At 39.1% G+C, this 72,089-nt stretch overlaps 3 protein-coding genes across 7 annotated transcripts in view; 2 read left to right on the top strand and 1 right to left on the bottom strand.

Moving 5' to 3' along the window:
* ttc14 (tetratricopeptide repeat domain 14) overlaps positions 1-10,123 on the top strand; it is a 12,394-nt gene extending 2,271 nt beyond the window's left edge. For 2 of the 4 annotated variants that reach the window (XM_056378678.1, XM_056378677.1), the window contains exons 3-12: positions 727-926; positions 1,476-1,560; positions 2,148-2,277; positions 2,735-2,890; positions 3,660-3,731; positions 3,894-4,013; positions 4,725-4,847; positions 5,137-5,254; positions 7,632-7,738; positions 7,870-10,123. In XM_056378678.1, coding sequence (XP_056234653.1) covers positions 727-926; positions 1,476-1,560; positions 2,148-2,277; positions 2,735-2,890; positions 3,660-3,731; positions 3,894-4,013; positions 4,725-4,847; positions 5,137-5,254; positions 7,632-7,738; positions 7,870-8,884 — 2,126 coding nt within the window. In that variant the 3' untranslated portion in view covers positions 8,885-10,123. Of the gene's footprint in view, positions 1-726; positions 927-1,475; positions 1,561-2,147; positions 2,278-2,734; positions 2,891-3,659; positions 3,732-3,893; positions 4,014-4,724; positions 4,848-5,136; positions 5,255-7,040 lie in introns of all 4 variants that reach the window. The other 2 variants (XR_008828057.1, XM_056378679.1) reach the window with 2 other exon arrangements.
* Positions 10,124-30,565: 20,442 nt separating this feature from the next.
* On the top strand, positions 30,566-42,978 carry fxr1 (FMR1 autosomal homolog 1). 2 transcript variants are annotated; one of them, XM_056378616.1, is made up of 18 exons: positions 30,567-30,675; positions 33,411-33,463; positions 33,575-33,668; positions 33,778-33,849; positions 34,114-34,262; positions 34,478-34,571; positions 34,692-34,808; positions 35,560-35,730; positions 36,047-36,125; positions 36,480-36,589; positions 36,765-36,851; positions 38,348-38,573; positions 38,785-38,878; positions 39,048-39,166; positions 39,319-39,528; positions 39,847-39,924; positions 40,720-40,802; positions 41,038-42,978. In XM_056378616.1, the coding sequence occupies exons 1-18, from the start codon at positions 30,625-30,627 to the stop codon at positions 41,227-41,229; spliced, it is 2,079 nt and encodes a 692-aa protein (XP_056234591.1). In that variant the 5' UTR covers positions 30,567-30,624; the 3' UTR covers positions 41,230-42,978. The 2 variants fall into 2 exon arrangements, with proteins under 2 accessions (XP_056234592.1, XP_056234591.1); XM_056378617.1 differs by lacking the exon at positions 39,847-39,924 and having other exon boundaries at positions 30,566-30,675.
* A 494-nt stretch (positions 42,979-43,472) lies between these two features.
* Positions 43,473-46,030, bottom strand: dnajc19 (DnaJ (Hsp40) homolog, subfamily C, member 19). Its single transcript, XM_056378618.1, has 6 exons — positions 45,905-46,030; positions 45,438-45,489; positions 44,596-44,669; positions 44,352-44,431; positions 44,023-44,093; positions 43,473-43,673 (listed from the first exon to the last, which is right to left on the bottom strand). Exons 1-6 carry the CDS (start codon positions 45,905-45,907, stop codon positions 43,603-43,605), a joined length of 351 nt encoding a protein of 116 aa, XP_056234593.1. The 5' UTR covers positions 45,908-46,030; the 3' UTR covers positions 43,473-43,602.
* Between the last annotated feature and the right edge of the window lie 26,059 nt (positions 46,031-72,089).

Here is a 72,089-nt window from a genome sequence, read left to right as displayed (position 1 = left end):
AATATGTCAGAAAATAATGAGTTATATGTGTCTTTAGCCCAGTTGTGTTGTCAAGACACCTAAACATATGCATGACAAAAAACAGGGCCAAATGGTTTGTGTGAAGCTGGAACCAGCTATTTAAAAAAAAAAAAAAACATACAACAATAATTATTCACTTATCAAAATAGTTGCCAGTGAATTTACTTTTGATTGAGTATTTGTTAATTGACTAATTGTTGCAGCTTATTTACATATTTTTTGTTTCTGTGTCAGACAAAAGAATACCGATTATAATAGTTATTCGATTGTCGCTTGTATCTGTTAAGCACACATTCATTACAAAGCTACTTTGCTGAGGTGCAAGTCAGGTCACTATTTTATGGTAAGCTACATGTTAATGACAGCAGCTGTCATATGTAAACAGTTATACTGGCATCTATAATGAGTGATCACAGAGGAAGTTAGAGGGAAGAGGAGGTTGGTTTCCTAAACCACACAGCCCCCGATCATGAGTGTGAAAAAGCTCAGTTTTCCTCATCCTCACTCGCACACATAACTGGTGTTTTAAGATTTTTTCACTCTGGAGACTTTTGGAAAAGCTTCATTCTCCACAGATGGCAACTTAGTGTAAATGAAGTGCCAAAAGAGAGAATAAAAACAGCTTTTAAATTTAGGCTGCTTAATGTGGACATACTCTCAGTACATTCAGGGATTGATTCAGTTTTCTGCCTGTGCTCTCCCCAGAGCCCTATGCCATCATGCCACCGGTGGAGTTGTTCATGGAGGTGTCGTATGAGGAGAGACGATCCATGCTGTACAGGGACTTGGAAAGAGGAGACATCGTGGTGGGGAGGATCAACAACATAAGAGAATACGGCTTCTTCCTCACTCTGCTGTGCATGGCAGGAGGCCTGAAGAGAGACATAGAGGACCTGGAGTTGTCTGTAGGTTTACAAGCTAAAATAAGTGAATGCACATGAACCATGTCATGAATTTTGTCACAGATCAAAAGAAAAAGAAAAAGAAATTAGTCTACCATTATAGAGAGAGAAGTCTTGGATTGTCAGTTAGCCAGCAACAGCTAGTGCCAACTGTGCGGTTCTGTGAGTCCCTTTGTGACTGGCAGTGGGATTACCTGATGTGTCTTTCAATGTCCAGACGGGGGACAAAATAAAGGAAAGATGTCATTTTCATAATCATCAAACTTTAATCATCACCTTTTAAATGAATGCGAGAGACTTAAAAAATGCACATCCGTGATTTTATCTAACTCTGGATGAGCAGGAAACACAGTGCAGTTCCCTTCAAAACAATTCCTCGAACTCTTTTTCACAATGCTATGTAATTATCTTGTTTCCTCTTCTAAACTAGTCCAAAAGCTGACATCATCCTCCTGCTCCCCAAACCTCTCCAGACTCTGTGCTATTGTTGCTTATTAAAGACTAAAATGTCCCCCAAAATGTAACTAAATATGTTTTCTTTTCTACTTTCAGGCTCTATGTCACATCAGAGAAATTCCCTCCACTGGGAACCACGATGATCCTCTGTCCTACTACCAGATTGGGGACTTCATCAGAGGTTAGTGTTTTTGGCTTTGGGTGGGTGAGACTTAAGCTTTACACAAGGTCTACATAAAGATGAAGCTGGATTGTGTTCCCTAAAGTTATTACAGGTTGACCATTTTTTCTATCATGCAGTTTTCAGTTGGGGTTTCATCACCTTCATCAGTGTCCCAGTTTCATTTACCACAGCTCTTTTCAGAAGGCATTAAATTGTTTTGCAGTGCCCAAAGCTGTGTTTTATTTTTTGATAACAGGTTGTTTTTGCTATGAATGCTTGGTTAGCTCCACTGAAAGATGCTTATATGAATGCTTGAATGGATTGTGGAGATTCTGCTGCACTTTAGACTCCATGAGCTAGAAAATGTGGATGACAGTGATCCCTCTCTCTTTTTCTTGAACCGGACCTTGTTTTACATGTGACTGCATGTTGTAAGAAAAGCAGTCATCGAGTATTTGCGTGACTGACACACTTACCAGTCAGATTGCCCACTTGAAATCCAGAGCTCATAAAACACCAAAACCTGATTTCTTCTGTGAGGTCTTTGCTGTTTTGGTCCATCCACATGGATGACAGACAAAGCTCTGTGCTTTCTTGTTCTGCAGCTGGAGTGAAAGACATTGACCGCTACCAGGAGAAGATCACCGTTTCCCTCCACCAGGCCTCTCTTTCTCCCAGCTTGGAGAGCATCAAACTGGGAGTCATTACGCGGGAGGAGCTGCCCGTGCACTACAGGTAACATCACAACGTACTACACTGTACTCCTGAGAAACCAACACTTGTTTTAAACAAACTGTGCAAAGTGAATTATGATTTGTCTTGAATGGTAGTTTGAAAATTAATTTAGCATTGAATTTATATCAGGATGAAAGTATGTGAGACGCAATTTGATTAAAAATTGTCATATCAAAATAATAAACCTGTTCAAAAATAAATTTACATGATGCCTGTTGATTATACAAACAATTTAATTCCGTCTTGTTGTACTTCATTGATTCTGTCCTTTATTTTAAGTAGATCTGAGATTCTTGTGACCAATCCCACCAAGCTCACTATAATCTTTTGTTTAGTCACTTCTTTTGCAGGTTTGCACTGATCCAATCAGTGTTTAGTTTTAGCATGGCAGTCTAATCATGTTGGTACCCTCTGAATGACATGAACCAAATACCGCTGCTAAGTTCTCTCCTCTCAGTCGTAGCGTTCGCGCAGCCAGCGACTCCAGTGAGACGTATGAGTGTATACTGAAGAGCTGCCACGGCTACCACAACCCCTCTGTAGTGGACTACCTGTTGGAGAAGGTGGGAATTAGCGACACCCACCCACCATCAATGATGAGAGGACTACAGAGGTAAACATGTCGACTGGCTGACTTCTTGTTTTCCAACAAATTGAATAAGCTGCCACAACATTTTGTAAATTTAGCAACAAGCTTCCCATTTTACTCCAAACTATTGATTCATGAGACTCTCTGGGTAAATTTGTGGTTTCTGTGGCTCCATTTATCGAAAAGAATGAAAGACAAAGAAGGAGGAAGTTGGCTTGCCAGGCAGTGTATAACGACAACAACACCAACATCAGTAATCTAATTACTCCTCAGATGAATGACCACAAGACAATAGCAAGTGCGAGTCAAATGTGCTTCAGGATCTGGCAAACAGAATCAGGAACATTGACAAGTCCTTTCTCTTTTGAATATTTTTTTGTGAATACTACCAGTTTTCTCCAGAAAACCTCCAGTAACTTCACATAATGTCAGGTACATGCCATGAAACCTGAAAGCTGCCTAATGATATTTTCCAAACTCTTGAGATAATACTCAAACAGCATAGTTTACTGGATGTTGTGTCAGAGAGTAGCCGAGGCAGAAATCCAGTGAAGGATAAACAGATGATTTTGTTGTCTGTACTTCCTGTGGTGTCATGAATGAATGACAATGAATGGAAACAAAAACCTCAAAAACCTCTTTGTGTCTGTGAGTGTTTACATGTTGGGAGACTTTTCTTTCGGAGATAAAAAGTATTCACCTTGTAGGAAGTAAATAGTGGTACCCTTTAAGAAAACAGTTCCTACGATGTTGTGGGAGGATTGTTTTGAACCTTGGCTCCTTTTCTCCACAGTAAACTTTTTCAAGAGGAGGATTTTGCCTCAGCAATCAGGAAGAAGCAGTCCGCCTCCTGGGCCTTGAAGTGGTAGAGCTTAACTTTTTCATTTTGACCACAGCAAATAAATGAACTTTTTAACCTTGCAACTAGTCTTTCTCCCTCTGGCTTCTTGTCACTTGACATTAATTGAAATGTAATATTTATTCTCAGTCCTCCATGTCTTTACTTTTTTTTTTTTTGTATTCTCAGTGTCCGTGCAGGTGTGGACCATTTCAAACATGGTCGTCATGTGGAAGCCATGAATGAGTACAACAAAGCCTTGGAGATCGACACTAATAATGTAGAAGCACTGGTGGCGCGAGGAGCTCTGTGAGTTTATTCTTATTTTAAGTCATTCAATCTACTTTTAATGGTGTAATGCATGTGTTGTATAGTCATACTGAAAATGCATTGACTTTATTTATTTTTATTTTGTTTATTATTAAAAAGAAAAAAAATGTTTTTTTAATGAAAAATGGTTGATGAAAATGTTTTCTAAACCACACATAAAACTGAAAAAAGTGGGCATGAATAACAAAGAATGTCCTAGATACAGAGTATGCACCAATGAAATTGGAAGAAAGTATGAGGAACAATTTTTCGTATATACAACATCAGTTCCCGTCATAATTTCTTTGTCTGTTTAGCAATAAATACCTGTCTTTGGCTCAGTGCCTATAAAAATACTTTTATGCCTTTGAATCTGAGTGAAGTGTTATTATGAGAGAACAGGGAGGTAACTCATTTATAAATAACCTAATAGATGAATAGTACTTAATGGTGCACACATTTATTGTTAATATTTACATTATTTTCTGTTTTATTCATTTAAACTGCAGCCAAAACCTTGTACTACCTCTGTTGACATTAGTAATATATAAAAATTCTAGTTAATAATACCATTAGAGCAGGTTTTAGCAGTTTAAAATAAATTATTCTCAGAAAAGTCAGTCAGTTGTGATAGTTGCTGTAAATAGTATGATTGGATTCTCCTTTTGGATCATTTTTTTGTGCTTACTGTGCGTTTCCATCCTGGCTCAGGTATGCTAACAAAGGCAGCATCGTAAAGGCTATAACAGACTTTGAACTGGCTCTGGAGAGCTGCCCAGATCACCGCAACGCCAAGAAGTACCTCTGCCAGACACTGGTGGAGAGAGGAAAACAGTAAGCAGTTTCATTTTGTGTATTTGACACCGTTAACGGCTCAGTTCACTTGAGTTAAATGACTCTATCGACTTTGGCTTGACTTTATGTTGAGTTCACAGCAGGCCAAGTTCAGAGCCAGGGCTGCAGTTCAGCAGAATTCAAAACGGGGACGAGTTTGTTAGTAAAATAAAAAGCAGAGATGGTAGAGAGGGAAGTGCAAACAGGAATGTTGTTAATACTGTTTTGTTACTGATTAAAATTCCTGACATTATTTACTCAGAAGTCTATTGTTTGTGTGTGTGTGAAGGCTTGAAGAACAAGAGAAACTAGTTACAGCTGAAGGATTGTACAGGCGAGCTCTGTCTCTAGATGACTCAAACCCTGAGGCACAAGAAGCCCTGAACAAGATCACAGACACAATACAGGTGAGCGGGCCACAACATACACACTCTCTCACACACACACACACACACACACACACACGCACGTGGGGTTCGGGAAACTCAGCAGGTATGCACTAAGTATTTTAGGCTTAACCACTAAATCACATGCTAATGAGCATATCAAGACTTTGTTACGCCTATATTTGAATGCAGTGTCACGTATGAAATCAGAAAAACAAATACAGCAGGTGAAGCAAGCAAATGAACATCACTCGGGGCGTCGTGTAGCGTAGTGGTCTAAGCAGGCGCCCCATGTGTAGAGGCTACAGTCCTCGCTGCAGTTGGCCCCGGTTCGAATCCCGCATCGGACGGCCTTTCGCTGCATGTCATTCCCCCTCTTTGCCTCCCTGTTTCCTGTCTCTCTCCACTATACTATCAAATAAAGGCATAAAAAGCCCAAAAAAATATACTTTAAAAAAAAAAAAAATGAACATCACTCAGTGTTTTTGTGGCAAGGTACTTGGTCCGTGGTGCAAACTAGCTCACTAGAATCAGATATTGAGCAGCTGCTTGTTGCAGGTTTAAATTCAAATACTAAAGAAACGTGTATGAATCTTACAAATCTAAGTGTATGCAGACCAACGTTCAGCAGATAGTTTTCATTCTAAGATAACATTACAATGAAGCCGTAACTAACCTAGCATCACGCCAATGCCTGGTAAACCTGACCAAACCTGTACGTTAACACAAGGAGTTCAGATAGACTTGCAGTGTGGGCCGTTGTGGGTGTTAACATTTTCTGCAGCTAAATCAATAAAGCAGATACAATCTCCTGTACTGGCTGTTTTATGAGACAGTTTGTCAGTTGTCTAAGATTAGAAGATCATTTTAATTTTATACGGATATAGCCTGTGAAAGTGATCCTGATCATTAACCAGTCATAGGAAAGAATGCCTTGTGTTAAACAGTTAGGATTGACACTACGGTGTGTCTGCCAATGGTTAACCAGTTAAAGTTAGATTAAATTTAAAGTTAATGATTTATATCAAAACGTGAATCATTCTAACATCAGCTTTTTGTGTATATTTACAATATGTCACGACTTTAAAATAGTTAATATGCAACATTAAAGTCGGATCGATTTTATGTAATGGAAGAAAAAATGTTATCGGCTCATAAATGATTTGTGCCTTAACTGCTCACCAAGCATGCAGAGACTAAAATTTCTTTATAGGAATTATTAAAATAACAAAATAAAAAATGTCCCTTCCGCACTCGGGTAGATATAGTCGCCTTTCATAATAATAACCACACTATCATAACTTTTTATAAAGGCACTGCACGTGTTTTGATTTATTGAGGCTGACTAGACGTCTGCTCAGGTCTAAGCTTCTAACATACTAATCCTATACAGTATATCGTGGCCCATTAAGTGTACTGTTTTTGCAGTTAGTGTACAAGAAATAAAAGATATTTTATCAAGATATTTAACAACATGTTTTGTGTTTTTTCATTTTTTATATCAACATGAAAATGAAATACTTGCATTTATGTAGATGAAATCAAATTTAAAATGCCGCTGCCAGTGAAACAGGCATGGGCAGCCGGAGCACCATGAAGTGCTGTCCATGGTGCTGAACAATGTCTGAGAGCATTTGCATGGCCATAAACATATATTATGTACAGATACTTTACATACTGAAAAAAGTCACTTTTCTTTTTTTTTTCTTTTTTTTTTCTATAAACACCATCTTCTTACACCGTGAATATAATCTTTGTGCATAAACACACACACACTCCTAACATGTGGTTTGTAATACTGATGAAGTGTTTTGGTGTGTGTGTGTGTGTCTCCAACCCTGGGACTCTGCCCTTTGACCCTCCGACTGCCACGGCCTTGTCACCTGCCTTTCGGGGGACGGAAAAAAATAAACAAAAATGAACTGCACAATGACAACAACTCCTCTTCTGGACACTGGGCGTGGTGCCGCGTCTTTGGTCCGATACGGTAACGTTGACACCTTCTCTGTCTCAATGGGGAACAAATGCTGTTTGTTTTCTCTGCACATCTCTGCCTGTACCTCTGTTCATCCGTCTGCTTGTATGCCAACTACCTTGCTCTTGGATCACACAACCTTTTCTCTGGTAAATATGTGACTATCCGTATATTCCTCTGTCATTCTGTCACCTGTGGTCTTTGATTGTGACCTTTTTAAACTTTTCACTTTCCTATTCCTCCCATACCTTCTAACTCCGACATGAATGACTGAATAAATAAATGAATGAATGACTGAATGCCATTTTTGGGTTTTTGGTTGCATGTTTATGGGTCATGGTGTGTATGTGTTTGAATTTGTCTCTGTGGGCTTTTGCCTGCCATTGTCACGCCTTGCTTTGCCTCGCTGCGGCAACCGTGAAGAAATCGATTCGCCTGCGAGAAGAAGCACTGGCTAAGGAGGAGGTGAAAGCTAAGACCAGCCAAACAAGCGCTGAGAAATTGCGTAAGATCTTAAAAGAGGAGAAGAGGTGAGTTGGCTGTGATCTTTTAAAGGTATGGCAGGTACATCTACTGCCGGTAAAGGCATGTGAAGCATCTCATAACGAAAACCGGCCGTTCGATCAGAATAAGATAATCAGTGGATCTCTCTTTTCCTAAGGATGAAGAAAAAACGGAAGAGATCAGCATCTTCTTCATCATCATCCTCCACTTCCACCAGGAGCTCCTCTACTTCTTCATCGTCCTCCTCCTCTCGCAAGAAGTCCAAAAAGAAGAAAAAGAAGCGTCGGAGGTCTGAGCGTGGAAGTAAACGCCATCGTAGGATCTCCTCAAGGGAGAGCAGGAAGAGTGAGGAGGGTAAGAGCGAGAAAGACAGGAAGGAAAAAGATGAGGACGAGGTGGAGTGGTATCCTGCACCTCCCAACACCTCTGCCACCTTTCTCAACCAGGAGGGAGGCCCAGGGTTTGAGGAGAGGGATGAGGTAGAAGAGAAGGATGCAGAAGAAAGAAGAATATGTCAGCTTTATTCTTTGTCGGCAGCTTCAGAGAACGAAGAGTCTGACTCCTCGCGTAAAGAAAGAAAGGGAAGGGACAGAGAGGAGAGCAGGGCAGGGAGAAAGAAAAGCAGTATGAGTAGAAGCCCAGAAAGAGAGAAGAAGAGGAGCAAGAGCAGAGAGGGGAGGGATAAAAACAGGGAAAGAGGGAAGGAATATAACAGGAGGAACAGTGACTCTAAGATGAGAAGGAGCTTAGACGAGAACAGAAAGCGAAAAATATCCTGCTCCTCAGCTGACTCTGAGTATTCACGGAAATCTAGTGTCCGATCTGAGTATTCGGGAAACTCTGGTTCTGCTTCCAAACACTTGGAGAACAGGGTTAGACATGACCTCTCTAAGAGGAACTCCTTTGATGGTGGTAGGTATGAGAACAGAGGGAGGGATGAAATTTGTGAGGTAGAAGACGTAAAAAGAGGGAAAGAAAGTAAAAAGGGGAGAGAGGAGGAAGAGAGAAGCAGTAAAAGATCAGAAAGTGCTGGAAATCATCATGAACAACGTGGTGGTGTGACCTCAGTGCCAGGGGTAAGGCCTAAAAAAGACCTTCCTGCTAATCTGCTAGATATTTTCAATCAGATCGCCCAGTTTGAGAAGGATAAAGGAGGCAGGCCAAAAAAATAACTCCAAAACAAAAGACCAGAATATGCCAAATACACACGTTAAAGAAAAGAGACTTTGAAATGGATGATTGTACCATTTATTCATTCTCTGGACCGTGCATCAAGATAATACACCTGAGACACGGCCAGATGTTTTGCTGATTGAATGTCCCAAGATGTTTTCCGTTACCATCAGTGTTGCAGAAAATTTGTCATTTTACTTTGAATTGTCTAATTCTTTATGGTAGATTTAAGGCCTGTAGTCAACTCTGATGATGGCTGGATAATAGCTGGTAAAAATGAAATAAAATTGAAACTAAATAAAATTGTGAAAATACTATCCCAAATAATGTGATAACATCATATTACTGTTGTTACTGGTGATCATTAGTGTAATTAATTTTTACTTCTTATATCTTCTTAAAAAATAACTTTACAAAATAATATTTTAATGTGAGAGTATCTGTGACTAAAGATATTACATCTTCAGTCAATATTGTTAAATTAGCTGTGTAATTTCCTACTTAAATGGTCTTTTTTTTCATACATATTGACATTTGGCACTTTGGTGTCACATCAGTTGCTACAGGCTTTAATATCCGTTCTTTTTCGTTCATCTTAAGTTCAGACTTTTTTCTGTCAAAGGAGCTATATGTAAGTTTTTGCTTTTTGTGCATAGCCAACGTTAGCATTAACAGCTGTTTACCTACCAGTTTAGAAGAAACGTTACAAGTTCAGTATCAAACTTCATTCCTTTATCTGCCAAGAGCTGTCTCCAGTGGTGGAAAGTAACACCAGTGTTAACTCTTGTTTGGCTTCTTTTTTTTTTTCCTCTCATTTCTTTTACAGAAGTTAGCACGCCAAGCAGCTAACCCTGGTCCGACCAGAACGTCTATTCACTTTCCGATACTGAGTCACTCTAGTGTCCAGTGTGCCCTTAACATACACATTATATCCTATATAAGCTCTTGGCAAGCAGCCATCACCACCACCAACTCCCAACAAGAAACCACGTTTGGCGACAGAGAAAACTTACATACAGCCCCTTTAAGAAGATATTGCCTTATGTTTACTGCCTTGTGCCAGTTTGTGCCAGTTTCTTCCTGTGGCTTGTTAAATCTCTTCCCAGACAACCTGACTGTTAGTTCCACGGTACATTTTCCAGCTTTATACAATGCAGATGTTCCATCTGTATTACAACTCATTTTCTCTTGTTGTATAATGAACTCCGTTGAATCAATAAAGCATTTAAAATGTTAAAGCTACATGTCATGTTATTTAATTCTGTTTAGTCTTATTTAAATTTCATGGCAATTTATTTTATATACAGTTGATCATGGAGAAGTTGTTTAGTTTTTCCAACTTTCTCCTTTTGGTTTTGTGAAAAGATGCGTTTGGTAAAAAGTTTGAGAGGTTTATTACAATAATAAATTGTAAACTCTGGAACAGAAATCGACTTTCAACTATGTCCCCTATACTAATCATTGCCCATTAATATTTAACTATTTAATTGAACAGGAATACAGCAACCTTTATGATGTTACAATATTTAAGTTACATGATAATATAATTACCGTAATCCCAAAGCTTTGATTAAATTAGGGCTAGATGGGGTCCAACAGTGTGAGCCCATGAAAAAAAAAGATTAATAAAAGAAAAAACAATTTTTAACGTAGATCATAGCTAACAACTGATACAAACAAAAATAACTGATATGTTGCAGTACTGAATATTTTATTTAGACTCATTAGACTGGTTTTAACTTTAAATGACTTATACCAGAAATGTACTAAATTCATATAGGTAATTTAACTGTATGTCAAACAAGCATCGTCATCAACTAGAATCCAAGGTAAAACACAAAACCATTTAAAAAAAAAGTCAAAGTTTTAAGTTTTCATTTGCTAAGAGCCCATGATATTGTAAATGCAACAGTGCAGAAAACCTTCAGTCCAACTTGGTGGTGGATATATTCAGCTGTGGGGCGGTTTCAAGCGACTTGCACAGGATCAGCTACACACCTGCCAGACAGAAATACCACTGTATTTTGCAGAGGCATGCCATCCCTTCTGGCTCAGTAATATTTATGGAAGAGGATTCATTTTCCAGCAGGATATTGACCCTGAACATGCATGGAAGCTACTGTAACCAGCCTGTTTGAAGTCTAAGGAAGAGCAAGAATTGCTCGCCTGTGTGGCTTTCCCTCCGCACTTACTTGACTTGAACTTAACTGAAAAAAAAAAAATCAGGAAAAGCCCAAAAGTAAAAAGGGGAAACACACAGAAACATCACACAGCGCTGATCTGGGATATCATCAAAGGGCTGGTTCACACAAATGACAAAATCAACATATTCTCACGTAGCGGCTCTTGTGGTATCCAGCTTGTTATTGATCTATGTTTGTTTCTGTCTCTACCCAAATACAATAGTGGGAGTGGAATTTTGTTTGTGTTCCTCAGATTAAGTATTTCTTTGGCAGGAAGTAGTTCCATTGGAAAAAAAACAAAAAACAGTATATTGTGGGGATTAATGAGAGTAACTGGGATATGTCTGAAAAGTCACTGATGAGTTTTTAACCATGCTGGCAGCTCGAGCAGATGCAGTGTCGCTGTGTCAGGGTGTCAGTTCACCTCTTTGGCACCACAAACGAAAATAAATAAACTTCTTTTGTTTGTATGGGATAGGCCAAAGCTATTTGCCTGGCTTGATGTGACAAGTGATAGTTTTGTCTTTTTATCTGATTTAGGTGAGGTGGCCCAAGAGTATTATATCTGTTGTATGAAGAAGACAAACTGTAGACCCAAATATAAGGACATTTTTGTTACATTTTGTTAAAACAACTTCTCTGACTTTTTTGCTTAATGGTAAAATGTCAGTAGAGTTTTGGTCCAGGATGTATATTTCAATTTTTTTCATCCTTCAACTTAGCAAATTAAACCAAAAGTGGCCTTGTGGCTTATTGGTGCTTTAAGCTACTTGGTGTCACATATTTGATTTAATAACTGGACACACACACACATACACCAGTGGCAGTGCGACCAGCCGTGCGTCTCCCCCGTGCCAAAGTAGCTTACTTTAGGCTTAGCTAACAACCTCTCGCTTTCCTCCTCAATCATTACTGGTCCCATCATCAGTGATGCAGCAGAGAGGCTACATGTCGCAGTCTATCTTGTTAGGGCAGATTAACCACTAATATAGAGGCAGTAAAGACGCCTCTTCATCTAATACTGTACACACAGACTCCTGATCCTGTACTATCTGTCTCAGACGCCTGACATCTTAATGTTTATAAATTCTGACTCCAGGAGATGCTGCAGTCGTTCAAGCTGGTCTCACTGAGTGCTCACTCTGTGGGTCATCATTAGACCTATAAAGAAGCACTGGAGGAGTTTTTGGTCCTCAGCAAGACGCATCACTGAGCACATGGATTATTCTGGCACCATTGTGCAACCTAAAAATTCCTGGTATATGGATTGCAGCCTGATTTCACACCACACTTTCAATTAGAGATGTCAGGTTTTTTTTTTAAACCTTGTCCAATAAAGCATCTATTATGGTGATATGAAAAACAAGAACTATATATTTGATCACGCATAAAGTAAATGTTTAATAACTATTAGAAGAGAAAGTCTGGTTTTAATCATTTGTGGCATCTGAGCCCTGGTGGCTTAAGTGAAGCTACAAAACTTGGTGTTCGCTCTACACAATACCGCAAAGAGAACAATGACAACATTTTGAGTGAATCTCTATGTAAATTATATCATTTCATTTTCCTTGTGGAGAGGTTTGTCCGCCTCAGGCGTAACAATCGCTCAGGTTGAGCTAAAGAAGAAACGCATTTCTCATCACAGTGTGTGCAGATGCGTCCGAGCTGCAGTTCTGCAGCTCCCCACTGGAGGGCAGTGGAACACTGTGTGTGTGGACACCAGCTGCCGATTTTAGGAGAGAGAACAGAACATACACTGCTGCAGCTGCCTGCCTTTGTTTGAGCAAGAAACTGCATTTTATATAGGATTTATATAGTATTTTTTTTCATTGAGATCCATCTGTGAATGAGCCTGAAACAGAATGGTGCATTTCACAAACAACATTGTTTTACTGGTTTTAATAAACATGTAGCCTTTGTGTTCTCTCCGAAGCAGGGGTGCTGCTAGAAATTCTGGGTCCTTGAAATACACTTTTCTTGGGACCCTGAATCAGTAATATCATATACACTCAGTGGGAAGTTTATTAGGTGCACCTAGCTAAAACAAATGCAGTCCTGCAATAAATCTTACCTTCACTGAGGTTATAATGTTCAGTGTTTATTGAAACCGTGTGGGGGAGGTGTTGATTACACTTTATGATAATTTTGGAGGATGTGGTTTGTGGTTCTGTTATTATTTCTGTATTTAACCTCGCCTATACCACTCCTAGAGTGGACAAAATAGTTAATGCATTAATTTTAGTGAGAAGTACATAATAAACTGCCCACTGGAGTGTATTAACGATATAGTATCTATAATTCCAGGCCCTTCTCCAGGTCTGACCCTCTGATTCGTTCAAAGTATTTCTCTCCATTTAACACCCCAGCTCTTGAGGTTTATTTTGTAAACTTTTGGGTGCAACAAAATTGGAAAATCGAAGGAAATCATGTCTGTGATTTTTAACTTATTGTCAAAATTATACCAAATCATGGTCCTTAAATAAATCTTATGAGGCACTATAGAGGCGTCTGGAAATCCATTTATTATTTATTTAGTTAAAAAAGAAATAAAAAAAAACAAGAATTAAACATGAAATAAAAACTATGTGCAAAGAACATGTGTGGCAAACAATGTACTGAGGAACATTAGGTAAGAAAATAATGATAGGCAAAGTCCTGCAAGTAATAATTATCTTCTTGATTAGTAAATTAATTGTATTGTCAGTAAAATGTCAAAGTATTATGAAAAAATGTCCATCACAGTTTCTAAGATCCAAAGGTGACATATTCAATTCCTTTGTCCAAACAACGCAAAGTTAACTATCACATAAGATATAAAAAAAGAAAAAGTAGGGGGGAAATCTTCACATTTGAGAAGATGGAACCAGAGGAGTGTTTGTTATATTTACCTGAACATTTATACATATTTATAGTAACATTTTAAATCCAAATAAACCAGCTGTAGCTTTGGAAAAGCATCTTATATATGAATGTAATGGTGAGTAGACCAGCATGAATTCAATTTATCCACATTTCAGACATGAGTAAACGACAAATGTGTTTCCTGTAGATCATAGTAATGAGTATTTGGTGTAAATTATGAGGCAATTACCTTTTAAGGAAAGCAAAATAACGCTTTACTGAAAAGAGACAAAACTATATTTAGTTTCTGTTGCTGCTTTTTGCCTCACGAAGGACGCCACAGTTATCTTTCTGTTTACCACACCATCGTGCAAATAATGCATTCACAACTCGCTCAGGGAGGCACATAAGCACATGTTCATGTATGCTGTATCTGAGCGACAGAGACACCTCATCACAGTCCTTTTCTGCAGACCTGAAGGACTTTACTTCTCAGGGAGCTGAAGTTGTGACCCTGCACTGTTGCAATAAGCTGAGAGTGAAAAAGTGGCAGAGAAAGAAAAGAAAGAACGACAGAGGGAGGGTGAGAGGTGTGACTGCTGGAGGGAAAAGAATAAGAAGACCTTTAGTCCTTGAAGGTGTGGGTCTCTGCGCTAGTTCGCGAGGTCAGCGGCAGCAGCTGTCCTGCTTGACCGACTCTGATGAAGCTGCAGATTCTCGCCTTCATGAATCATCCCACTCCATTTTCCTCATCCTCCTCCTCCTCCTCCTCCTCCTCCTCCTCCTCCTGTGCTCCCACCTGGACTCCTTTTCACAAAGAGAGGGGATTCCTCCTCTTAGGCCTCTTTCTTCAGCACTGAGGCAATCAGACTGTTGAACACGCAGAGGGAGATGAGACATTTTAAATTAGTGTTAGGAGAGGGGGAGAGAGAGAGAAGGGGAAAATGACATTTTTCATTTTCTACAATAAAAGGTACTACATTGAATTCTCAGAGCATGACAATACGGAGGAGTAAGTAATGGAATAGGAGCAGACGTGGTGTCTGTGTGTTAGTGGATAATGAGGAATTTAAAGATGTACGGTCCTCTGCTGCCATTCAATCAGACCCTCACTCTGTCGCTGTCACTGGCCCTCGTCTCAGCGCTGTGACAATACTCCCTGCTCCACAGAGACTCAAACTTCCTAAAATAATTTCTGTAGTCATCCAGAACAGGTCTTGAGCAGTTCTGGGCATCAGCTAATCCAGCACAGTGCGCCATGTCTCTATCCTGCTAGCTTGCAGTGTTTATTCAGGTGGTTCTGACTTTTACAGAGTGGTAACCAGGACTGGATTTACCAACCAGGCAGAATGAGGCCAATGCAACTGGTCCTCCAACCATCAAGGCCAAATTTTAACTATGGGTTCTATGGTTTTAGACTAAAGACTTCACTATTTGTGCTGGACCGTGCGTTTATTCAGACATTTACACCAAACAGCCAAGATACCAACTGTAAGGCATAGCTAGCACTTGCCACCAGTGGCAGAGGATATCCTATACCTAATACCACACCATCAGGGCTGTAGTAGCCTATGTTTCTAATTTTCTACAGTTATGTAATCACTCCTACAGGGGCAAGTTTACATACATTAGTCATCTATAACTGACCACATGATCAAATGCTAGACTGATTTAATGAACATTTCATGAAGTCATCATGTTGCAACTCATTCATTTACAAAAAGAATGCCATGAACAATGTAAACTATTTGTGAGAATTAAACAAAATAAAGTAATGACATGGGATTTGAATCCTTGGTCAAAAAGATGACGAGTGTGTGTGTAATCCACCCTACATGAAGAGGTATAACCACTGGTTAACCAGTAAGTATAACATTAGGTTTTGAATATTATTTTGCCACAGATATTGCTGGCATTGAACATGTAATTATCTTGTTGTCATGACAATAATGCGTATGTAAATGGGTAGAACGTGTAAAGACACATCAACCTTGAGCTACTCCACCAGGGGTTCAGTAAAGACATTTTATAAAGGTCCCATATTTTACACTTTTTCTGTTTTGTTTTGTTTGTTTTTTTTATACATTAGAAGATATATTTGTGCTTTTAAGAACCAAAAACCATCTCAATGTAGTTTTACATTTCCTCTCTTAGGCTTCTCTCTGCAGCTCTAGTAACAACAGTTTGGTGAGCCAATCAGAAGAGAGGAGGCTCTGAGCCTCTCTTCTGATAGGCTGACTGTTTCCTGAGCAATCTTATAAAAAAATATTGCAGACTTCAGCTAAACACTCAGAGAAACCAAATCCTGCAAGATTGGACAGTGGGTCCAGGTGGGCGGGGCTTGGGGCATGGCTGAGGGTGATGACTGCTTTGTTGTGACATCACAAAGTTACAGAAGTCCTGAAGGCTGGTTTTAAAGCTCAGTTTCTGAATACAGGCTGCATTTTTCTGTGGACTGATTGCTTTTATACCTGCTCTATGATAAAAAAAAAAAAGAAAGAAACAACAACAACAACATGTAAAAACAGTTTTTTAATGAAGAGTTTTGGATTGATCACACCAGTGTGTTATGGCTATTTTGTGGCATACCGTATGTGTGGGTGACATAAGTGGAGAGTTTGGTCTTGACATGGAAGTCTGAAGTTTTGGGTGATGACTGTACAGTTACTAGTTTGTGTATAGAGTTGTTGGCAATGGTCTTGGCAATCAAAAAAAAAAAACAGTACACACTAACCCCAGAACCTTACACCAAACCAGCAAACATTATACAACTCTTGCAAAAGCAAACAATTCTTGCAAAACTGTGTGTTTTTGCCTCAGTACAGCACACGAAGCACCAAACTACACACTGATAGTGTAAATGAAAAACCACTTGTGGCTTTTGCTTTTTCTGTGCGCAGGGCAGTTCGAAATAAAGGTTTGTCATACAAGTCGTAAACGCACATACAAATCCAAATGTGTAAAGTACATCCACCAACCAGATCAGTGGGGTAACGAGGAGAACGCCTCACTGCACTTTATATCGGCTAGCATGTTTTATATTATCATCTGTAGGTGATATTTACATTGTTTTACATTTTATATTAACAAGTGATGTTAATGTTTTTTCATCGAGGTCCTCAATATCTCAAATCAAATACAATACTGAATTTTTCATGCAGATTTATGTTACAGGTTTACAATGGTTGCTTTACAACTACATAGTCTAGCCAGATTAGATCAGTACTTTTTGTCCAGACACATGATAATATCATCCAGTATGGGGCACCTTGACGTCAATATTACAGCCAGAGTGAAGTACAAAAAAAACAGCTGTTTAAAAAAGGAGTAATATAACATCTTTATGTTTTTATATGTCTGCACGAGTATCTGCACTTCACAAACTAAACTTTCAAGTAAATTTGCAGGATTGAGCAAATAGTTCACAAAGACTGCTGCCGTGTCTCAACTCACAGATTACCGACAGCTAAAGGCAACTTTTAAGGTGGAATGTTTTCTTTCATGTTACATGAGTCAATCCACACAATTCAGCTCAGCCTCTGACTGAACTCACCAAAAACTTTTTTCTTTCTGTTATTTCCCTCCACTCTCTCTCTCCTTTCCCCTTTCATCATGAAACAGATTGTGTGATTTTTTTTTTTTTTTCCTTTTGCAGATGAAGCTGCCATGCAAGTCAAGGTCATTTTTCAAAAATTTGGAAAGCACCCCCAGAGCCATGGAAGACCATTATCCAACTGATATCATAGGCTTTAGTTTGCTTGGCCTCCCGTTAGCTTCATCAGAACGGATGCTTTGCCTCATTGAATTTGTATTAATTCCCACCAACCTTTATGCAGTAAATCCATCAGGCCTGCACCTAATTTTCATATATTTTCATTATCCATTAATGTGCCAGTTATTTTCCAGGGTAAGCAGTTAGTTGCTTTGTCAGTATAGTAATGATGAAACATGCTCATCACAATTTCCCAGATCCAGATGTGACATGTTACTTGTTTTGTCTGACCAACAGCAGAAAATCATCACATTTGAGAAGCTGGAACCAGAGAATGTTTCAGATTTTTTCTTGAAAATTTACTGAAGTTATGAATTTATTACCAAAAAAGGTATTAATTAGTTTTCTGTTGACTGAGTAATGGATTAACTGCCTAATAGTTTCAGCTATAAAGTCGACTGTGGCTTATTACAGGTCACTATATACCACCATACTGCATATACACAGTATGTACATGCATTATTCACTCTTAAACTATATGCTGTAAAACATCAAATGAAGTGTGTCAACACATTAGTATGTCTTCAGGGTTTTTGTTCAGTCTTCACACTCTGTAATAATAATAGTAACCATAGTATTTGTAAACTAGAGTATATCATTTAGAAACATAATGTAGTGACATCATCACAATGCGCCATAGCAATTTTAACCTGTCAAGTACAGGAGGGCTCGTTTTCACAGGACAGAAATATTCTTTACTGTTACAACTATAAACACTGTTTTGACATAATTGCTGCTCTGAGAGTGCGTGAAGTGGAGAGCGAACCTCATTTATTAGAGTCTTAACATCCCCCAGAGGCCGTTTTCCTCCCAGCGAGCAGTCATTAGAAAGCACACACACAGCGGGGAGCCCCAAGACAAAATGCAAACAAGTCTGCACATCATTGTTCTGCGAGTCCTCTGAGTTATTCCTCACAGCCTAATGGCATAATGTTTCTTGTAATTCTATTCATTTCACGAGGGGCATTCGGTGTTCAGCATCCCTTACTTTGTATGTACTGTACTGACATTTTCTTTTTTTTCTTTTTTAAATCTAAAATGCGCAAAGCTTAAAACATTGTTTTTGCCATATGGTTTTGACAGCTCTATTATCAGTGTGTGAACCCTGTCTTCTGTCTTTCCCTAGCAGCTAGGCGGCTTTTAATTTCACACATTGTCAGGATGCCACCTTTGAGTGTTCAATTCAGTTCCAATTTCGATTTTTTTTTTATCACTAATGAGTTCTAGTTTTGGATGTTGTATTTATTTATTTATTTTTTCCCTACACTCATTGTTGAATTGGAGCGGTGAAGAGGCAGGAGTTCAGGTTTGGATAGAGGCTGCACAGCCAGCACATCAGAACATCCTTCAGCTTGTGTGGATGAAAAGGATGAATGTTCTGGAAGTGTTCATGGCCAAAGTGAGAGATGAGAGGAATCTGTTGATTGGCTAATGGAGCAGAGGTGACAGTACACAGTGTCCTGTGTACAAAAACACCCCTGCGCTGACCTCTTTTTTCAAACATTTTTTTTTTTTACAACAGGCCTGCGTTCTCTCCCTCCTTTCCAAGTTTTCATTTTTTCCCCTTTTTTTTCTCCATGCATATTTAAATATTCTAGTCACCACTTATGACTGATACTTTCCAAGCCTTCAGCATTCAATTGTTACATCCTCAGCGACTCTGAAGATGCAGGGACAAGCACATTGTACACCCAAAGGAAATTTCCTTCCAACAACAAAATTACACTTGGATACAAAACAAGCGTGCACACCCAAGTGTACGAACGTACACAGGAACACACACACACATACACACACACACGCACGCACAAATATTAGCATACACATGCACGCAGATAGACACTCATACAAATAGATGTTCTCACAAAGCTTGCAAATTCCATTACAGTGTAAAACTCCCACCAAAAAAAGGATTTGGATTAATTTAGTAAACACAGGGTCAGAGCTGCGAGGAGGTGAGGTGTGTGTGCCCAAGCTTCTGTCTAGTGTGTGTTTGCATATGTGCACGTGCATGTATGTGTGTGTGCGTGTGTGTGTGTGTGTGTAAGGGAGAGAGAGAGGAGGAAATGCTGACTGTGTGAAGCAGAGAGTCCTGGCAGCAGCGGCAGCAGCAGAAGCAGCAGCAGCAGCAGCAGCAGTCTAAACCCAGCCACTCTCTCCAGAGATAGCACTTCTTTCTCATTTGCTCTGGCCCTATTTTAATAATAGCTGTGCATAAGTAATTTCTAAAAGGCCAGGCAGGCACATGGGCGCGAGTGGGGGGGGGGAAATTAAACTCATTTTATCTGTGAGCAGGTGGATTCCTATTTATCATTAACATGCATAGAATTTGCACAATGTTATTTCTTGCTGCTGCTACTGATGGAACGTCATCCAAATAATGTCGGAGGAGGGTCTGCCTTTTTTTTTTTTCTTTTTTTTTTTGCTTATGCTGGAGTGAAATTCATAGATAAAAGTACTAGGGGTTTTTTTCTCGCAATTTTCTGCAAACGGAAACTAATTCTGGGAAGCTTCTTATTACAGTGCAGGCTCATTTGGTTTGCATTAAAAGGGGGACAGGAGCGACATTAGGATTTCTGCCAGATTTCCAGGAGATGCTCCAACATTCGCTCTTATATCATTAGTAACGCCCCCCCAACCCCCCACCCCACCCCCCACCCCCCTCTACTTACAGAAGCCCTTTTCCTCTTTTAACTGGCATTAAACAATCTCTACTCATTATTGGCCCAATAATAAAACTGGAATATATTTGACTTCCTGATTTAGATCCTATCAAAATATTGGAATGTAAATGTGTAATTCTGAACGCATGATATGGAGGTTAATAATTGCTGGATATTCTCTGTGTTATTTTAGCATAATTCAACAGCAGGATTATTTGTCTTTTTCTTTAAAATTAGGATTGTGTTTTTTAATTTGTTTTGGATTATTAATCTTTTATTGTCACAGAATTTTTTTCAGAGCTGTTTCTTGTTCCATTTATGGCCTCAAAACCCTCTAAAATGTGTTATTAGTTGAACAGTATCTGTCATTTTGTAAAATACGTCTACATTACTCTAGTCTTATATCATATTTATAAAGGCTGCTGTTAATCATTATTTTCATGATTTTCTGATTAATTTCTCGATAATTCGGTCTATAAAATGTAAGAAAACTTGGAAAAAATATCCCAGCTGATGTCTTTAGAAATATAGTTTTGTCTGACCAAGAGTCCAGCACCAAAAGATATTCAGTTTAAAATAATATTAAACAAAGAAAAGCAGCAAGTAACTTTTTAAACTTTAAGTGCATTACTGGTATCAAGATTATCACCATTAACACACACACACACACACACACACACACACACACAGATATATATAAAACAAACAGGATATTGAGTTCAAGATCAAACCACATCTAAGTGAGCCACACTTTTATATCCCTTCTTGTAACCTCTACATCCACATCCATGTTGTTGTCATGTAGTGGAACAACATCACACGCCACACTTTGCAGAGGGGGATCATGGGAGATATGTCTGCAGGCGGGATTAGACTCGCTGTGACCAGTCATTCACACCAGTGTTTACGGCGATGAGGAGCAAGATGATGATGTGTGTCTCTGTCTCCTTTTTTCTCCCCTGACAAATAACAGCATGGCAGCTCATGGCAGCTCCACAGCTCCTGACAGCCAGCCAAGCAGCCAAGCAGGCAGGCAGTCAGCCATTGTTTTGTAATGTGTTTCACTCTGCCAGCGCTGATCCTTGCTAAGGTACTTACCACGCCATTGTTGTCTAAGTATGCTATTTTCTGGCTGGGCACCTCCACTATAGAATAGGGTGCTTTTTTCCCCCTTTCTTTTTTTTTTTTTTTTTTTTTTCAAAAAAGAGGTTTGTTACAGTCACCGTCATGCTAATCCTGGTGTGTGATATGTATATGTGTCAACACAGAGAAAGCGAGAGAGTGCGAGAGAGGGGAGTCTTAACCCAACAGAGTAATGGTGTGAATGGCAGAGAGGCAGATAGACAGACAAGTCCCATTCACTCCTCGCTGTCCTCCATGACACCAAATTACTGTTTATCAAAATAAGACGAGCCGTATAATAAGGATACTTTAGGAGGGTATCGTCTAATGTGTCTCGAATGAGTTGAAGCCGTACGGTATTTCCACAGAAACATTCACCCAGCAGTCAGATTAGCAGAGCAGGTTAGAGGAGGACTTTTAGCTGCTGCCGTGGTTGACTATTCATTTATTTACAGGTAAAATGAGAAGTAAAGTAAGACTCTTTGCAATGCAGAGTGTACAGTATATTTAAGAAAGTTCAATTTCTTGCTGATAGTTAGATTAGAAGATTGATACTACTCTCATGTCTGTGGAGTAGATATCTCCAGCAGTCGGTTAGCATAGCTTAGCAAAAAGACTGGAAATAGAGGGAAACAGCTAGCCTGGCTCTGTCCAGATGTAACACAGTATGCCTTCATGTTTACCACACAAACATAAGAGTGGCATCAGCCTTCTCATATAACTCTGCACACGAAAATGAATTCCCAAAAAGTCAACCTATTCCTTTCAGAATCACTGACCCACCAGTGGATCAGCAGTCACAAACTCATGCTGTGCAGTCAAACACTCCCCAATCTGCACAGAATTTTATTTTAAGTTCTTGAGGAAATCCAGGACAGGGTTGATTTTGGGAAAATGTATACAAATTGATGGACAAGACCTCTAGAATATTGTCATTTGATGTAATAGCACAACCATAAAAGTCATTAAGTGCTGTGTGTGAGAAGTTCACTTTGTGTAAATGTTGGAACAAACCTATACAGATTATACGTGATCCTATAAATGTAGAATTAGGTTGTTTATTTTTTTTCTAACCTTAAAGCTGCTTAAAAGGAAAAAGACTTTATGTTAAAGAATTAACCATGAAACAAAAACAGAAAACTTTTTTGTTTCCTGTGTGATCAAGGCTGTAGCCATGACTTCAGACATAGTGATGTCATGAATAATCCAATACAACGCCATCCTGTTTGTGTAGCTACTTAACAACCATCTGCATATTTTTCTTTCTTTTTCTTCCCTGACATGACTTCACTGACTGGATATAATTCTGATGTTCAAATAATAAATCTGTAAGAAAAACACACTGAAATGCAGCCAAAAGTAGGAATGTTGATTTTTAATAATAATCAGCTGTAAAATGAAGCTCACCAAGTGTAATTTGTGTAAAATGGTAGAATGTACACTCCTCACAACGCCCACATTCACAGAGACAATACTGTCCTGACATGTCCTCAGTGTCTTTGATGGTTCTGTTTGGTGCAGCCCTCACTGCACTTTAAAACTGCAGCATTTCTCCCCTGTTGTGTGCTGCATCGCTGCACAATCTCCACTTTAATTAATCATCACTCCGGGACCTTTTATTTCTCCATTTCTGGTTAAGTGTGCATATTTCACTCGCCCATTCTGACGGTGGAACAGAAAATCTGTGGGAGCATTAATAAGCCTAATATAGAAACATATTTGAACCCTGGTCCTCCACTAAGTAGATTATAAACATTTATTATAGCATGTTATCATAATATCCTGCACAGCATATTGCAAAACTTCTGTGGGCCAGTTTTTCTCCCGGTGCAGTGGAAGATCATAGTTAATTCAGCAGCGTTATGGTAATGTAGAGGTCCCTATCGGTCCCGGCATCACACATACTAACAAGCTTAGGATAAGCCCAGCCTGGAATGGTATGAGGTTTGAATTTCTGGAACCAACGCGGTCTCTGCAGCCAAATCTCACTTCAGCAGAAACCAGTGGGGTGATTCCTCTGCTTAAAAAATTAGTGCTAGTGCATATATTTTTTTTTGCAAGGAAAGGAGGTTTGGTACCTTGTGAAGAGAAAAAAAATGCACTGTATGTAAGAAAAAAAATATTTTAAGGATGGCAAAAATCGTCTTGAGAGGGCTAATCAGCTGGCAACTCTGAAAAGCCTGTAATGTGCATTAAGAGATTTATACACAGCGCAGAGGTAAAGCCTCGCAACATTGTTGACTCATTTAAAGATGCCAACATCTCAACTTTGTGCACTGTTAACAAATGCACACATGTTAAGTTGGTGTACTCTGCACTTCTCCTGTCTCCCTAAATCGCAGTGTATCTGCCATAAGCATGTTATGCCCCAGGGCTCATCAGTACCATGTGATCCCAGGCAGTGCTGCCACTATGAGACAACATGCTAAATCCTGTTTGTGAGACCTGGCTGCTCTCAGCTCTTAGACTAATCTAACCACCCTCAACCTTCGAGCACAGGAGAAGAGCGTCTGTCGATCGGAGAGGAGAGGAGAGGAGGAGGAGGAGGAAGGTGGAGAGGAGAGGAGTAGAAAAAGGAGCTGGGACGTTCAACCACTGACATTACATTGAAATTTTAACCATCAGTTTAAGAAAACAGGGCGGTTTGCAAATGAAAAGTGCAGTGTTACTTCCCATCTCAGCAAGCATCTGATGGGCAAACAACATGTTTATGACTTTAATGACTTAGTATATCATTGTCATTGTATGACAGCCTCATGTCGCCTTTTCAATTGTAAAATAAGACTATTATTTTCTATTAAATCAATTAATCATTTTGTCCATAAAATGAAAAAAAAAAACCCGGACAATTGTGAAAGAATCTGTTTCCAGATGACGTCTTCAGTTGCCTTGAACATCAGTTCAAAACCCACACAACAGCACAACATTACAATACAAATGAAATTGTGAATTCCTCGCATCTGAGAAACCAAAACAAATATAAAGCAGTAATAACACTTCCAATTAATTTCCTGTGTATAGTCGAATCAATCAGCCACTGTAGTTTTGTCTCTGCTCAGTTTTCAACAAAGAGATTCAATGTGCAAAATGCTCAGCACAGAATTCTACAAACTCTTATAGTATGCAAAAAGAGAAACACGTTTGTCAGAGAGAGTAATCCATCATACATCTAGTTCATCAGCGCATCACAACACTGTGTGTGTTCATCACCAGATCATAAAATGATACGGTCATTATCAAACAATAACTAAGAGTAAGAATAACTTTGTGTCTTTCGTTTGACGACTATACAAAAACTACAGTTACAGTTCACACTAGAGTCTAAATCTTATTATCATACAAGGCAAAATGACGATTGTGACTATACTGTCAGCACGTTGGTCAGCTGATTGCTGCTTTTAAACGTGCTCTATAAATACATTTGATTTGATTTGATTTGATACTGTTTCCAGCATCAGTTTACCTGTTATGTTCTGTCACTGCCACAAAGTCTGTTATTACACCAGACGCTAAACATTATATTAATATTAAAGCCATTTTTACAGCACTGGATTTACAGTAACTTAACACGATGTCTCATAGTAATAAGAAGATGAAGAATTGAAGCAGATATAAAGTTGGTGTTTGCAGCCTGTCTCACTTTTATTCTCCTTCTTCACTGTTTCAGTAACTGTCTCCCTCTTTGCTGCTCACTGTCTGTCTGCCTGTCTGTCTGCCTTTTCTTTCTCTCTAAATGATAATGCAGAACATCACAGATTTGGCACTTGTAGCAGGTTTTGCAGAAAAATTCATTAATGCAAACTCCAAGTGCTATCAAAATTATACATTTGGAGCGCACGCAGATACAGAGAAAGAGAGAGAGAGGGAGAGAGAGAGAGATGTGAGGACGTTCTGGTCTCATTAAGAGAGCAGGCAGAGTGGAATTAGTCTGAATATAATGACAGGCCACACTATCTCATGTAAAAACAGCCCTGTTTTCCTCTCTCATTCATTGGCACTAGTAATTAGTTTTGGCCCTAAAACTGTCACCCTTTACTCTAGAAAAGGCAGATGTGATTTGAGGTGCAATTTAATCTTGCTTTAATGAAGAACTAATGGACGCATTGCAAATTACTCTCCCCCCCAACCCACAAACCCCCCCCTCCCCAACCCCCCGTGTGATTGAACAGGGGCTTGGAAAAAAAAAAAAATCTATTTCCTGCTTTTGAAAAGATCAAGAGTATCTTTGATAATGGCGAGAGCGTCACCGGCAGCTTCATTGCATCGAGCCAACAAGCTCTTTTACCCAAATCACAATTCAGTGGAGAGGAGGCCACAATTAGTGACAAAGCAGAAAGAGTGCTGCAGGGCCTGGGCAAGCAGAAAGCCTCTCGGTGCTCCAGGCTCCTTGTTAGAAACAGGCCCTGGAGGTGTCACACAGGAACAATGAGGCCTCATAAATTACCCCCCTAAAAAAAAAAAAGAAAAAAAGATGTACTACTAATTTTCAATTACACCTATAATGCATTCCCGATTGGAGAGAGAAATGGGACATGTGTGGAGGAGAACAAACAGTCATAGGCTCAATACACCTCTCTCTGTTTGTGACACCGGAGCTTCCTAAGAGCCTATGATATCCAGAGTGTATTAGCAATAAATTACATGGTGTTTAATATAGCAGCTCGCTGGTGATTTTGCTCCACAGAGAAACAGAGAGAAAGAAGGCAAATGAATATTGGTGCCAAATAATGTCTCGTCATTACGTTTGATTTTTGTTAGAGGATAATCACGGGCAGAAAGACAAAATTGCATTCTTATCTAATTTAGCCTAATTTCAAAAATGATGTTGTTGTTTGGAGAAAGAACATTTGTGCAGGCCTTTTTCAGAAGAGAGAGAAGAGGAAGGGAGAGTTTGACGTGTGTGTGTGTGTGTGTGTGTGTGTGTGTGTGTGTGTGTGTGTGTGTGTGGGAGAACTGCCTGTCTGCAGCTCTCTAAACCACTTAAGGGACACTGTGTTTCAAACTGGCATCGCTAACGCATGATGTTGTAGAGAATATATCAAGGCCAAATAATAGTCCTTGAAACGGGTGAAAGGGGATGTGAGAACTGAGGGGGGTCAGACATGTGGAACATGTGTATCTGTCTTCCTGTGTGTGTGCATGCATTTGACTACAGCAGGAGCAAGGCAGAAAGCCTAATGGGAGTGGGCTTAACTCTTGCACACAGCCTCGCTACATATCTGATTACTGGGACCAGTAATTTTCTTTCCTTAAATAAGGAAGAAATTGGATAGGATGAATGAAATTTGGCTGTCATATTGCAATGATGGTGCAGCAGGGAGATTATGTGTTTCACATAATCGTTCATCATTTCCCAACCAGTGTTCGGGCTTAGCATAATGGAATTGGTAAACTGGTTTAAATCAGAACGTGAGGACAGACTATCAGGCAGACTGTGAGGGTCTGTGGTAATGTCTTCAGACCAAGCGGAATATTTTCACCACAGAGCTGCACACACACACACACACGCACAGCGCTCAGACCACACTGCAAACGCCACAGGAACACGCTGTCTGCATCTCTGCCTCATCACAGTGTCAGAGTACATCAGAAGACGCCTTGAAACATCCTTTAAGATATGTTTTTTGTATTTTTTGCTGTGCAATAATTCATCGTCATTTAATTGTGTAGCTGTTTTCTGAGCCTGTTTTTTGTGTAGCCACTGCAGTAAATCGAATGGAACAAAAAAGTAGCAAAGCCTGAAAATGTTTTACATGCCCTTATATATTAACAATTTCTTCATTTTGAATGATGCATTATAGTATAAAAGCTCCTTCTTAGATATTAAATATTTACAGTGCACTTGTTTGCTAATTTGCACATTTATTTAGGCCTATTTACTTATTTAAGAGGCAGTGTCACTGTCAGTTTTCATTTCAGTTTTTTTTTAATCTTCTTATGTTTTCTTTTATCCTCACGTGTAACTTTGTCCATGTAGCTCTATGAAGGGTCTAAAAAAAAAGTCTATGAAAATTAGTATTTTTTAGTAAATTATATTGGACATATTGATATGTGATGTGGATGTCATATTTTACATCCTCCCTACTCTATACTGCATTATTATTGTCATCCTCATGTTAACTTTAATAAAAAAAAAAAAAAAGTAAGACAAATTACTTGTCCTTTACCTGTTGATCGGTTAAAATAACACCAACAAGCCACTGAGTAAACTGTCTTAGAGGTTCAGCCAGTAATTTTTCTTCCCTATAAATTACAGGTATATTCACACATAACTAAAGAGAATTTGACTTTCAGGTGAAAAATAGGCTGTTTCACCATATCATAATTGAAAATATAAAGATTTACTGCTGAAAGCTTTTCACTGTATCATAGTAATGATAAACATAAATTATACATAATAGATTTAGTCATCATCGTGCCGTAATCTGTATATCTAAGGACCAGTCAAATTCATTTTGTGATATATAACTGTTTACACTCATTCGTTTTGAGTTTTGGAGTTGGGGGCTATTCTTTATTTACCTTCGGGAACTTCCTCCAGATCAATTAATTTTAATAACTGCTTATTATTTTGATTTCATGACTGTGAAGGGCAAAGAGAAACTTTTTCCTAACTGACAATAAATTGATGTGTGACAACAATTTGGATTTCAGTCCAACATGATCTAACCCAGTGTAGCTTTATTTGAGCCCAACACTGACCAAATCTGAAATCGCTCCAGTGAATTCTTGTAATTAATTGCTAATAACATTATATTGTCTTTATTTCCAAACCTGGTTTGATTTAAACCTTAGAAACAGGGTTTATATCCAGCATGATTTTACACAGATATACCCTACTGAGGTTTATTTTAACATGAAGCTTTGCTGTAGTGCATCTCTGGTGCTGTCTCGTGGTGGTGCCAAATCAAAATAAATATCTTCAGTAAAGCAGAGAACAGTCCCCAGGAGGGTAACTGTTGGCCACTAGGTGTCACAGTGGCTGTTTCTAAAAGATGAGCGAGAGGCTGCTCTCTGTTTGACTGACTACTACACTCAGTGTAGAGTCTAATCAGTATTTGTCTACCAAAGCTAAACTGTCACAAAGCAGCTTTGCCCAAGAATTTGTGAATGTGAATGAACAATACACAAGGCTAATCAAACAAACACCAATCTCGAACTATGCTCGAGCTGTATCACGGGATGAATGAAGGACACAGTAATGTTGGACTCACAAGCCATCAGCATCACCTGCTCACTAGACGTAAGGGTATTTTTATTCAAGTACTTGGTATTAAAAATATGATACTGTGTCAAGTTTGAGCCTAAAAAATGGCTGTGTTGTATTTTACAGCTTTCACACTGCATCACGTTATTTCCTCCTCTGTGCAGGATGCATGGCGGTTTGCTAAAATCATGGTAAATGAGCCAATTATGATAAATCTGACTCTCAACCTTGTAAATATGTTTTTAGTAATTAAATGTTTCATTAGTAAACAGGCCCTAGCATTGGGGGGGAAATGCAATACAGAATGTCACAATACTCTAGCCTGCACACTGAGGATGGCATTATCTGAAGTGTTTGTGTTTGATACTCTTCCACATCACAAAAGACTAAAAATACTATTAGATACTGGTTCAGATAACAAAGGTGAGTAGGGTTATTCTTCATTGTATTGCATTAGTGCATCCAGATCCACAGTACACGTCAGTCAGTCACAAAATAAGAGAAATAACAAACTTAAGTGTCTCAACAAGGGGTTTTCCACAAGGTGCTTGCAAAGCTGAGTCCCAGTCTAGATGCTACAAGGGTCTGAAAATGTGTTGCAAAGTATTGGTGAAAAGTAACTAAGTACTCAAGTACTTATTCGATGTACTTGTACTTTACTTGAGTATTTCCATTTAATGAGACTTTATACTTGTACTCCACTATATTTAAGAGGTCAATGCTGTACTGTATACTAATTTATACTTAATTATCTGACAGTAATAGTTATTTTACAAATCACATTTTTATGTACAAAACAAGAACAAGACGTTTAAACTACCCCAGCTGTATAATTTGAGCTCAACTGTTTAGTAGATTAATAGTGAATATCAGAGAATTAATTGGCAACTGTTTTGAAGACTAGATTTGAAAATTTATTTTGAGGTTTCTCTGAATTGAATAGTTGTGAATAGTAGTAAAGCATTTTTACAAGTTTGATCATGGTACTTTGACTTAATACTTCTTCCACCACTGCTCCAAAGATGTCATAAACATAGCTTTCAGTTTTGATGAAAGTTGTTCTGTTGGGCACTGAGTTAAAATATCTCATATTATCATCATCATTATTGCTCAGTTGCATCTGGTGGCCAGGATATTCATAATGAATGTTTTTTTTCCCACTGTTTTCATGCTCATCAGTCCATTCAGGGACCACTGATGCTGTTATCATTCTGGAAGACTGAACTCTCATCAGGACAGAAATGCTTCACCGTGGGACAAATGTCATCACTCTGTTTGACTTTGAACTGACTTGCATTTACAGTGGTCACACTGTGACTGAGAATGGATTCACTGGACCAGATCCACACCTGTAAAATAGAGCAGAGCGACCAGAACTCTTCACAGAAAATGAGGTGAGGTCTCTAGCTACTTTTTCTTTTAGGTGAGCACAGCAAGTACCTTTTCAGAGAAGAATGAAAGATGATTCATAAAACTCTATTTGCAGCCCTGTTGTAGCACAGTGTAACTTGATTTTGAAAAGTGGGCTTGAATATTGTTTTAGAAACATGAAAGAGTCAAACAATATATGTTTATTTATAATGCTAATAATGCAAAATTAATAAATGGGAGATATAACCTCATAAACTTTTAATTTCAGGCTTTTTGAGGATCCTACCCATGCTGGTGCCCTGGATCCTCAGCTCCATTACACCCCTGCTTTTTTGGCAGTCACCAAACTCTCCAGTAGATTGATGCTTACTTCCCCTAAAACATGGCAATAAATGACATCGAGAAGCTCAATGAGCTGCCAGCACGAGTAAACACACTCTAACTTTAATTTCTATGAGTTAAGCACATTTGTATTGTGACTGAATACCCCGGAGCAGCCTTAATCACCTCTCACCTGTCTAGGCTTCTCGCTGATGCTTTAAGGAGCACCTGTCGTCCCAACATCCTTTGCGTGTCCAATATGGAAGAACTGGCGGTGGAGGTCCGTGGCTCCAACGGGGCTTATTACAAGGTAAATACCGGCTTATCAACCCGACATCAAACACGATAGCCTGTCACACGATACAGTACATTAGCTGAAGTCTCATGGAATACGGCAACATGTTCCGACTTGGTCCGATACCTCTTAAGTGCCTGTTATTAGCTTCTACTAGCAATGCTAGCCAGCATTAGCCGGCTAAGCTAGCATCGCTCGCAAGTCTTCGCCTTGTGTCACTTTTTAGCGACCTTTCTTCACACCCAGAGTGGAATACACACGATCTTGTCTGCGATAACTGGAAAATATAACCGATTTAAGCTTTTACTTATTTTGCTTTACGTTAGGTTGTAGCTACCCCGAGCTAAAAGTTAGCTAAGTTGCTAGTTGACGTCAAAAGATGTGGCTAAAGTGAAACTGTGAAACTGAAAATAACTGTATCATTAATTCGGATATTGGAGTTGTGTCGCTGTTATATAAGGCATTTAATCCATCAGAATTTGACCATGAAGCTATCTTGTTAAAGTATGTGGTATTAAAGAGGCACCATGGCCAGTTGTGACAGTGATTTCTTGTTGAACTGTACGTCTGTCTGTCTGTCGCTGTCTATTATTTGATACCACATCATGCCCAAGCTATGTGTATGTGTGAGCCAGCTGTTCCTTGTCAATCCTGACCAGCTGGCATGTCAGGGGAGGGTCACTGATACCGCAGACTTAAAAGCTATTTCTAGACTTGCTGCCTAAAGTAATAGTCCCGTCTCCTTTTCCTCCCATCTTTCTCTTCCCTTCTCTCATCTCCTGCGCTGCACTCATTCCCTCTTTTCTTTCGTCCCGTCCTGGCCTCACCTCTCTGCCTCAGACTGAACCTCTCCTCCCTGCCTTTCTGTGTCAATTCAGCCCTCATGAGTCACTTTGTCCACTACCCTACTTGCCAGTTGCCAAGGCTGAAACTCTTTGAGTTGTAGGACTGTTATTTAGTGGTGCTTTTAAACGACAGTTTTCTTTGTATCAACAAGTGCGATTACAAGAACAAATTCAACACTGTTATTCTGTAGTTGAGGCACGCGGCACCATAGAATAGTTAAATTAAAAAAAAAAAAAAAAAAAAAGGCTCAGTAATTTGTAGTTTTTAGCAAACATAACTCAAATAGGGGTACATTGTGAAGTTGGTAGGTATTCATTGTGTCACCTAATGTAAAAATGTAACCTAATGTCATAATGTACTTATTTTCAGCTTTGGATAAGTACTCGGACTGTCTGTGGGTTTGAGATAAAAATCATTTACAGTGCCTGTGTTTGTGATTACGGGGAAGATGACACCCAGAGGCTGTGAGGCTCACTGGGGTGTTTTTAATAGTTTTTGGACAACAATGGTTCTTGTTAGTAGTAGGAATTTGTTGACAATAAATAAAATATAGAATATTGCAAGCGTTATCCTTTAACAGTTTTATATAACATGATTTTTTTGACTCTAGAGTAGTTAGGAATTGAAAATTGCCCTATTTTCATGAATAGCACAAAGATAATTGATAGTGTGTAAAAGACAGTAGACAAAAAGTTACTCAGCTTCTGTTGTGCTGCATGCTTTGCCACTTAATAGCATATCCTTGAATTACAAATACCAGTAAAGTCACTTTTGGCATGTTACACATGACCTGTACTAACACTGCACACCCACGTTACTCCTAAAAATTCCCTTGTCTCTCCACGGTGTCAAGCCATGCTTGTAGTTTTAGTTTATTTGCCGAGGTTTTCATTTATCTACCACTGACACTTACTCCACATCCTTAATGAACTGAATGTGAGTGAAACTTTATTTATGCTGCTCAAAGCGGTTATAAATGACATCTACATTTTGGTTCCTCTGTCAATCAACAGAACTTTCTTTACCACGTGTTGGTAAATGTTGGCCCAAATCACTGTTAAGTATTAATGTACATTAAGAGACAAGATCTAATGACAGGCTGTATCAAAGCATTAGTGTGCACTTTACAATCCGGTGCTAAAACATGCTCTTGAGCTTGTATGAATTGATGCACTGTTCTTCCAGTTAACAAGTTTGGATATTCTCAAATTCTTACAGTACACTCATGCTCATCAGTATGGAGTTTGAGGTTTTTTTCTTTCCTTATAAATAGGCCATTGATCAGTCATGTGGCATTACAGTTGGTCGTAGTCTAAGGTGAAGTCTTCAGAAATCTTGTTTTTATTATCCAACTGTTCAAAACACAAAGATATCACAATTTATGTTCACTTAAAACGGAGAAAAGCAGAACATCCTCACGAAAGAGAAGCTGTGTTGCTGATTATTTTTCTGTCATTCAGCTAATTGTTGCAGCTCTTCAAAATCACATTACTCTCACCATCATACTCATTGTCTTAAATTTATCTGTACAAATGTCAATCAGCTAAAAGTAAATATGATATTTGTCTATAAGGAAACTCATGACAGCAAGATTGCCAGGAACATATGATGTGATGAATATAGCACGGCATACTAGAGAACAGTTGCGTGACATGTTTGAGATTTCAGTGGACTTGCCTTGAAGCTCATGCTGCTCTGTACCTCGCAGCAAATTATTGGGTGTAAATTATTTGTATGTCCTTCACAAAGATAAGAACTTTCTTCAAGAATTAAGGTCACCTCCTTATGTATTCTTTCTGTCCGACGTAGTCCATGTAACTTAAATAGGGTGCTCATTATTTCAGTCAGTCAGTTATCATGTTGGTATGTGCTTACCCCTGTCTGTACCTCTGTCTGTCCTGCAGGGCTTTGTCAAAGATATCCACGATGACTCTCTCACCATTGCCTTTGAGAACAAGTGAGTTTTTCTTCCACCAGCAGTTATAAAACATGGCAGGTTCAAAAGTTTTAAGACAAATGTAGGACTAATGTGTTTTAACAAGGTCGGAAATCACTGTCTTATTATCAGTTGGCAGCCAGAACGCCAGGTGCCCTTCAGTGATGTCAGGTTGCCACCGCCCGCTGATGCCAAGAAGGAGATTGGAGAGGGCGAGGAGGTGGAGGTGAGGAGGACACACATGTTGTCGTCTTTTTTTTTTTTTTTTTTTGTTTTGTCTTTTCCTTCGTTGTCCCTTAATGTCGGCATGTTACTCTTTCTTAACCTGCTGGCAGATCCTCTCCAGAGCCAATGAACAGGAGCCTTGTGGTTGGTGGCTGGCTAAAGTTCGCATGATGAAGGGAGATGTGAGTATTATTCTTTATAAAGAAACATGGCAATATTTACATGACAATGAATGCTAACAATTTTCTATTGTGTCTGAAATTCTACTTTAGCAGTATTATTACGGTCGTTGAAATTTACCAGTACTGTATCTACAATGCTGTTTTTGTTAAATTAAAGAGCCAGTTGAAAACATGCTTTTCACTGTGAGATCAACATGTTGAAATTCATAAATTTTGGTGTCTGTAGGTTTTTGTTTTACACACTGAACTTCTCTGTATTTTCAGTTCTATGTGATTGAGTACGCGGCCTGCGATGCCACCTACAATGAGATAGTGACCTTTGAGCGCCTGCGTCCAGTAAACCCCAACAAGGCCATCACCAAGAATTCCTTTCACAAGTGCTCTGTCCCTGTTCCTCAGGATCTACAAGAAGCGTATGTACAGCATGTTTACGCCAACAACAATATTGGTGGACACATCTTAAAGTTTAATACTTGTGCTCCTCACAATCAATTTGATTTCAACTTGTGAGAGCTTTGCAATTCTCCAACCCCAGTCCACTGTCAGCTGTATGTCAGATGTAGGGGTAAACACTGTGTTAAGTTAAGGATTGGACTGTTTAAAACATTGAACTGATCTTGTGTCATAGGTGCCAGAGTGAGAACGCACATAAGGACTTCAAGAAAGCTGTGGGAGCCTGTCGCATCTCATACTGCCCCGAGACCAGCCAACTAGTGATTGTGGTAACTGTTTTGCTCTAATCCTCTGCTTTTTGTTCCCTTCTAGTTGTCATCAACAACGGAGCAGCTCAGCATAACTTAATCATTCTTTCTTTTATTTCATGTCTGTGTGTGTGTGTTTAGTCCACCAATGAGTCAACAGTGAAGCGTGTGTCTTTGCTGAGTGACATGCACCTGCGCAGCATCAGGACCAAGCTGCTGCTAATGTCACGCAACCAGGAGGCAACAAAACATCTGGAGGTCAGTTGGTAATGAGAACATTTGGTTTAGTTACTGTGATGACCTGCCTATGGAGGTGGAACATTTGGTAATCTCAACTGAGTAGATTTAAAGTCAGTTGGTCATCAAGGTAATACGATGAGAAATTAGTAATCGTATGGTCATATACAACATGAAGTTATCTAAAACAAGACCGAAGACACAAACAAGTTTCACAACTTTTTATAGAAGCATTTATATGTCGCTCAGAACTGGCCTGTGGCAGTCAAAAAATTTGGAGGAATATTTAAATGATACTTGGTATCATTCCCCATATTTAGCTTCCATAAGACATATAAAAACATGGACGAACAATAAAGTGATGCCTGATATTCAGATAATTTTACTAATTTTATCCTAATTAGGCTTCCATAGGGAGTTTAATGCTTAGACCTCAGATGAAAGAGGAAAAAGTGATGGCAGAGGAGTTGGTAGAAAAATATAGCCTTATGGTGGAATTGTCTTTGTTGTGATGTTTCTGACAGTTTTAACACTAACACTCCTGGAAATGAAAAGTTAAGTGTTAAGGAAGCAATGGAAAAGCAATTTCTATTAAGCGAGCTTCTGAAAAGATGAATAACAACATTTTCAACTCTTAACTATTTAGAGATAATTTTGGTCAGTTTTGGCTAAAAAATGAGGTTCCAGGATCATGAATTAATTAACTAAAAGATTAACTCTTTTAAAAGATTAATAACTACAAATCAAACTGTCTCTGCTGTGTTTTTTTTAGAGCTCTAGGCAGCTGGTGTCATCCTTCCAGGAGGAGTTCATGGTAAGACCGGATCTGATGGGCCTGGCCATCGGCAGCCACGGCAGCAACATCCAACAAGCTCGGAAAGTTCCAGGTGTCACTGCCATTGAGCTGGATGAGGAGACTGGCACTTTCAGGATTTATGGAGAGGTAGGGGGACGTGTGCCCAAGTGTCGCTGGAAGCGTGAGTGTTTCAGTGATGAGAAGAAGGAATGAATGAGTATTTACAACAACAAATGTTGGGAGAAACGCTGAGGACATCCTTGAACTTGTGTACATACTGAAACAAATCAGGTTGTACGCGGGAGAGTGTGTGTACATGTTGACAAATGTTTCTTTACGATTATGTAACTGTATTTGGACGTTAACCGTGCTAATTGTAACTGGAACATACAGATGTTAACTGACTATGTATTTGTGTTGGTTGAATGTATAATAGATAAAGTAACTCTGTGTTGTCTTTTAGACAGCAGAGGCAGTAAAGAAGGCCAGAAACTACCTGGAGTTTCTGGAGGATTCTGTCCAGGTGCCAAGGAACCTCGTTGGTATGTAGACACACACGTTTCCTGTCTGAGATTGGAAATCCCCCAAACTGTTTACTCGCTGCAGTCACAGGGCAGCTGAAAATTAAATGCTCTGTGTATTGACCATGATAACACTGGTACCACATTGATACATTGCAAGACAATCATTTGATATTAATGACTCTATCTGTGCAACTGTGTAAAATAACAGTAATAACAAAGTTCTCAAACTGCAGGAATCCTTCATGTACCATGTTATTTACTCCATTTTAAAGTGCTCTAAGTTTGACTAGTTCATCAGCTTTTTCACTTGCAGCTGTGTTTCATTGTTACTAGTCCCCTTATCATCCTTGTCTCCTGCTGTCGTGTCCCCAGGCAAAGTGATCGGTAAGAATGGTAAGGTCATCCAGGAGATTGTGGACAAGTCTGGAGTTGTGAGGGTCAGGATAGAAGGAGACAATGACACCAAGCAGCCCCGACAGGAAGTAAGCCTGCTACTGCAACATGTTTCCTGCAGCTGACTAAGCTGCTTGTAAAGAAGTGATGAGTGTCACCAGTTTCATACCTCTATACAAACATTGTACGCACCTCTTTTTTCCTCCTGCTTCAGTCAGGCCCATACTAACATGTGTGTTGTGCTTTTGTGTTTTGTTGACACAGGGAATGGTCCCCTTCACCTTTGTCGGTACTAAGGAGAGCATTGGCAATGTTCAGGTTTTGCTGGAGTACCACATCTCTTACCTCAATGTAAGGACGTGCGTGTGTGTGTGTGTGTGTGTGTGTGTGTGTGGAACTGGGTAAAACAGCTTGTTTGTGATGCATGTTTGTGTGTGTTTTTGCCAAATCTTTGCTTTTGATCGATGCCACAGCTTCAATTTACAGCCGTTTCATGTAGCCTTCTATTGCCAATCCCTGCCAACCAGCGTTTCATTCATTTGGCAGCATGAAATGGTGCATGGAATGGACACATGTTGTAATAATCTGCATACATAAAGCTCAACTTACATTTACTTGGCTATCAGCATGTCTGCAGTGCTTCATAATCTTGGTTAAAGTCTAAACAGTAACACTGCTTTGATTTTGTGCTGTGCGGGTATTCAAAGTGATATCTCATAGAAAGAAATGTAAGGTTAATCAGTAATAATAGATATGATTTAATATGAATAATAAACGCATTCGGATAACTCATACAAAATGCAAAAATATTCACTATATGCTTATATGCAGTAAATAAAAGGATTATTATACTTACTTCATAGCAGAGACAGCTTCCTTACCTGAAAGAAAGATAACTTCTGCTACACTTGTATCACATAACGTACTTAACCAGGTCGAGGAAAATCAGAAGCCATATAGTTTATGGGTAGCTATCATCTAGTCACTACATTAAACTGTCAGACTCAGCTCTCTGGATGACAGTGATTGATTGGTCACAATGTAGGTTTTGTTCTAAATGAATCAAAACAACATTTCGCAGTGTCAGAAAAACAACAAATCCTTTTGAATATATTCAGCTCAATCAGTCACAGTCACAGTGAGGACAAATCCCACTGCACAAGAAGAGAAGTGCAAGCAGCGCATGGAGCTGCAGCTGCAGCTTGAAATTTGATCAAAAATACTGAAGTTTTCATTATTGACCAAATCGACATATTTTATTACTAACTCTGGTGAAGTAAGTCTAGTAAATTACCTTGCGGAAATACCTGATTATTGTTTTAGTATTATTCTTCTTTTTTTTATTGTGAATGCCATTCTAATTTGTCAAGCTTGGGCTAATCTTTATACATGATAACATCGCTGCTCTCTGGTGTGTATTTTGCTGTGTATACATTTTGCACTGTGTATGTATGTATGTATGTCTGTGTTTGTCCTGTGCTGTCTGCATGTTCTGTGCTGTGTTTGGTGCTTTGTGTGCGTGTGTTTTGCACTGTGTGTAGGACATGGTGGAGCTTCTTTCGGAGGGCCAGCAGCTAGAGGAAGAGCTGAGGCAGATTGTGGATTATACACAGGGAACCAGCCTAGCAAGATTCAGAATAAGCAGCAGAAGGCACACTGGATGTGATGTAGATGTGTGTATGATGATTATGCATGTGTATCCAGTGATGACCCTTAAAAAAAGAAAACATTTCTCAGAGATTTGCTTGATTTTCTGAAATACGAAAATGTGTAATCACCTTTTTCCTTTTGTCTGATTTTCTTTCTCTTCATTCTTACCATTTCCCCTGTTTATTTTTCCCTTGTAGGAGGTTGAGCAACTTCGTCTGGAGCGGATGCAGATTGACGAACAGTTACGTCAGATCACCCAGGGTCACCGACCAGCTGACAGGGAGAGAGGAGAGAGGGGCGAGAGAGGAGGAGGGTATAATACAGACAGCAGTGCCAATGCCTCCTCATCCGCCTTACATGGCACTCGCTCGTACAACAGTCGCGGCCGTGGGCGCAGAGGACACAGCTACAGCACTGGATATGGTAGGCACCTTTAAAATATTATAAAATCAACTTAGATGCTGCCAGATATTGGGTTAAAATAGTCTGTGCTGGAATGTAGCACCAGTGCAAGAAATCAGAAGGAAAATAGTGCGGGAGTCTGCACGAAAGAGAAAGATCCAACAGTGCCTCAGTATGTTAGCATCTGTCCTAACTTTTCTTTATGGCTGTCTCTCTGTCTTCTTGATTTCAGGCACCAACTCAGAGCAGTCTAACGCCTCTGAGACTGATTCAGAGCGCAAGGATGAACTCAGTGACTGGTCCCTGGCTGGAGAGGACCAGGACAGGTAATTTTTTTTTTTTTTTTCTTTTAACAATTGTTCAACTGCCATTAATGGAAGTTGGGTTATCTTGTGTTATGTAGCATTCAATTTGGCAGTGGATGTTTTTTACTATGTATTCCGTTTTCTTTTATTTCAAATGTTCAGTGTGAGATTTTGAATGATTGACTTGCAGGGAGAGGGAGAGAGGCTCTAGGCCACAGAGAGATGGTCGCAGGAGGCCAGGACCCGGCAGAGGCCGCGGAGGGCCTGGAGGAAGGGGAAGAGGAGGAAGAGGATACAGCAACAGTTCTGGTAAAATTCACAATTAGAGGACATAACAGTATAAAGGACAACTTCAAATCAAATATAGAGAAACAAAGACACACCTTTCTCTTGTAAACAATAGGTTTTATTCAGACATACATATGACTAACCTGTACGTGAATTTGACCCTGACTCTGCAGCGGGGCCTCAGGACCACGAGGATAACCATGCCTATGCAGTCTTGGAGACAAACACGGAGACAGACCAGACAGCTGACACTGATGCTAGCGAGTCCAACTTGCCTGCAAACCGCCGCAGAAGGTCTCGGCGACGCAGAACAGATGAGGACGCCACACTGATGGATGGCATGAGCGAGTCAGACAACGCCTCAATGAGTGAAAATGGAATAGGTATGGACATCACATGGTTTGGGAAGATCACAATCTTCTTCATACACACACCCGCACATTATTCACAGAGCCTTCTTTCAGAATACAGTAGTGAAAAGCAGCACTGCAGAAAAATGTCTTAGTTGGAAAGTCTGTTGTACTCTTTTGTCCAGTGATGCTCTAAATGTTTTCTTTAAATCTAACTGCTGTTAGCTGTCACAGCTGTCCACAATGTGCAGCAGTGCATCACGTCCCATATTAAGTGTGATAGAAGCCAGTGCAGTTTAAAGGCAATGTATGCCCCAAATCACTCTCTTTGTGATGACCCAACACCCTTAGATGACTCGGAAGCTAAACCTCAGCGTCGTAACCGTAGTCGACGTCGCCGCATCCGCCTGCCTGAGGAGAGGCAGCCAGGTAACCATGGCAACTGCCAGTGTGCCCTCCCCCGGTCATTGCTTTGAATGGCTTATCTTAAAAGTTGTGCACCAGGCCTTGTGTTTGTTTGTGTGCCTCCAACATACTAAACAACAACTTTCAAACTTTCAAACTTTACTGAATTATATGGTAACTGAGTGTTGTTTGTCCTCGTTGGCTTATGCTAAAGGATTAAATCTGGCTGGTGGACTGATTGGCTTATAATGACATATGCAGTTATGGGGATTGTCATTTTGATACTGCAAAACAGCATTTTCTAACAAAGTTAGCTGTATTAGTGCACACACATGCGTCTTCCCTGTTTCTTGTTATTTCATAGGCACTGTAATTTACTAATATTTTGGACACAACTTGTTTTTAACTTGTCATTTACGCCAGTGTCAGTCCTGTCTTGTATGGTGTGTCACAGTAAATGTAATGTTTGTGGAGTCAAAATTAGTGAAAAGCTCTTCAAACAGTCAGACAGGGTTGGCTTTGTGTCACCCAAATTGTCACCCAATTTTTGTACCTTTCTGAAAACTGACAACCATGCTTGCTTGTCACAGTGATTGGTCAGGTGTGCACAGGTGTGAAAATTCCTCACATTGCAACTGCCACCATTGTGTTCTACTAATCTACAGGGATTGCAAGATGTGCAGTCGAAATCGAGAAGTTTCGAACAACTGGGACAGATTTGCTCAGAGTTCCACAGCACTGATGGGACAAGGAGCAATGTGGCTTCCGTCTCCTTATTATACCGATGGTTTTCTCTTCTCTGTTGTCTTGTCTTTATAGTGACTGTGGCTGATTACATATCCAGGGCCGAATCTCAGAGCAGGCAGATGACCACCAACGAACCCAAGAAGAACATAGATGTGGTTAGTACTTAAATGCCATGTGATAATAAATTCAGTTAACCTTTGTTAATAAAGTTCTTTATGTCTGTCTGCTCTTGATGCCTGACCATTACTAAACTTTATTACTTAAGCTAACTATTTTTCTACGTCTGAATGTAAATGCTGCTTCATGTGTTTTTTTTATTGGTTTCTTTGTGGTAACTTTGTTTGAATACATTAGAAGTGCATTACTTGTTCATCTCACATTCCTCTTCAGGGTCAGGTGGAAGCCATCGCTGAGCACAGCCCGCAACCTGCCCCGGCAACCACCAATGGTTCCAACAACAATGCTGCCGACAGCGAGGGCAGCGATCCCGCCGGAGCTCCCAGGTCTTCCACTGAGAGGCCTGCCAAAGTCTCCTACAAGGAGGACTCGAACCCGCAGACTGTTGTTAATGGACTTTCCTAGTCAGACCCCAGCAAACGAAATGGTTTCAAATATTTGAACTTCTTTGGCTGCACTTAATTGAATCTCACTGTCTCTTGAGCAGCCTTAAAAGTGAAACATTTAAATACAACAAGCACTGTTCTTTTTTTACTTTTACAAATATTTGAAACCTGTTTCTCTGCGCAAGTTTTAGAAGTCTGAACTTAACCCCCCTCCCCACCCAACACCACCACCTTTTACATGTTCTGTCCAACTATCCATTTTATTACAGTTTTTTTAACAATAGTTCTTCCTGTATGAGCTTGCCAAAGATAGTCAAACACACACAGACTTACAGACATCTCTACTTAGCTGTACTTTTCAGTCCACTCTTCATTGAGAGCTCAGGGAGAGGTTGGACTGAATGCAGTATTTATAAAACGCAGACAGGGATTCCACTCAAACTCATACTGTGGTATGAATGCAGCAGTTCTTTTTTTACTGGTATAAATAATATCATAGCAGGGTTTTAGAATAAAAAAAGGTCTGCCTTTTACCAGGTGGACTCCGAAAGATGCTTCCACAACCTTTAATCAGGATGTTTTGTGCATCTGAAGTAGTTTGTAACTTAAATGTTCTGCATGAGCAATACCACAGTGCAGATACGTTTGTTGGAAAACCCCAAGTATGTTTGACATACATGTGATCAGCTGTTGTGCCTTGAGAGTAGATTCAACATGTTGTTGCCTGGCTCTGCACACCATCTGAAATCCTTCCACTTTTTTCTGTGTTACTTGGTTGCCTCTCAACTGCCAACAGTCGAAACAGATGAGCTGCGTCCTTATGGCACCGTAGGCAGGTGCAGGCTAACACCGAAAGACCCTGAGAGGATTTCAGAGGCATATCTTTTTAAAATCAGGTGTGTCTATTCTTAATGTTTGTGGGGCAAATGAGTCAAGTTATTCTTTATATATATCTGTTGAGGAGTTTGACATTAGCTGCTTTGTTTTTCAATATGCAACCACTTTGGTCATAGAAGAAATGTTATTACGGAGTGTCTGGAAAAGAAACAAACAATAGAAGAGTCTTTGCACTGAAACGTAACCTTTTTTTTGTTGAAAAAGTTGATTGTAGTTGAGTCTGGAAACTGGCCTGTTACTGTTTAGTGCTGGACAGAGATGTAGCCATCAGTGCTGGGTTTCCTGGAAACATCTCATTGCTAAACTTCAGGTAGTTTCATTGAATATGACAAGAAGGTTACTGATGCTGGTTCTTCTCAGAAATCACATTAAATCATCAGAGACTTTAAGGACATTTGCTGTATCTTTGAGCTTAATTTCCCATTTTACGTGCACACCATTGTAGTAATCCTGCTGAAGAAGTAAGAACCAGACTAACTTGGTGTTGAGATGTTTCTGGAAAACCGGGCCCAGATGATGACAATGTCCTTTTCATGGTTCTTCCACAGACTGGCTGGCTGGAAACTGGTCATGACTGTTTCATTAAGGAAGGAGATTTATTTGGTTTATTTATTTAAAAAATGTACAGTATTTAAAAAAACACAAAAAAAACAAGAGAAGCTCTTCTTTTTCTTGACACTAAACAATGCGTTACCTAGGGGTTACTTTGAAAACAGTTAACAATTTGGACTACTGAGAGTTGTGACATCCAGTATGTTTTTTTTTTTTTTTTTTTTTTTAAAGGATCGTTCTGGTTGGTTGATGTGCAATATGTTTTGTATGCAGGTAGTTCTTAAATAAACTTGATCTTCTGTGTAGATCTAAAACCCAACTGTGTCTGGCTCTCACGAAAAGTAACAACTTTAAAGTTTAAGTTGTACAAATACAAAATGTTGCTCTGCTGCTGTCAGTCAGTTTACAGTCTACCTATCAAATAGATACATTCACCAAGCTAGAAATGGACAAATATAAAGATTAGCAGTACTTCTATATCATGTCTAAGCCCATATGTCCACCAGAAGAATTTTTGTTCACTGTAACTTCTCCTGTCAATACTGGTCACAAAGAAATCAGTTTCAATGTCAGTGATCCAGGACAAAAATCTACAGCAGTCCTTTTAAGTCAAATCAAGTGGGTATCCTTTGAAGCTGTAGTGTTTAGTATAAAATTCAATATACATATACATGTGGGAATATGAGATTTGTTTTAGGCCTCAAAAAATGTAAACCTATTACTTTGGGTTCCTGTCAAGTGGAAAACCCTCTCAGACCTACCATTTGCAAAGTAAAATTAAAACATTGGATAATAACGAGGGAGAGCTCCATCAACAATTTGTACAGCGTGATTTTATTTGACAACAATCAGTTAGAAAAGTCTGGTAATCTCTCAAGCCAGTCAGTTCAACCGCACGAGTGAGACCAGTGTGAAATCACATTTGTCACCAGCAACTCCAGGACTATTTCTTTGTCTGACCATCCATCATATCCTTTGCTTCATTTATCTTCGCTGCTAGGTAGGGAGATCCACCTGTGTGTGAAAGAGAGAGATGGAGACAGACAGACACTTAATGTCCATGTTACATTTTGTTAAATTTTACTCTAAAACGAAGGTGCAGTCAAGCTAGATATAGTGTTAATGCCAACGCACCTTGATTCACTGCCCCTTAAAAACTGATTGTAAGATCTTTTAATGTCTGCAACTTGCTGCACTCCTGGGCACCCAAATATAATAATTTGAGTAACAAATAATCTCTAGAAAGTGAAACTTGTAGCAAAGCAGACGAGGGCAGTTTGTCTGTTGAATACCTCCTTTTAGCCTCCAGCTAATACCAGAAATCTGTAAGAACCAATGGGAAACCTTTAAAGCTGCCACTCACCTCTGTCTGGATGGTTCAGGATCATCAGTTTTCTATGGGCTTCTCTGATCTTATTCCTGTTGGCTGTGGGACTGAAAAACAGTGGTACATCCATGAATTATTACTGTTAATAAACAGTAGGAACAGTAATGGTTGTGAAGTTAGTTTGCTGCTGTAGTGGAGAATACAGTGACAAACAACAACCAGACAAGCTAATGTGCAGGATGGGATCTAACCCATTAATATACTACTATATACTATTATCATAGCTGTACAGTGACATAACTGGTGGACTTAACTGTGCTGGGTGGTCCAAAGAGCTACTGGTGTGGGAGAGAATGTCCACATACCTGACACCTAAAACTAGGGCAGCTTCTCTCTTGGTCATCTTTGGTTCAAATCCACCTCTGTAGTACCCTCCTCCAAAAGCCTGCAACAACATATAGAGTTACCAGCTCACCACGATGGGTCTGCTGACGGATCCCTACTCGCAAAACTACTCATTAAAAGTAAAGTGAGAGATCAAGAGTTATCTAGCACATATCATACTAACATTTGGAGATATTCTTATTGTGTGCTTGTTTCTCTTCTTACTGTCTTGGGGAAGCTCTGGAGGGCCTGTTTCATCTGAGGCTCCATCTGCTTCATGGCCTGCATGGCATAGCGACCTGGAAGACAAAGAACTCTATTTTAAGACTGATGCTAACTTCATGGTTATTAAAATCAAAATTAATCTAGTGTAAGGAAACCATTATTCTGAAAGGTGAGTTGTACTAAAAGACTTTTACTAAAGGTTTTTCACTATAGTGATAACTGTAAAACTGATGACATCTGTTTCACATGCTGTAGTTTGTGATGTCTTTTACATTTCAAGCTGGAGTTTTGTTACCCATAGCAAAATGATTTTTTAATACCTTATTTGAGAAACAGAACAATTGAGGCCACACTCACAGTGGGGTCCAATATAGTAAGTATTTTGAATTGCTATTCTCATTTGGACTCCAGACTTGACTTGGGACAGTGTTAAGACATGAGACTCATTGGCCAAAAGTCTGAAAAGGTCAAGCTCACAGTTTAACTTTTTTTAAAACCTTTTTTCTTTTGCTCTGCCAGGGCAAGTGAAATATATGTAAGCGCACTGGTGAAATGAACTAAGGTGGCAGTTTAGTACCCATCTAAAACTAAAGCTGTCTAATACAACAGTCTTTTAATAAATCCTTCCTTCATGAAGATTATAATACAACAGAGTTGTTTCAGAGAGGTGTTGATTCAACTGTGTGATCATTTTGGAGGATGTAGTTTGTGCTCGTGTTTAACTGTACTGCCTTATGTTTCTGTTATTTAGACAATCCTCACTGATAGAAATGGTGTGGGTAAAATAATAGAAACACTTGTACAGACAGATACCTTTTCTGCGTTAGCTTCGAGTTACCCACCTGCAAATCCGGCTGCTGCCAAAGCCAGTCCCACTGCCACCATGGAACTGGCCTGCAGAGAGAGAGAGGAAAGAGGAGAGTATAATAAAACCATTGAGAGGATTCACAGAAAACCATCAGCAACGACTAACAAACTGTACTACAGTTGCAATGTAAACAAATGGCACATGATCAAACTGTGGCATAACCTATTGCAAAGACCAACTTAAGCAATTGCTCAGTAACTTTAGCTACATTTATTTCAAATCACTATTTACCATGTTGACGTTGGTTAACAGGCTAATTAAAGCGGCACAACAAGCGTTAATTCGGTTTTTGTTACGTCGTGCTGGATCATGCACATTTGAGTAAAGCTAACGTTAGCTTAGCAATTTAGAATGAACGTTATCCGAGGTTCAGGCAGACTCCTGGACATGCGACCATTTTCATATTGTCCTTCAAGTTAGTAAATAACAAGTCCGACCTACCATGTCTGAGTGTTATGTTCTGTGTCCGGTAAAGATTAGGATCATAACTTTTGACCTCTCATGTTCTCGCTGTCGCTCGGGCGTTCATGTGTTTATGCCGGAAATGGCGGATAAGTGTCGTAAAACAGTGTTGCCAGATTTGACTGATAAAAAGTTGTCATATCAGAGCAGCATAAAACCCACTCAAAATCAGAGTAATTAAATATTTTTTTCTACAAAAATTTTCACTTCTGTATAGAGATAAACCGTAACAAGAAACAGATCAAAATGTTACCATAAACTCAGTAAGTTATGTTGTGGGCTACAACTTAAGCCATGACTTTTTTATTTTAAAACCTAAATTTGTTTACATTTTAGAAAATTAAATTTGCCGAATTGACTATTCACAGTTCCTCTTTTGCTTTGTATCATTTCAAATATCATCAACTACCAATTAATTATTTTGATAATGGAGAAAATTTCAAAACGCAATGATTCTCAGGCAAGTTCTGGAGCTTGTCTGTTTTCTATGATTTCTATGCGGGTTTGTGAACGTGTATTTATAATGGACATAAGGTAATAGTCCTCACAAAGTGTAACTCACACTGAATCTAAAAATATGTGTATCATACATGTGTGCTCAGAATTAATTGAGATATAACAGATTTTTTCTTTTTTACACGAATTGCTGCAATAAGTGAATATGGGTTCTGAAGTAGCCTACCTGAACTGCCTCCATGAGCTGTGCATCACTTCCACGGGTGCTGCAACTGTTGTGTGTGATAAATGATTTCAACACCTAGCTTACTTCCTGTTGTTTTGAGAACACCTGTATGCACCTGTCCATTTCACCTTACACAGCATCCTTGTTCGATGCCCCGCCCTTGTGCCTAAATTTAGTACTCCTCCCTCTTAAACATCAAGCCCCGCCCACCGGCCCACCGGCTCCCCCACTCCACCAGCCTGGCGGCTCCTTGAGCAGGCTAATTGTGTATGCTCGTTCTCATTATGCTAATATGCTAATCCTGGTCGGATTTTGGCATGAAGTTTTTGGCGGTAGGTTCAATTTAACCTTGTTGTGGTTAACTTACTGTTAATTCCTTTGTTTCAAAAGTGCTGACTTCAAAAGTAACTACCTGAAGTAGTTGTGGTTTCCTATGTAGCGAAGCTAAATGCCGTTGTTAGCAAACTAATGTTAGCTAATGTGAGGCAGCCTACAAACATTCACCGGTTTCCCCTGAATGCTTGTATTCAATCAAGCTGTAACTCTTTAAATGCTACCTCACATGTGCTAAAATGCTCATGTTTATGGTAGTTTTGACACATTTTATGCACTTTTACCCAGAAACAACATGACATTTTAAGAATACATCACTGCTACTCTTTGAAACTGACTACATGTGCTTTGTCATTGGAGCTTCTCATTAATTTAGCATTTTATTGTACAAAAAATTAAGTTGGCTAGTGACAACCACCTTTACCTAACTTTTTCCCCTACTATGTATAGTTTTATATGTGACAAATCTTCATATGTTTTTGTACAATTTCACCCAAAGCCACATCTTTGTCTAATTTACAATTGTGGCAGAAGTATTTAGATTTTTTACTTGAATAAAAATTCTACCACACTGTAAAAATAAGTAGAAGGTCTGCATTCAAAATGTTACTCAAGGTAAAGTATTTAAGTATAATCAGGAAAGAGTGCTTGAAGTATTAGTAGAAGTTATTAATACTGAAAAAGTGTTCTATAAGCTCTTACTATATGTTTTGTAGTGGAAAAATAAGTAAAAAATTTCCCTCTGAACTGTAGTGGAGTGGAATTAGACAGACTCAAGTAAAGTATAATTACCTTAAATTTGTACTACAGTACTTGAGTGAATGCTTTTAGTTACAAAACACCTCTGCTAAGTTTCAAACCAACATGTGTAGTTGACCTGCTGTGTACTGTGTAAACAATTGGTGGTTCTATGGTGGTGTTTTCTGGCCCCTTAGTGCCTCGTCCTCCAGTCCCTCAGGTCACATAAGCACTTAAACTGGACTGCAGGCAGTAAAGGGCACTGGAATGAATATGAAACTATGGTTAGTAAATTAACTCTAACTACAGCTGTAGCAGCGAAACCCCTGTGTGCACTGAAATGCCATTTAGATGATTATGAATTTTGATAGAGGAAAAGTGTTATTTATGCTTTCAAACATTCTAGTTTTGCTTTAAGACAATTGTTGTTATTCTAATTGTCGTGCAATGTTTCTGTTATGTTAGCTCACAGGAAAAAGATGGAGCTACAGGGAACAGACTGAATGTTCACATCCAGGCCTCTGCTGTCAATCTTCTTGTTGAACGGGTTGTGTAGGTGAGTGGTCAGCTGATTTAGGGCCAGTCTTTTTACTGTTTACTTTTTTCAGTAAAACAATGTTAATGGGTATTAATTTCCTGATTTCCCCAATTTTGTCAAAATAATCCATGTTCATTAATGTATCTGTTACAAAACAAACTATATTATAGTTATTACGTGGCATACTGTATAAAGACCTGTCTATGTGTTACAAAGCACTTACAGTGTAGAAGATTTTTTTGTCCGATTATCTCACTGGCTAAGATTCTTTTGTGTTATAATGTAACTTAGGCTGACTGTAATACAAAAATGTTAACACCAGAACTTGATTCATGTCCACTGAATTGTTTTGGAGAAAGTAGGATGATGATTTGATGATTTGACACATTTGATTTCGAATATTGTAATTCTGACAGCTCACTTGTAGCAGTTTAGTCAATGAGCTACTTAAAGTAACATATGGTAAACCTACACAGGTAGTATTATGTTTTGGCTGATGAGCCTGTGCTTAATTGACATCCTGTCTGCTTTGTTGCAACTCTTATGCTACATTCATGCAATGTGGGCAGAATGGGAAGAACATCTGTATTTGGACTTGAGAGTGACCATGCTTTGTTCCAATGTGGTTAGCCCTATTGCTAAGTTTGTAGTGACCCTAGATAAACAGCTTAAATTAGCTGCTCTTGTTGTGTTACATTTGTACACCTTATCTTACAAACTGGAACCAGATACAAACAAACAGTGTAAAGCTTCTATAAAATAAGCTGAATTGATTGTATCAGTGTTAATATTGGATTTTATTTTGATGTGTGTGATGGTGCATTTGCAGCTATTCTGCCAACAGCTTGTTGACACGTCTGTAGTTATTTTTATATTGTCTGTGTCCCTGTATCCCCAATTTGGAATTATAAGTCAGAGGCTGACGTGACCACTCGGCAGCTGGATGTGAACAAGGCATTACTAAATGGAGTTCAGTGACCTTACGTAAATCCCATCACAACTCTCCCCGCCTTTGAACTAAGCAGCGGTCTGATCAGCCAGAATATGTGAAAACACCTATGTGATTGTGCGGGGTCTCTTTAGAGACAATAGTAGGATGGAGTGAGAAAGTGGACTATCTATTTCACTATCTATTTTGTGTTTCATACACCAAACGATTGATCACAAAAATAATTGACAGATTGATGGAAAATAATCATTTCTTATACGATACGATGTTAAAGGATGTCATGGACTCAGTCAGCCAGCTCTTACAAGACTGTTGGTTCTCTTGAATTGAGCTAAATATTTGGCCAGGTGTCATCTCAAGAATTTACTAGTGTTAATGTAACAAACCTGTGTGGATTATAGTGATTTGCAGCTCAAATGTGCAGGTTAAAAATGGGGCTAAATTCAGTTGAAAAGTAAAAGTCTTTTTAATGTCTAAATTTCCTAGTATTAACTGTTATTTCAACAGCAGTCAGATCAAGCCTTAATCTAAACAAGTAGACATCTTTTTACCTGCAAGTCAACAATTCAGTGCTCACTGTGTCAGACCTACAGGATGACACTGAAACTAACTTTATAACAGAGAGGAAGTGTTTTAATTTTAGCATAATATTAATTCATGTGAGCATTGTTTGCAGCTTTTGTTCAATTTAGACAAGAGAGATGCAGGATGAGCTGCTCATACTCCAACATCTTCTTCCTACTGGTTGATGCCCAGTAAAATATCAGCAGTTCAGTGTGAATTAACGTCCTTAAGCTAGCTGGTAAACATAACATCATTACTGTCTTTTCTGTTGGTTTTTACATATGTACAGTTGCAATATATAGGCTGTGACTAATGATTATTTTCATATTAATTAATCTGTTGATCATTTTCCAATTTATTTTCATAAACATTGAGCTGCAAATCATCAATACATAGCAAAAGACGTCTGTCACTGTTTCCCAGAGCTTAAGGTGACATCTTCAGGTTGATTGTTTTTGTCTTACTGACACTAAAAACCCAGGGATATTTAGTTTAAAGTGATGTAAAAGAGAAAAGGAATTGCCATTTGAGAAACTTGAACCAGTGAATGTTTGACATTTCTGCTTTTGAACGACTTAAAAAGTTAATTAACTATCAAAACAGTGCTTTTTCATAACGATTACAATATAACACAAACAGTGCAGGCGTATTGTTTGGCTAATAGAGCTGCTCACGTGCTGCAGGCATAACATACTGGGCGTGTTCAGATGTAAAACAGGGCATGAAGGATACAGTGGAGTGTGTCACATACCAGCAAGCCTCTAGGTAAAACAGCAGTATGTTGTATTGGCTTCTACCTCTCAGACAGCTAAACCAGAGTCTGCTGGTGCAGTGTGGTATATGGGGGCACCCTGGCTTGGATGATGGCTAGTTATAGGACCAAAGATGCTGTGAACATCTGCAGGCTGTCTGTAAGGAGCAATTTAAATCCGAACATGCCCTGCTGCGTCTCTCCTACCATTGGACCGAAACACGACGGCAGCTAACACAATAGGACAGTGAAGGGCCTAATTATTGCCCCTATCATTTGCATAATTACAATGTTTTTCTGAAGCAGGGGCAGTATAGAAATTGTAAATTGTAGTGGACCCGCTGTCTCTCCTTAGTGGAAGTCATATTTAAATGGAGAGAGCCTGTTCTGCTAGCCAGGCAGCCAGGCAGCCAGGCTCAGGCAAGAGGTCCCAATCAGCCAGCCTCACAGACTGCTCATTCAATAGGATTTAAAAAGCCAACTGTGTGGAGAAATGAGAGTTTTGCCCCCCAAATCATATGGAATTACAGTGCTAGTTGCATATGGGGGGAGCCAGTAGCAGGCACAAAAGCCCACAGGAAGCAGCTATTTCTGTGTGTTTTATTAACCCAACCAAGCAATTTAATTCTTTTGTTCGGGGGAGTTCTACTTCATTGATTAACAAAAGCGGGGGATATAATTTTTTCAGCCCCTTTTGAAAAGCCTGAAATGTCAAGCCTTTTAAAGGAGATTATTCTGCCTGTGTGCGATGAATAGAGCCCAGAGTAACCTTTTGTCTACAATTAAATATTCCAGCATAAATATAAAAGAAAATCAGAGATGGGGAAGATTGAGTCAGGAGAGATTGGAGAGGTAGATCCTCTGCCCGATAGTGGCAACAGCCTGGCTCTAATTAGATATGCCAGGCGGGCTGTGAGCAGTCACTCTCCACAGCACGCCGAGAGAGGAGGCAGCCTGAGAGAGGAGGACAGAGGAAACCTATCTGCTCATCTGTCTGTCCAGCGCCTTCCTCTGGGCATCCACAAGGTATTTCAGGAGACTTTGTTTTGTTTTGTTTCCGCTCTTATTTGTTTTCCCGACATCTTTGCTGCCGGAGAGGGAGAGTGTAAAAGGCAATGCCTTCTGGGAACTGCATAAACAGAGAGAGCTGAATAAAAAAAAAAAAAAAAAAAAGTTGTGTTTGTTTATGATTCTGAGGTGTGATTAGGAATGACAATAAGATACTTTAGGGACAGAGAGGATTTTTTTTACCCACTCAGGAGGTAGACTGTGAGGCTGCCTGAAGAGATGAAGAGTGATGATATTAAGTTTTGATCCATGCAGGGCTGCGTTTGACTGTGAGTTGCAGTTGGACTTTGCATTTCCATTGTTGCACTGAAGAAACTGAAATGTACGTGGACCAAGGTGACCTGCATGCTTTGAAAGACAAGTGAGCTCTGCAATGCTGTTTTTATCCCTCATGGAAACATTTGCCTGATGATAAGAGTGAGGAGAAAAGTTTTGTCAGTAGTTGATCAGAAGTTTTTGAGACTCTCGTGCTGAAGAGATGGTTGCCGTGTGCAGTTTGGTGAAGCTATCATCCTCTGGTTTGGCACGAATTTTTAAAACGTTCACTGCTGAATTCCCATTAAAGCAAAGAAAGTAAAGGAAATATGAAAAGCCTTGACTATTGTCCTGCTGGTTTAGTTTGTCCTAACAGAGAGCTAGTTTGCTGGAGTCAGGTTTTGATGGTTGGTACTGTGACCTCTTGTCAGTGGATTATTTTCCTGACCAATCATTTTCCTGAGTGACTTCATGAGAATGACTCATGAAGGTGTGGTGCTCCTGTTGGCTTTTTGACATGATACGTTTTGACATCTGTGGCTTTTTGACATAGGATCATACTATATTTACCAGCGTTAAGCATGTTTATCAGAGAATTATTTTCAGTCTTGAGGCTTTTTATGCTGCTTTTTCTTTAATATTATGATTCAATCAGTCATGTTAACAAAATCTTGTCTATCTCAAAAATTATATAAATTGTTAAGATGCCCCTTGGTCTGGTTACATAAGTAACCATAAGTTATTCAAACAAATTTCTTTCAGGTATTCTTTAAAGCTGACCTGTCATCAAGTACTGTTTTGGTTTTTATTCCACTGGAAAATACATTTCAACTTCAGAAAGGGAAATCTCAATACTTTAAATTGACATTTATTATAGGAATCTATATTAATGTTGCAGGGCTGATGTGTTGTGTTATGTGTGATATTTTAAAAAGTTTGGTCAAAAATTCAGTTTTTTTTTTTTTACCAAGATGGGAGACTGAAGGTGAGAGATGAAAAGCAGTATTTTGATATTTGTTTTTTTTAATCTTACTCTTTCTACTTCTCTGCATATTATAGGCAATGAGAAAGGAAAAACTCTATTTCTGGAGTCACTAGGAGTTTTGTGTTTTGTGATAGTCTTCAGTAGCCCCAGTATTGCTGACACCAGTGACTTAGTAAACCCCCCCCCCCCCAAAATGATGTGAAAGTTACAGGAGTAAGAAAAGACTTTATATTTGACTAATAGAAAAATGGTCACATTTCCTTTTTGTTTTATTTCAAAAATTACCTTATGTCACAAACCACCATGTCTGAATTTGTCGGAAGTTGATGTAGCTCTTACTTATTGTTGAAAAGTGTACAGTACATGTTGTAAGTATTTCTGTGCGATGTGCGTGAATACAGCTTTTTAGCTAACAATATGATTAAAACCAAAATTATGTAGGGGGGGTGGGGGGAGTTAACCAGCAGACTCTGCGTCGACAACAGGTGCAACAGGCCCTCCACACAAGTTTTAAATTGAGATCCTGCTATTCAGTCAGATAGTTTCCCCTGACTAGCTGTCTTTCTGGATCAATGATAATCTTCAGATTATTCTGAAAAAGTGCTTTTGAAGATACTAAAATCCTAATTAACCTACAATGCAAGAAAGGATGAATAGATTGGAGAAATTCTCAGTTATTATGTCAATAGGAGAAGGAAATGTAGTAATGACATCATGACATGAAAGAAAGAATATGTTTCTTTTTTAATTTCAAGGAAGTGCCCAAAGGAAATATACATTTCATCTGTATTTAAATGAACTGAATCATGGTATGTAATATCTCATTGGTTGCATGGTACCATCCAGCTTTTCACCTTTGAAACTCTGCCTTGATCTCGTATCTTTTTTTTTGTCAGGTTCCCAAAATAAGACTTTTTACTTTTTGCCTTGGGACTTGTGTAGTGTTATGGAGAAGTACTCTCACCACAGAAGGACCCAACAAATATTTATCCTCAAAAAGTGTTTTCAGTGCAGCAGTTTAAAACAAGTACAAACTCAACAGAGTGCTACTGCACATTCATATTTTGCTTGACAGATTTTTAGAAATAAAGTTTAGAAACAGAAAACAGATGTAAAGTTTCAGAATGAATCCAAGTCAGGATGGGATTTTAATTATAAGACAGCTATATTGTGTTTTGCTTTTTAAGTGACAAGTAGTTGCATATTGAGCACAAAGAAAGCCTCAGAAACATGACGTTTAATGTGACTGGTAAAATTACTTTTTACATCTTTTAATAAAAAAAAAAAAAAAAAAAAAAAAGATAATGGATAAAAGTAGAAATAATGTGGCCCTGAGGATCCTGGATTGTTACAGAGTATAGGCTGCAGTCCCACCAAGATGTAAACACTGTGAAGACTCACTTTTTTGTTTTATTTTTAAGAATACAACAGTATTTCATTCTTTCAGTTAAACACAATATTCAGGAAAAACGAGCTGATCTTGTCTTATATGAAAATTTCTGTTACCAAATATTGAATGCCTTTAAGGGATTAAGGTTGAGTTGACTGGCTGTGATCCAAACATAAATCATAGATCTTTAAGAGGCTCAACAAAACACATGATCATGTGTCGCCTTTTTTTTTTTTTTTTTTTTCATTTTAAATCTTTTACTCTATATAAATAAATGAAAATTTACTGTGATAAAAGAGCAGCACAGTCATGGACAAACAGTCATACTTAAGCAATTACTTTGATGTGATCAATTTGCATATTATAATAACCTACAACTTCTCTACACTGTATTTAGTTGTATTCTGAATTTCTTTGGTCTGCATCAGATCCCACTTTAGACACATCTTACACACACACTTAGAGAACAGGTTGGATCAAACCTAAAGTGTGTATTGTATCTTACAGGTCTACAACATATACTATGTAAACAAAGTCTACCACAGATTGAAATTAGCCATATTTGCACTTGAGATTCATGTTTGTTGAAATAGATTTCAGTGACATTTTGAAGCTGCTAGAGAAAAGCAGGGGAAATTCTTAGTTTAAGATTTGATCCACTGGAATACTAAGTATGTGTGTTGCTTTAACTCCAACTTTGTCAATCCCAAACCCTCCTAATATGCATGTCAGTCTTTCAGCTGCTGTATTAACTGTATAATCTAAACCCGAGTTCTAACCCCAAGCTATCCTCATTTTTAACCCCATTCCTAACCTGTACTTCATCTTAATTCTTATCTTAACCCTAAACCAAAATGCTAATCCTAAACTAAGCCTTTCAAGAGGTGAATAGCATCAAAAATATCCTCACTTTGGTAGGTTTTCCTCAATTTTAAATCACTGTCTGAATGTCTTGGTCCTCATAAGTATAGAACCATGACAGGGAGCGCATGCACACTAGCATCACTAACACACACACGCACATACACACACACACATAAATCTAATGTCACCTCTATTCCAGCAGCCTGTTTCGTCCCAGAGGGCTTTATCAGAGCTTTGGAGGGCTGATTGGAGGAGACTGCAGTAATGACTGCAGGCCGTGGGGTCACAACCCTGTTATGATAACTAAACTCTGAGGTCAAACGCCTAAACGGCACATGCTCTGACTGCTGATGATGCCCGATAACATCAGGCGAATAACGCTTTGTTATTTTAACACTTTAAATCAAAATCCATTTATTACTGGAATTTTTTTTTGCTCAGTTTCCATGCCAAATACCAACTGACCAATTCTAATTTGGTAACAATGACTAAGCAAAAATAAATAAATATTATTTTGGGATTGTTTTCCATTTTATCTTGCCATTAATTAGAAAATGCTTTAGTTTAGATTGTAGTTTAAGTTGTTGTGGTAGAATTTTGAATATTTTTTTTGAAAGTTGCACCAAAAGTGCAAACAACACTTTTTAACCCCTAGTTTTCATCTTTTTTCTGTTAATGGTAATGACCTTCATATTCTCACAGATTTTTAGGCACTTCCTGTTGAGGGGCGGTTTTAATATAATCAACGCAAACAGTTTGCATTTTTCTCCCATAATGTTGGACTGACTGCAAAGTAGATATCCAGGCCAATTTTGTGATGCAAGGTGCACATTTAAGTGATAATAAAATATAGATCAAGGTAATGAAGTAAACAGCTCAAATAAAACAACAATACACCTTTCATGATGGTTTAAAATGTTTGTGTTGAAACCTTTTTGGAGAAGTATCGCATTATATGGAGGGGTGTGTCTTTCAATTTGTCCACCACATTTATATCAATGAAGGTAGGCTAAATAACAGAACACCTCTCTGTATAATGCAATACAGCTCATCAGCAAAACAAACTACATCCTCCAAAATGATCACACAGCTGAATCACCAGCTCTCTAAAGCAATTTCAATAAAAACTGAACATTACAACCTTCATGAAGGGACTGTTGTAATACTGCAGGTTTAGCTGGGTATACCTAACCTAATAAACTGCCAACTGAGTGTATAATCTTGTGAGCAAGATTTGGATGTCATGAAAACCACATAATTTCATTGGGACTGTAAGGATGTAAATTAAGAAATAATCTGTGCTTTTTGGGCTCTCATGCAGGTTCTATGCGTCTGGTTAGATACACACAGAAGGATCACATTTGTAGGAATAGTCATTTCCAAAGAACCATGTGCCATTTCAACGTTTGTGGGCCCCGTCCAGTGTGACATTACGTAACAAAGCCTGCTTAAAATGTAGTGAGCAACCAGAAATACAAAATGAATATGTTTATTCTGTTAGGGTGTGTTTTTGCATCTTCCCAGACAGATGTGCAAGCAGTCAAACATTCAAACATGCAGACTGACAGACAGGCTGGTGGTCAGACATACAGCACGGGCAGACTGACTTCTACAGACAGTCAGAGCACATGTATAAATCTGGCATAATGCTGATTTTATACTTTTCCCAAATAGGACTGCTAGCTTGGCAGAAAGGAAACAAGAATTATTCAATCAAACAGCTCTCCTTCCATATCCAGATTTGACTCCTGCCGCATAAAGCTGGCTGCATAATCCTTTTATCAAACCCTCCGATGGAATACTCTTATTGGAAATACCCAGAGAGAGAAATAATATTAAGGTCATTTCTATCTCTAGTTTATTTTCTCCTTTTAAAAAAAAAAAAAAAAAATCACCCCCTGCTTTCCGTTTTTTATCTTGAGACAATAATTACTTCAGCTTTGTGGATGGAGACCCAACTGCTGATTATGAATGTTCTCTGACCACTGAGGGAATCTCTGCCCTCATCAGTAATAACAGAATTAAATTGTGCTCATTTAAAAAAGAAAAAAAACAGCATCTCTGGGGAAAGTGTGCTTGCACTCCACTGTGGTGAGCCTCGGTCAGGCAGGTTGGATGGAAAATGTAATGTATGTGGGTCGGCTGGTGATGATGGCTGGTACTACTAACATCTCTAAAGTGGTAGATATGGAAGCTGTGAGAGCTGCTGTTCTGTCCTGTCAGCGTTTTACAGCTTTATATCTCTGCTCTACGAAGCTGTGTGTGTGTGTGTGTGTGTGTGTGTGTGTGTGTGTGTGTGTGTGTGTGTGTGTGTGTGTGTGTGTGCGTGTGTGTGTGTGTGTGTGTGTGTGTGTGTGTGTGTGTGTGTGTGTGTGTGTGTGTGTGTGTGTGTGTGTGTGTGTGTGTGTTTTGAGCGTGCAGCCCATGGTTTTTGTTGTACTGACATAATATTTTCTACAGGATTCAACTGATCGCTTTTGTTTTACAAGCTATTTTCCCTTCACATGAGTTCCCATGTGGTTGTTGAACATTTACCAAATGTTAAGGTGCAGAAACTTTTAATTTCACATATTTATTTTTTGTTTTGTTTTGTAAGGCTATAACCATTAGTTATATTGTTTCCTATCAGGAAATGTGAAATAAGGACGATGTTTTGAAAATAAATATGTCATAATGTTTGGCCACGTGGCAAACAAAAGGGTGAGGAACATCCTCTTTCTGTAGATTTTAATGGCTAATTTAACATCTGGCCAATGGACAACGGCTGAAACTCGGGCCCTGTTCAGACCTGGCACTAACATGCGTCTCAGGTGACCTGATCACGAGTGGACACTCTAAGTACAGATGTGAACTCACCCAAGGACGCATTTGAGATCCGAACGCTCAGACTACATTCTGAGGTTGTCTGAGCCACATATGGCTACATTCTCTTAAGAGCCACATTGAAGGACTGCCTATTCAGCTGACGCCCTCTGTCACAGTCTAATTAGTCCCGCCACAGTTTCATAATGAACCGAACATATTTTTAAACAGTGTTTCCCATACATTGATTTATTTGTCGTGACCTGCCACAATATCAAGATTCACCGTCACATATTGACTTTTTATTTTTTTGTCTATTTTAAATTGGTAAAACAATATTTCATTGTATAGCTGTGCACAGGGCATTGATTCGCTCAGCCCCCCCCCTTTCTCTCTCTCTCTCTCTCTTTCTCACACACACAAACACACAAATACAATCACAATGGACCTGTCTGTCATAGTTGAACTGGCTACAATTACACATACATGTTTATTTGCATATAGAGCGGGGAAGTGAGATGCGATCACAAGTTGTCACTCGGGACGCATATAGAGACGTATTCTAATGCCAGGTATGAATTTACGAGCTTAGAGCTGTCCACCCGTGATCAGATCACCCGGGATGCACGTTAATGGCAGGTATGAATGAGGCCTTAGCCTTTTGGCTGAGACTGCCACATTTAGTGATGCTGATTGTCTGCTGATTGTCTGCCTCAATATGGTGTCTCAAACTTTTCAAACTCATTGCAGATCTTGTGCAAAGAACCCCTCACCTTGATTAACAGAAATGAAAAGATGTGAATATGATGACTAAAAAGCAGAACAGAAGTAAAAGGCTTGGGTAGGCACAGATGCTGCTCCCTCAGCAGACCACAGCACAGTAGATGACACTCGCTCCTACAGGCAGGAGCATACTAAGTCACAGGGGTACAACAATAGTGAATTCCATCTACAATTTTGTAGTTTCCTCCCTCTTTTCGGCTATTGATGTGTTCAGCTGATGAGCTTAGTTATTTATCTCACTGCTTGAAGTGACACCTCAAACTGATGGTGACTTTAAGCACAATCATGAAAACTATTCACCCTGCTGTGAGCACACAATAAAAGATATTTCACCCTGCTGTGACACAATATGGTAAAACCAGCCAGTGACCACTTGCCCTTTGGGACCACTCTAAATTTTACTGCATCATTTCTATATTTTCTGTCTGTGTGGCTCTAGCGATGGCAGAGTCAGTTGGTTAGTTGGTCGATCAGTCCGCCACTTTGGTCCGACTGAAATATCTCAAAGGCTTTTGGCTGGATTGCCTTGAATATCAGTGGTGCCCAGATAATATTGGTTTGGTGTGGAGTTTGGTGACCCCCACTCCCCCTTTGCAACCATGAGGTACACATTTGTGGTTCTGAGCGAAATGTCTCAATAGATATTTGATAAATTGCTATGAAATTTGGTTCGGACATTTCTATCCTCCTGAGAATGAACTTAAATGTCTTTGCTGAATGCTTTACTTTTTTATCTAGCGCCATCATGGGGTGAAAATTTAAACTTGAGCGATAAGTGATCATGTACCTACAAAACTAATGACATTCCCATCCGCTTTACTTTGTGTTTAGAGCTAATTAGCATGTTATCACTGTAAAGTGCTTAAATTAACATGGTGAACATTTTAAAGATTATACCTGCTCAACATCAGCATGTTAACATCGTCATTGTGAGCATTGTTAGCATGTTGACATTAGCATTTAGCTGAAAGCACTGCTCTGCTGAAGTACAGCCTAATGAAGCGGTTAGCATGGCTGCAGACCTTAGTCTTATTTTTGTGTAAAAGACTACACACAGTAGCTCAGATAAATTGAACTGATTCCTTATGTTAGACAGGTGTCTCCATGTTAAGACCCTGTTCTTGCTCTTGTCAGCACAGTCCCAGTTGTTCCTTCCTGAGTCATAGGACAGTTTAGAAGCTGCTCAGTGTGTGAATCAGATCTTATTTATATCAGAAAGAAAACAAAGAGAAGGCTGCAGTACAATACAAGCACTGACAATGATTGAATTTCTCCCTGTGAAAGACGTCCAGTTGTTATGTGTGACTGACCTCATTGGTAGCTACCGTTTTATCACACTGATGGAATGACACAGCCCTGCGACCTCGACTCTGATGTCTGGTCAGTGGATCCAGGGATTAACTGACTCCTATCCATTAGTCTCTCTGACCAGAGTGGCCATGCGAGGTCCCAGACCATCACTTCATCCTACGTTCTGTAGTGTGAGATGATTTGGTAATGGGATAACAAGTCATAGTTCACTCTGCTCTGCCTACTCTGCTGCATGTGTGTGTGTGTGTGTGTGTGTATTAAAGAGAAAGCAAGAGAGCTGTGTGTGTGTGTGTGTATGTGTGTGTATCTGTGTGTTTGTCTGTGTGTGTCTACAGACCTATAATTATCCTCCTGAGGAAAACAAGTGCAGAGTGAGTGGTCCATTGTGGAAACAGGATTATAGCCTGTGAGAGAACAGAACGCTCTGCGCTTTGTGTTGGCTTATGTTTTCAAGTTCAGTCTGAGCTGTTTGATTTGAGCTGGATGTGTGTGTGTGAACATTTGTGTGTGTGTGTGTGTGTGTGTGTGTGTGTGTGTGTGTGTGTACTATCAATTCTAATGGTCTGAATGTTTCTCATTTTTATTAATTCCCTTCCTGTACATTCTGCTGAATATGCCACTTTGTTGTCTTGGAATGTGGCCCAGTGTAGGCCAAGGGCAGGCAGTCATTAATATGACAACACACTCACACACACACACACACACACACACACACACACACACACATGCAAGCAAACAAACTCTTTCTTTCGCAATCAAACACCTCATTTAGTTTGTTTTGATCAAGGTGTATGACCCAGAGAGAGAGTGAGGTGCAGAGACAAGGAGAGTGAAAGAAAGAAAGAGAAAGAGAAGGCAGGCAGGCTTTTCTTTCTCAGAGTTCCCCGTGTCAGTTGTGTAAGAAAGCCGCCAAACCAATAATTTTGTCAAGTTCTTTTTTTAGCGGAGCGGCTGAAGCGTCTTTGGATTGCCACATGTATAAAGGCAGCCCATATAAAGCCATTCACAGCACTGAATGAACACGCCATCTGTGGGGCTTTCTTATTTCCTCTTCTCTTTTCTTCCCCTCCTTTTTCAAGCCTTGTAATCAAATTTGAGCAAAATCAAATGGCGGGAGGATAGAGGCAGAGCAGTGGGGGGGGGGGGGGGGGAGGGTTCAATGAAAGTACCTTTTGTTGGTCTGAAACGAGCAAGTAATTTACAAAATGCCCTCCCTTTGTGCAGGGGGCTAAGGGAAGAAAGAAATCAGTAGCTTTTAGAAGCTAGGCCTTGCGCTGCGACGGGCAAGATAATGAAAGCCGTCTTGTGTTTGTGGGCTAGAGAGCATCTCAAAGGCAGACCGGGCCCCGGCTCAGGGTTAGCTCGGCTGCTGAAAAAAACACAACACTCTCCTCTGTGTATGTGCGTGTATGTGTGTGTGTTTGTGTGTTTGGCAAAGAGCGGCAAAACAGGACGGCTGTGCCCGGCTACTCTTGGCAGAGACACTCCGAGGAACAGACAGAGTTGTCGATGCTGAGAGAAGAGGGATGAAAGAATGGTTTCACCTGCACTAAAGGCTGCTGGTCTCCTCTTACCTGTTGTCCTGTTGCAGGTGCGTCTGGCCGGCCCTGCGTTCAGAGGTGCACCACCTCCGAAGAGGAGTCGGGAGGAGAGATGAAGATGCAGAGGAGGAGAAGAAACATTCGGCAGGGATCATTGTGCTGGAGGATTACGAGGAGCAGGAAGAAGATTTCATCTGACTGTTTTCATCCCTCTGCGTGAACGTCTTGGAGTAGAGCACCTGACTACTGAAGGACACAGCGTTTACCTGCAGGGATTATTACCTGAGCGCCACCTGGGAAGACTGATGTCGTGGATTATTACAGGTCAGACCCTTTGCGATAATGGTAAATTTCTATTTGTGCAAATAAACTTAGTCGACTGACTTGTTGACTCAGAATAAGAATAACTCTGTATAATTCAGACACTGCATGACACCTACAAGCAGGTCATTTACCCAGCTCACCTGAGATGTAGTCACAGAAATGACAATTTGCTGAGCCGTGACAGTTCAGTTTCATTAGGTCCGGTTCTAAGGTTGTAAATTAGTGGTAGTCATTCTTGAAGTTGTAATTATTGAAATTAGTTCTGATGACATGTGATTAAAGTGCATTTAATATCAAGTGTGTCTTTGTCTGGCCTACAGACTAGTGCCTGTTACCTGAAGTCTGCTCCTGCCGCATAGAGACTGGTGAGTTTTTGACAATTTCTATCAGATATTACAGATATATACTATCTCTCTCCTCTGCTGCCTGTACACACACTTTTTCAAGCTACCCTACAGTATCTCTATCTCTTTCACACTATCTGCCACTCTGTCTCACCCGTTACTCAGTCCTTACTTATTGTATATCTCATCTCATCATTGAGTACCTGGATTGAACTAAATAAGGGTAGATGCCTGTAGTCTTGTCTTTGTAGCTAAAACCATTGTTGTCCTATATGTGGTTGTGTGTGTGTTTGTGTTTGTGTTATCATGTTTCTCTTGCTTGGTATTGTTTAACTTCAAACCTATCCCTGCACTGCAAGAAAATATCTTCATGTTTACTTTAAAGGATCTGTTTTGTTTTTCATGACATGATGCCACATGTTAATAGTGATACAACACTGAATACTGGGATAACACTCCCATGTCATCAGTATATCAGCATTTCTTCAGTACTCAGTGAGTTAGTCAGTAATGTCTGATAGTATAATGCAGGTGCAGCTGGTTGGATTGTTTTTGATTTTATATTCTGGTACACACTATGTAAAATAATGAGTGGAATGCCGACAATATGATGCTACTTCAAGACATTTTCAGTGAAGCTACAGTGGAATACAATAGTCACTTTCTTTTGAGGTTGTTGAAAAATATTCTGGGATGTGGAGTAAATCTTTAAATGACGTAGATGTAGATAGTGCAGGCCAACATTAGGTTGATTTTGTTTTTTCAATGCCCAAACTAAATTTTGTCTCGCGATTAACGCCTCAAAACTTTGTTCTTCCTCTCAGATAATAACATTGTTACAGAGACAGAACTTAACTTTACAGTGAAATGCAATATTTGTCAACACTCAGTCATGAATCAGAGCAGTAAGACGGGATTCTGTGAAATCATGAGGTGATCTTGCTGATTGACAGTGAACTGGGACTCTGGGCGTATTGAGGGTTTCTTATTGGACCTATTACATCTTTTCGAGTTTTACTGTGAATGTGAAGGTTTCTAGATGTCACACTGGCAAAGTTTTCCAGCACTTTTTCCCATTTTTTATATACAGAGGACCTTTAGGGTGTATCTCTAGATGATGTCATCACTTAAGGACAGGCTATTTGAAAGCCATAAATTAAATGAGCAGTACAGAACATAAGTGATGATCCACAATGAAGTGTCCTGATGCAATAAAATAATGGATGAGTCAGGACAACTTGGAATTAATTATTTAATTATATATGCTTATGCCCAGTTTATATTAAAATAACATGACTATAATCACTTCCTATTTTCTACCTACAGCACTAAATTTACTCTGCTCAGCGCCATTTTATTTGTGCAAGTACTTGGTGTGAAATTTATACAGGGCTGCATTTAACTACTATTTTCATTATCAATTATCGGTCTTTTATCAGCCTTGTTTTGTCTGACGAAAAGTGTTCACTTTATTGTGATGAATGACGAAGCGAAGCAGCAAATCTTCCCATTTAAGAAGCTTGAATCTGAAAAATATATTGAACTGTGGGTAGACAAAGCAACAGTTTTTCTGCTCTGCACAAGAACTTTAACAAAAAAGGACTTTAGACAAACTTTAAAGATATATTATGAGCCTACTGTGGTTCCCTGTGGTTCTTAGCCATGGAATAAACATGACAATACACGATAGAGATGTCACAGAAAATAAAAAGACAGTGGAGGGAAACACGTCTGAGCTTTGTGGCATTGCTTTCTTCACCTCCACCAACATTTTACTGTTTAATTTCTCATTTAATCAGTTGTTATGCTAGTCTCACCAGCGATTTGACTTTATGTGAGTTAATATGAGAGTAACATAATGATGAGGGCTGTCAGGAGATATTATGCATCTATAAACTAGAGCCGCAGTGGATGTTGAATGCAGGAGGCTGTCTAATCCTTTTCTGTGCAGTTTCTGTCAGCACCATTACTGTCCCTACTGCTAGCTGCAGTAGCCAAGAGGCTTCTAGGCTCATAATGGCCAAATGTCCTGTTTTAGCAAAACCTAAATTTAACTTAAATAATTTTTTTTTTTTTTTTAGCCTATCGATTAATTTGTTGCCACTTAATCAAGGTCCAGGTCCCATTAATTGATTAATTACATGACTTTTAATTATAGTTACATACAGCTGGGGAGTACTAATATGTGTATGATTATAAATGCCAAAAAGTTCATAAATAATTGTAATATCTATAATATTAGTTTTGTCATTCTTTGACAGTGAAAATTAAGCCCTGTTAAAGTGGATCTTGCTTTACCTAGGAGTTCCCACCACCCTATCTGTAAAGTTTCACACTTTTCCTCCTCGTTTATTTTTTATTCAGGGGACAATAAACAAGCAAGCCATATTCAAATGAGCTGAATTCTCTGTTGGCATATTGAAATGTCAGAATTTGCACTGGAACAAATACGCTGGTTAAAATTCAATTGGAACAGAATGGGTAATGAGCTATCTTGGTGTTGCCACATACTAACAGGCAGAGTCTCGGTCTGTCTGGAGGGTTACAGTCACTTAGTCACACAGCATGCATCACTGCTTTGATTGTTACCAACAAACCGCTCAACCTCTCGCTTCTTAGTCCAGGTGTGTGTGCGTGTGCGTGTGTGTGTGTGTGTGTGAGTGTGAGTGAGTGAGTGAGTGAGAGACAGAGAGAGAGTAAGAGAGGGAGAAAGATAGGAATTCACTGCACTGCTTGGTTTCTTTAAATTACACAGTCACATGCCATAGTGTCTCAACCATTGCAGTATTTAAACTTCATTTTACTGAGTACAGTCTTAACAACAATTTTCACATCTTCATTTGAAAACTTAAAACTTGTTGATCTTTTTAGGTCTAAGGTTATGTTTTTATTTACAGTATTCTTTTCATTCAATTAACTTTTATAATAAGAATCCCAAGTCTGAAAACTCTTTAATTAACACTAGTGTGTCCCAGTTTGATGTTACCCTATATACTAAAACTGTTAAGTATACATTACAATGATAATATCATAATTGCACTATTCTGGCTTTTCATCATTAAATAAAAAAGGAGATTCTCATAGACTGCTCTTGCACTCAAGACATTTATAGATTCAGTACATCAGTAACAGTTATTTGAAAGAAACATTAGTTTGATGTAGTAATTTGTTAAATGCATGCAGTGCAAATACATTTACAGGCTGTTGACATCCTCTCTGATGCATGCAAGATACTTGATGTGCAAGTCTGTCCTAAAGGCAAGGCAAGTTTATTTGTATATCACCTTTCGAACACAGAGGCAGTTTTTTTATACATAAGGTCAAGAAATGCATCAGAACAACATTTAAAAACATTTAAATGGATTGTAAATTCAATTAAAACTGAGAATCATTAGATAAAAATGAAAGAGAGAATAAGATAAAATACAAATATACCAGAAATACAGTTGTAGTGCTCCAATACACAAACCCAGTAAATTAAATAAAATTTAATTTGGATGTGAAAGTGGCTAAATTGGGGAGCGTTAGATCATCAAGAGGTTACAGCTGAGTGCAGCTTCACACACTTTAAAATCTATTATAAAAATGTGTAGCTACAAGAATGCCTTTATATTGACATCCATGTAGCTGTGGGACTAGTAAACACGACAAAGTATCAAAATAAATCTTTCTTTCCAGCTGCTTCGTCATCTTTTTACTGGCTTCGGTGTCACACATTGTTTTGAATTTAATCGTAGCAGCGCTGTCTCTATTAAATCTCATGGATTATTAATCTCTCATGGGTTAGCAGTGTGTTGTGATTTGTACAGCTCCCTGAGGAGCCTCTAATAACTGCTGATGGGCAGTTAAAGTAGTGGGTGGGGCCTGTGCCGCTCAGGATTGGATGGTCGGGTCTCACCACCAATTAGAGCTCATCGAACAGGAGAGGCAGAGGGCTGATTTCATCTGTAATCTGTGAGTGTGTGTGTGTGTGTGTGTGTGTGTGTGTGTGTGTGTGTGTGTGTGTGTGTGTGTGTGTGTGTGTGTGGGTGTATGTATGAGAGTGCACCTGCGTGTGTGTGTGTGTGTGTGTGTGTGTGTGTGTGTGTCTGTGTGTGTGTGTGTGTGTCTGTGTGTGTGTGTCTGTGTGTTCATCTGTCAATCGGGCTCCTCTTCCACCCAGTTAGCTGTGTACAGGCAGTCATTAGCAGCAGCAGCCAGTCATTAAGCCCGTCATTTCCTCTGTCAACTGGCTGACCTACTGATTTGGACAGCTTCTGTACTTAACCTGTGAACTCTCAATTCCCCGGTTACTTCACATGATGAGCTTGTTTGTGAATGTATTTGCTGAGGCACTGGACAGCTGTGTGTAAGAGGGTTTTGGAATATACAGATTAAAATGTGAAGGAAAGGAGATGCATCTAATGTTGGCATGTGTATGCTAATGCTAATAGGGTGCTGATGTGCGTGATGTGTGTTTTGGGTGAAAGACATCTGCACACAGTGTGTGTTTTCAGATTGTTTTCTTAAACTATGACACCTTAACAGTAGGAAAAACAGTTTAGTTAGAGCAGATTTAGCAGAGAGCACATTCTTTGACATGTCTTTCTGTTTCCGTTATGCGACTGCATAAATATAATATAACATACTAAGATGATCAAAGGCCATAAATGCTACCTTTTCTACAAGACTGACAGTAATGCCAGAGTAGTTCCAATGAGAGCTGTAATAAAATCTGCACTTCTCACACAGGTGCAGGTACAGGTGCCTGACAGAATAAACAAAACATGAGAATGAGAACACCTGCGTATTATAAGTAGCAGCATGCTAACAAAATGAGTAATGATGAATTAAAATTATAATTTCACTTGCGGAGACCAAGCAACATATCCTGTCATATTTATCAAGACTGTCTAAATTCATTCAGACAAGGTGATGGTTGTATGTTTGGTTGAACTTTGACAGAGTAGAACTAAAAACAAATTGAGGATTTTGATTTTTTGCTGTTCCAGTTTGGGGAAAAGACTTTTGTGAAAATACTGTGTGCTGAAAATTTTTTGATGCATAATCATTATAGACATCAGAAACTGATTAAGGTGTTGTTATGAGGATCATGCTTGAAGGCCGATCTAATCATATGTCAATGCTTTACAGCCTGTTCAAACTATAACCAGTTAACAGATTTTTCCACTCTGGTAAGCGATTTGAAAAAGCTCCGTATGAAGGTGCGGAACATGTCAGCATGGTGTAAATTGAATGCCCAAATTCACCTGTTAGTGTAAAGATGGCCTCACAGTGAGTCACGTGTCTTAAATGGGACACCATGAGGTTGAACCATGAAGTTTTATGATCTGCTTAGTCAAATTTCCTGAGAATATGTACTTTGTTTCATTATCTTCTTTTATTTCTCTCTATATTTTTTCAAACATTGTATCAAAATCATATTTTTTTAATGTGTCTTTCATGTGGAGCATTTTTGCTTTGAGCAGCTTTTCGGTCGGCAGATCACAATGGAAAAAAAAAATGTGTGCGGTGTGAGTGAAGGTAAACAATCTAATCTGGGAACTTGCCTGATAAAAGATTCATTTTTCCCTTCAAACAACACACTAGAGTAGACGGCCTCAAAATACAGTACGATAGAGTTCCAGTGAAAATGGAAAAGTTGGCAGGTACTGTATGCATTTACATGCTGCCCGTTCACTGTGTTACTGAAATGTAGAGGCAAAATGTAAATTTCAAATGTGACTTGAGCAGTGCTTGTTTCTCTTGAAGCTGGTTCTTCTTCTCCTACAAAGAAATCCTAATTTAATTCAAACATATACTGCACCACACTGTTTTGTGTGCTTGCCGTATTAGTCTTTGAAAACCTGCTGTAGAAATAATGTATGCTCACCCACGCTGAAGAAACAGGTGTGAGTTGGTCCCTTCATTTAAATATCCACTAATACCTTCTGACTTCTCCACTGCTGGGATTAACCTTGTGCTACTTTGTCTTAACAGCCAACCGCTGTGGCTCTCCCGAAGCCTCCTGAAGCCCTGCTAACGGCGATAGAAGCTGAAATTAGGCAGCTTTCTGCCCCAAAGCTGCTGCATTAAGGCAGCCCTCACCTTGGCCTGTAGGAGCCGCGTTAGCCGTACAGCTAATCCAAAAGCTAGCAAAGTCAATCAGTCAGACCTTAAGCTAACTAAAGCTACCTCTGCTCTGCCTTGTCTTCCTGAGATAAGGTAATGAGGATACAGAGGGGTTAAGGTGAAGTATGGTGGTTGTGTGTTTTAGTCTCAGGTGCCATATGTAATGGATGACCAGTGGATACTTCAGTAAATACACGACTCCCGTGGTAGAAGGGTAGGAATCAGAGGGGTATTGTCTTAAGATGATAAGGCAATGAGAGGCTTACAGACGTGTACCAGTGGACGAGGAAGGGGAGAGTCACACAGCAATACCTGCTATCTAGATGTGACACTTCAGCTTGGCCCCTGAGCGGTCTAGGCAGTGTTAATATTCCCTTTTGTCTTGTCCTGATAAGCTAATGAGGGTTATAGCACGGGGTGATGAGTGTTAAGAGCTGCATTAGTGGCCAGAGAGGAACAAGGGACTGTGAAGCTGTTAAACCTCCTGGTTAGATCCTGTAGGGCAGCTCCCAGCTCCAGGTGGTGATCTGAAATCAGGAGTTGTCTCATGCTGATAAAGTTGAGGGGTGAAAGGAGGGGGCACATTCAAAGTTAAATGTGCTAAATGGAAAGATTTATGCTCCGAGATTTAAAACAGCTGCCAAATATTGTTTTGATCCCCTGTGAATCTGCAAGGTCTCAAACATCCATCTGTTGTTTCCATTCGATTTAACCAATAACACACTGAACTTTCAGTTATTTCAGCCATAGCACAACCTTCTCTTCTTTAGACAAGCAGTTTATCTCTTTCTTTGTACAGTACATCATTTACCAAGGATACGTTTTTAATAGAAGACCACATAGTTTTCTAAATAAGTGTACAGACATTGAGGCATGTATTCAATCACGTTCTTTGTCATCCTGTTCTTCTTTGATGTTTATTATGTGAAGAAGTGCCTCCAATATATAATCAATCACTACAAGGGATCCTGTGCCCTTTTGAGTTCAGATAGTCTATTAAATAACACAAAGTTGTAGATCAGGATTTTACGAACTAAGGTTTTATTTTACCATGAAATGGGAATCCTTTTATTATACATAATCGCTTTGCTGCGATATTTGTGTAGCAAGCTGGAATTTGCTATAAGATTACTATAGTTAGGGAAGTACAAGACACAATGCATTCACATACGGCCAAATGCATTTACAGTGTACACTAAATTTCCCATTTTAGGCATCCAGCTGATAGTCTTGGTGTGTCAAAGGATACGTTTACACATTACCTTTACTCTTTACAGAGGTTGTTATCGATATTTTTTTATAATACCAGTGCATGAAATGACAGTGTGAAAGAGGTTGCTCAGATTTATCTCCTGGATCAGCTGTACAGAGCTTTATAATAAGTTTCAGCTGATTGTTTCGCTGTCTGTGAACACATTGGAGCACTCAGCAGCTACAGAGAGAGCTGCAAAGAAACACTACTCTCAAAGAATGACGATGTTACTCTGTAACAACTGCATATGTAAGTAAGCAACTGTTTGCCATATCAAATTAAAAGGCAAGCTTGTCTCCTAAAAATTATGTTCCTGTATTACTTAATTATTTTCCCAATTAGACTGTGATGGTAACAGAATTGTAAGTAGTTGGGGTAAATGGCAGATGTACAGAGTGCATGACACCAGAGAACGGAGTTTGCATCCAGAGTTTAGGCAACAAAAGCACTTTGGTTGGGAAAAGATGGTTATTTTGGTCAAATGTAGATAACCAAATTGTGTCTGAAGTCACTGTGAACTTTTTATGTTTTAAACTTGACCATGATCTTTCTTTAATCTTTAAGCAAGTTCTGCTAGTCCCTAAAGATTACTGCAACACAGTTAAATAATGTTGTAGTTGTGTGTTGTAGAGATCATAACATGTTGTACATTGTACTCGTACATGCACCAAGTAATAACATGGATCAGCACTACGTTCACAAACCCACAGAATCATTGCCTACTAGATGACTGTGCTGGTTGGCCAAATTATATCACGTTTCTATCAGCGTCTCTTTCATGCATGACATTTGAAAAACAATTTGAGCTAGCAGCATGGTATATGAGGAGCTGGTGTCAAACAAGGAGTCAACGTCAGTAGTGTGGCAGCAAAGTTATCTGTTAAACAGGTTAACTTGTTGGGCAATGGTCGGAACTTACAGAGGTAACACGTCAAATCTCCTTAAAGGGAAGCATCCACAGGAACATGCTGAGAGTGTTTCGTTTAGGTTGGTACAACCCCACTATTCTGTATCTCGTGAGGTCCCGAAATAAAAGCGGCAAGCAATGGAAAGAGGTGACTAAGGTGGACACAATCTAATCTATCTAAGGCTATGATATGACAACGTGAGATTTAAGTCACTGATGCACATGACATTTTGATAACAGTTTCTTTAATGCAATATTGTTTTAATTAGTTACGTACAAATAGATATGTAATACATACATTTGTATTTCCTCATAATGTCTTTTGTCAAAACATAACCTGGTCACAATTGTGTTTCCTCCAAAATGTATTTGCAAATATGCAAATTAGTAGAATTTGTTCTTCTCTTTTTTTAAAAAAACAAACAACATCTTACCCACAGCCATAGGCACCCACTAATGAAGTTTTTATCTTCAGTTAACTATGAAAGCTATGAACTTTACCTTGACACTGCAGTCACATTCCGTTCAGCCATACCTCTTTATATGACGACCTAGGGGCATGAACAACATCTGAAGAATGACTTCAATCAGTGTCTAGATGAGTACGAGACACAAGAAAGAAGTCTAACAAGTGACACCCACATTATGAATTTGACCTAAAACAAACTTAAGACAGATAATGTTTCAGATAACAAAGCAGGAGAATGTAGCTATAGAGGCTTTATGCAGTTACCTTGATCTTCTGTAGTGAAATGGGTTTATTCCCACATGGCAAACAGCACACATTTATTAACATTAATTGATGTTAACTTTTATGTCATGCCTTTAAAACTCTGTACGATATCACCTGTCAAGCAGTATACATGTTTCCCCAGTTCCCTTCAGTTGGTGCTGTTGTCTGGAAATGAAGCTTCAAGCTTTGATGTGACTCTCTCGCCAGCCCAAATACTGATCGTTCAAATGTATGTGGACTAGGCTTGTATATGCTGTTATGTTGCAGTTTTAAAAGGAAATGCTGCAGGAAGAAAAATGTGATTTTTGTTTAATAAGCCCATAGTGATATGTCATATTTTGCCACTGTAACAACATCAGGTTCCTTAACTGCACAAAACAAGAATCAAGAACACCTATAGGTGTTATTCATCATTTTTTTGTGCCAAAAAAATGATCTCCTTTTCCAACTTTGTGGATACAAACATCATATTTTTTAATATTGAACGTGAGTGAGTGAGCGTATGTTTGTTGCTGCATCGAGTATTTAAAAACTAAAAGGGTAGTTGTGGCCATACTTAACATTCAACATATTTAACAGTTTACTGTATGGTTTTTGACATACTGTAGTTTTTTTCTGGCATGTTTTATATGAAAAAAAGCTCTAAAACATAAACATTAATAGTATATTTTAAATGAATTGATTCTAAATGTTTTGACCGACTGCTTTAACAGTTGGTTCATTACACCAGGAAAGTGCCCCATTTCTATATTTTGGTATTAGAATAAACTGAGGATAAAATATAAATATTTTTGTGTTTTTGTCTGTGCTGACATGTTATTCTACTGCTAGCGGTCTTTTGTCTCTCCTCTGAGATAATCTTTATCAATTTTTTTTTCCAGTGTGTGACTGAGCAGTTACTTTAAGGGATGTACAATGGAGTGCACCTGCTGCCTTCCC

Source organism: Seriola aureovittata, chromosome 6, assembly GCF_021018895.1.
Source record: "Seriola aureovittata isolate HTS-2021-v1 ecotype China chromosome 6, ASM2101889v1, whole genome shotgun sequence".
In the NCBI taxonomy this organism is placed as follows: Eukaryota; Metazoa; Chordata; class Actinopteri; order Carangiformes; family Carangidae; genus Seriola; species Seriola aureovittata.
The sequence above is the reverse complement of the archived record's forward strand: the minus strand, read 5'-3'. Positions and strand labels throughout refer to the sequence as shown.

What these genes read in the sequence shown, in the direction of transcription:
- fxr1 (XM_056378616.1), top strand. Translation starts at nt 30,625, where the DNA reads ATGGAAGAACTGGCGGTGGAGGTCCGTGGCTCCAACGGGGCTTATTAC. An exon ending in GCTGGAGAGGACCAGGACAG is followed by an intron (nt 38,879 to 39,047) that starts GTAATTTTTTTT and finishes ATTGACTTGCAG; the next exon opens with GGAGAGGGAGAGAGGCTCTA. An exon ending in GCCTGAGGAGAGGCAGCCAG is followed by an intron (nt 39,925 to 40,719) that starts GTAACCATGGCA and finishes TTGTCTTTATAG; the next exon opens with TGACTGTGGCTGATTACATA.
- dnajc19 (XM_056378618.1), bottom strand. An exon ending in GCCCTAGTTTTAGGTGTCAG is followed by an intron (nt 44,094 to 44,351) that starts GTATGTGGACAT and finishes ACTGTTTTTCAG; the next exon opens with TCCCACAGCCAACAGGAATA. An exon ending in CCTGAACCATCCAGACAGAG is followed by an intron (nt 43,674 to 44,022) that starts GTGAGTGGCAGC and finishes TTTCACACACAG; the next exon opens with GTGGATCTCCCTACCTAGCA.